At 40.7% G+C, this 62001-nt stretch overlaps 7 protein-coding genes across 11 annotated transcripts in view; 5 read left to right on the forward strand and 2 right to left on the reverse strand.

The window, feature by feature from the left end:
- Positions 1-3488, forward strand: part of LOC104117126 (uncharacterized) — a 6899-nt gene extending 3411 nt beyond the window's left edge. For 2 of the 5 annotated variants that reach the window (XM_018777945.3, XM_009628127.4), the window contains 2 exons: positions 499-651; positions 882-1134. In XM_018777945.3, coding sequence (XP_018633461.1) covers positions 499-651; positions 882-968 — 240 coding nt within the window. In that variant the 3' untranslated portion in view covers positions 969-1134. Of the gene's footprint in view, positions 1-498; positions 652-881; positions 2891-3046 lie in introns of those variants that run through there. The other 3 variants (XR_011412511.1, XR_001973423.3, XM_018777944.3) reach the window with 3 other exon arrangements.
- On the reverse strand, positions 1107-4619 carry LOC104117127 (uncharacterized). The gene is made up of 14 exons (XM_070190770.1): positions 4281-4619; positions 4045-4104; positions 3805-3906; positions 3647-3727; positions 3442-3560; positions 3074-3175; positions 2757-2873; positions 2548-2616; positions 2374-2440; positions 2219-2272; positions 2014-2100; positions 1840-1902; positions 1726-1764; positions 1107-1513 (listed from the first exon to the last, which is right to left on the reverse strand). The coding sequence occupies exons 1-14, from the start codon at positions 4407-4409 to the stop codon at positions 1394-1396; spliced, it is 1209 nt and encodes a 402-aa protein (XP_070046871.1). The 5' UTR covers positions 4410-4619; the 3' UTR covers positions 1107-1393.
- A 24239-nt stretch (positions 4620-28858) lies between these two features.
- On the forward strand, positions 28859-30008 carry LOC104117125 (uncharacterized). Its single transcript, XM_009628124.4, has 2 exons — positions 28859-29146; positions 29253-30008. The coding sequence occupies exons 1-2, from the start codon at positions 29139-29141 to the stop codon at positions 29836-29838; spliced, it is 594 nt and encodes a 197-aa protein (XP_009626419.1). The 5' UTR covers positions 28859-29138; the 3' UTR covers positions 29839-30008.
- A 211-nt stretch (positions 30009-30219) lies between these two features.
- On the forward strand, positions 30220-33766 carry LOC138909096 (uncharacterized). The gene is made up of 3 exons (XM_070200208.1): positions 30220-30296; positions 31175-31284; positions 32427-33766. Exons 1-3 carry the CDS (start codon positions 30220-30222, stop codon positions 33764-33766), a joined length of 1527 nt encoding a protein of 508 aa, XP_070056309.1.
- A 24-nt stretch (positions 33767-33790) lies between these two features.
- Positions 33791-34331, forward strand: LOC138909097 (uncharacterized). Its single transcript, XM_070200212.1, has 2 exons — positions 33791-34011; positions 34064-34331. Exons 1-2 carry the CDS (start codon positions 33791-33793, stop codon positions 34329-34331), a joined length of 489 nt encoding a protein of 162 aa, XP_070056313.1.
- A 5194-nt stretch (positions 34332-39525) lies between these two features.
- Positions 39526-40251, forward strand: LOC104117134 (uncharacterized). Its single transcript, XM_009628135.1, has one exon. It carries the CDS (start codon positions 39526-39528, stop codon positions 40249-40251), a length of 726 nt encoding a protein of 241 aa, XP_009626430.1.
- A 16547-nt stretch (positions 40252-56798) lies between these two features.
- LOC138909098 (uncharacterized) lies at positions 56799-57618 on the reverse strand. Its single transcript, XM_070200216.1, has 2 exons — positions 57115-57618; positions 56799-57020 (listed from the first exon to the last, which is right to left on the reverse strand). The coding sequence occupies exons 1-2, from the start codon at positions 57616-57618 to the stop codon at positions 56799-56801; spliced, it is 726 nt and encodes a 241-aa protein (XP_070056317.1).
- Positions 57619-62001: the final 4383 nt, after the last annotated feature.

Here is a 62001-nt window from a genome sequence, read left to right on the forward strand (position 1 = left end):
CCCCCCCCCTTTTATTCTTCTTTCCCTCCCTATTCTGGTGTCTGTGAAGATTACGATTGTTGCTTTCTTCTTTTGTTCTTTTCCAACCAAGGCAGTTGGCTAAGGGCCCTCTGTCTAATCTAGACTGTGAAGTTCAAAGAGCCTGATCCTCCAAGATCTGCCATTGCTGATGCAAAGGTGAAATAAGCTAGTACCAGAGGAAGTCGGAAAGATATCTTTGATGTTGGAGATAAAAAATTGATATTTATTATTCAAACTTGAGTCCGAATTTCTCCATCCAAATGGTAAAAGCAATGTGCTTGATAGTTGAGGGGTTCTATTTGTCAACGGAAACTCCATGAAACAAATATGAAAAGCCATTCAAATTGTCTTCTTCCTACTGAGTCTGTTAAAAGAAGAAAACCGAATATGCGTCTAATTCAGTTACTTTAATCTCTCTTCCTCGTTATTTATGGATATATTGATCTTAGACCTCCTTTGGTGCTCTCTGATTGGAAGGGCTATGTTGAGGACTCAAGAGCAATACTTATGGACAATAACTGGACAGTCCAAACAACAGTTTGCTGGGGACAAAGAGACCGCTGGTTAAGCTTTGATGGTGTAGAAGATTTCTGCAAAGAGTCAAAGCATCGGTTGGTTGAACTTCCTATGGTAATGACACTATTTCATAGCTCTTTTCTTGTGGAGGATAATGTTAGAAATGCAGAGCACTCTTTTGGGAATGAATCCAATATTCTTGAATATGTGTTTTGAAACTCGGTAAATTAAAGTGGGGGCTCTGATCATTTGAAAGAGCGTTGCTTATAAGAAGATTCATACAACTAAATATTCTTTATATCTTTCTTGTATTTCAATGTGCATTTATTTTATGGATCATGCAGTCAGGACATCACGTTCAGGAGGACAGTGGTGAAGAATTAGGTCAACTCATTGCTGGAATTGTTGGAAAAAGAAGCAGCATTTTGTGATTGTGATAAGATCTAATCTCTGTATTAAATGGTTAGGCCATCTATTTATATTTATATTTCAGCGTGTTTATTATTTGTACAACATGATGTATATTTAATATTGTGATGCTGGCATGCTGCATAGATAACACCAGAAAATGGTAAAAATTTCATTTAAGCTGCTTAACGGCGTTGTATTTTCAGTAATTGCTTCAGATAGAGAATGGACCTCAGGGTGGATATCATAAGTTAATCTGACTGTCTGAACTCTGAACTATTCTATGTGTTTTTAACATAATTGGAGCTTATGGAAATTGACAATATGCCTCTGTATATCATGAGCACTTGAAGTCCGTAGAGAATCATCTCAGCCTTCCAAATTCATCTTCAAGATGGAATAACTGTAATTTGTATATCTTCAGTCTTAAGTTTGACGATGCAACCCTTCAGTCACTTTTTTGTTTCACAGGCTGCTGAAAGGGATCGACCCAACATTGGTCTTCTCTGACAGCCTTTTTCCATCTATTCTTGAATCTTTCTAATTCGACAAGAGATTGTTTCCGCACCTGCAAAATTACTCTGGGTTTATCATAACATGGAAGGTAACTTGGAGATACTAGTAAGTTGTTGTGTTTAGCTTCATATGTAATTCATCGTCAGAAGATTGTCATATTGCATCGTGTATGTGGTGTAGATACACTAAGATGTCTGAAAGACACTGGCAATGCAAGGGCAAGCTACTAAGAGGTTCTTTTATATAAAATCTAATGGAACTTACAGCATTTCTTGCATCAGACGGATGAGATTCCGGCAGTCCCTGCAATTATATTTTAGTTAATTTCATGCTATTGAAGCAGTTGATTGTTGAAAGCTAGTTACTTTTGCTACATACTGTTTGCCCTTCGTTCGACAAGCTTTCCTTTTGAAGAGTTATCTCTTGTGCTAAACTACTCTTCTGCATAGAAAGACAATAGTTAGGATTTACTGAAAAAACAGAAGATAGACACTTGATCTCCTATTCAATTGTCCAATGTAAGTTCAATCCTCGTTATTTTGCCAGAGGTACCTCATTTTCTGTACCACCTAGTGTCGGAAGACCATAGTGAACTAAATATTCTGAGTCAACAACCCCAACGTTTGCGGTTCTGTTCCCCTATCAGAAATAATAACAGATCAAACAAGAAATTAGATTTTTCTGAATTGATAAAATGAAGACTCTAGACAATAATTTTTAAAGAGAAAAATAACTGTTTGTTGCTGGGATATGAAACCTGTGCACAATATCCAAGCTGAAAGTCCACCCCCCATGCATGAACGAAGTCATTCTGTAAGCAGAAGGAAGGTCAAACTTAGCAAATTTAATACACCTAGTAAGAAATCTGGTATACTGTTAGTCTACGAGTTTTACTAAGATCTGAAACCATACCTGAATTATGTACCACGAACAACGCCAGGATGCCCTTGAGAAAACAGGAGCCATCATTTCCACCCACCTGTATGTGCATTACTTTTTTCTTAGAAATCTAGGATTTTGAGATGGATAGAAAAGATATATAATTGAAACATAGTTCTTTCTGCCTATAACTGGTAATAATTTTACCCAGTGCATGGAGGTTCAGGACTGTCTTCGTAGCACCTCCTTCCTGGACCCTTTATGTTTATCGCCCTCCTATTTCAACCATAAGAGTTTTTAGAATTAGCAATATTTACAAGACAGCTTTTTTCAAGAAGATCAACTTATTATTGATGAATCTGTCACTGATCATGAGCCTCATGACAGCCTTCAGCAGGCTCGGAATAGAGTAATACCTGTGCACTCTTGACCCCTTTTCTCGTGCTGTAAGTTGGTGATGAATTTCTGATATATCTGCATCAATTGCTGGCTGTGATATCTGAAGACCCTCTTCTTTTACTATTGATAAATATCTGCAGTAAAGATCCAGGTGAATATTTTTTCAGTGTAACATCAATGCTATTACCTTCTGACAAATAAAATAGTGGGATTGCCTTTTAGAGCTCATTGAAGTCATACTGCTACAAATTTATAGTATGATCTTTTATAGGTTGCATATTACGAGGATATATTGCATCTTTTATAGGTTTAGCCCAACATCAGTGATAATTACCGTCCAGCATTGAAGTTTTCAACTCCAAGATCTTCATCCCACAGGAATATGTAAGCATACTCTGCAACAACATCTGGGTGTAAGAACCTCTTGGCAAACCACCTAAGATAACAACAGAATAAGGAGTCAGCTAATGCTTTTACAAATACATCCAGTGGCGGATCCAATAATGGATTCATAAGATTGGTAGAACTTAGTGTTTTAGAGTCGAAGGCTATATATGTGTGTGTGTGTGAGCGGAAGAGTTAGGTTTACATTTCAGAACACAGCCTATCAATTCAAAACCGAGTGTCTAAATTCTGGAACCAACACTGAGCACGTATCTTGCCAGATTATACCAGTCCTACTCTGGATGTAAGAACTCATACCATTTAGTTTGATTAATAGCAGAGATGTGAATAGCAGTACTACTCCATTCTAGATCTTTCCATTCATCCACGATACCATCATAATGAAAAAGCATAATGACAAAATCAGTCTCTGGAAACTGCAAGTGAGATAATATAGAAAGGTTGTTTTAGTCAAAGGCTGGGATGAGAATTGTGTAAGTGCGGATAAATTATTGTCTCTCACCTTCTTAACAATTTCATTGACATTCTGTTTCTGCTTTATTCCAACTGCCATAGCTAGTAAGCTCATTGGTGATTTTGATTTCTGCAAGGAAAAAGAACATTACCCCCTTAAGTGTAAGGCCGTCATTAGAATCTGTTAACAAAGGAATAATTACATACCTTTTTATTGGGGGGACCCCAAAGCGGATGCATTTCTAAATCAGAGGTCTTAGCCACAATACCTCGTGGCAGTCTCTCGCTTCCTTCAGGCCTGCACTCATCCTATAATACAATTAAAATAAAAGTATAAAAACGACAAAATTACACATTTTTCTACCAACTAAGTTAGAGTAATTTTATTTATTTATTCAGAAAAAGAGAAAAAGAGAAAAAGTAAAAGAGATGGTCTGATAGACAAACCTCACACGTACTAGGTTTTGTCATTCTGAAGGATTCAATCAATTGCCATCCTAAAATTTTCTGTACGAAGAAAGGGCACAAATTAACTCAACGTCTAGTAAAGTTTGAAAACCAAAAGAAGTTAATAAAGTGTGGAATATATTAGCAAAAATACAGGGAATATTAAGCATGTAAGAACAAAAAACAAGAGTTATCTGAATTATGGAATGAAGAGGAGTAGTCTCTGCCTTAATTACCTCTTTACATTCAGTGACAAGGAAGGCGCTTCCTATAAAGAAAGCAGCGGAAAGCAGGATTGCACAAGGTATTAGGCAAGTCCATGCTAACGATTTTTTTCTCTTAGTACCAGAAGTTAATAAAGCCATGGGAAGTTAAAAGACGCAGCTTTAAGCTGTGCAAATTAAATGCCAGTTATAAGAAGAAGAAGGGATATACAGAATTTCGCCAAATATATATGCTGAAATGTACTATTTGAATACTATAACATAGTGCTTTGAAAAATCAATGGAGGTCAACGGGAGAGATAGTGGAGAGTTGCTTAAACTCTAGAAAAAGTAGAAAAAAGTTAGGGAAAGTAGCGGAAAGAGGAAGATATTGCTCACAGATATATGGCAATCTCAACTCAAATGCCGAACTACGCGGGTTTCCTGTAAGATACAAATAGCTTCCCTGGAAGTAAGTTTTACAATTATGGAAAATTTTACAGGATAATCCCAATTAATAATGTAGTATCTTTATTTATATGTATTCATCAATTTTTACAAGCGTCAATTATCCGCGAAATAACTATTCATACGAAAAAGTATAGACTTAATCAGCTCATCCAAAGATTTGGATCAATATAGGCCACATTATTACTTATTAGCCATTCAGAAAGAAAGCTTCGGCCAAATTATAAAAATAAAAAGAATTGAGAAAGAATAAGACAAGTATATAGTTTTGATTGTATAATTTACTGCTATTTTATTGCATAACAAATCATTTGTTATATCTTTATTGTATAGCTATGAACTGGGGGGGGGGGATTACATACAATTGCCGTTGGCGAGTTTTATTTTTCCTTTCTTTTTACCTAGTTAGACTATAACCACCTCAATACATTCTACCATATAACCACCTCACGTATCGTATCTCATTAATGACCAACAAGGATTGTGATGGAATGATAAATGCTCATTTATCATTAACTTGATGTCTGAGTTTCGAGCCGGGGTATGAATAGGTAGTGCTTTACCTTCCAACGTGAAACTTTCCGACACGAATTCAAATTTAGTGGAAGCCTATGCGGATGAAAAAGAAAAACATCTTACCCAATTTCTTTTTGCGAGTTGGGTCATTATTTGTTCATTGACTCAACACTTATTTAACCCCTAAAGTTTGACCAAACTTACTCATTTGTTGCTCCTACCAATTTTACATGGTCATTTAATTCGATGTGTTAATGTTAATTTCATTAATTTTTACCACAAATAACTATAGTTTGACATTGTATCAATAGTTTCAATGGCATGTGTATACGGTCAAAATCGGTTTCGACCTTTGTATGATTAGTCAAGATTGGAACATAATGGACCGAAGGTCGTCTTCATAATATCGAGATAAGATCTGAAGCCAGGATACCGAGCTCAAGTTTCAGGGACCGATCAAATACCGAGCTCGAAGTCATTATCGAGCTCGGGTCCAAATAGAATTATGATGTGAAGTGGTTTTATCGAGCTCAAGAGCCAGAGACCGACCAATACCGCGCCCGAGTCAATATCGAGCTCTAAATCTGGAAATCGACCAATACCAAGTCCGATCAAGATCGAGCCAAGAGACAAGAGCCGTTACAGCCGCACTAAGGGAGAGAATCTCGGCGAGAATTAGGGAAAAGTTAATCTATCATGGGATCCCCGCTATGTATTTTTAATTATATCCAAAGTATGATCCCTCCACTATAAGAGGGATGACTATTATTTCTGTAAAGGACCCAACATTAAGGCATTCATACACTCTCATATTCAGATATCATTGATATTCACAGAGAAATACAGTAGAGATTATCCTCTTGTGAGCTTTATACATTGATTCATCTTGCTTGTTTATAAATCATTCTCCATTCAATTTGGTTTGTATTTCATTCTTTACAGTCAATATTCGATATATTTCTATTTACTTTTCCGATTTGTGCCAAGTTATACCACGTATCCTTAGAACTACATATAAATTCAACTCTATCCGTTTTTCGGGTAAACAGTTTGGCATCCACCATGGGGCTAAGGATAACAATGGTTATTTGGTACGAATCTCTACAAAACATACCATTTTATGCTTGCTCTCGGAAGTGTCTTTGATTTCAGGTTAGAAACAATGAACTCTCAATTAATGGCCCTACCTATCGACAACGAAGTTGGCCTTCAAGATGAGAACAACAACTTGACGCTCGGGGATGAAAGGCCGCTCGTCAATGCCGTTGGAGCTCGAATCGAAGTGCCAATAGACGTTAATTCGCATGTGGCCATCGAGGCAAACCAACGTTCTGACCCTGAAAATAGCATTCATAGTGGAACTCGATCTGCAGCTCGAAATACCCAAAACGTTGAGGAAAACAGAATCAACTTGCATATGATTTTCGAAATGTTGCAAGATCAGCAGGTAGAGATAGCTCAATTGCAGAGTCAAACCCAGGCACCGAGCAGGCCGGAGCCCAGTCCACCCCGAGAAGTCACCCACAGAATGGGGCCAGCTATAGTAAGGTCAAATGAGCAAGAATCGGGGACTGATCCCGAAATTGCTAAGATACTCGAGGAACTGACAAAACGGATAGAGTCAGGAAAATCGAAGCAAACGACAAAAAAGTGGAAACGTATAACTCCAGGGTCGACCAGATCCCGGGGGCTCCATCAGTATTAAAAGGGTTGGATTCCAAACAATTTGTACAAAAGCCCCTTCCCCCAAGCGCAGCTCCAAAACCGATTCCCAAGAAGTTTCGCATGTCCGAAATTCCTAAATATAATGGAACGACTGATCCCAACGAACATTTCACCTCTTACACATGTGCCATTAAAGGGAACGGAAGACGACGAGATCGAATCTGTATTATTGAAAATATTCGGTGAAGCCCTTTCAAAGGGAGCGATGATATGGTATCATAATTTACCGCCTAACTCTATCGATTCTTTTGCTATGCGTGCAGATTCTTTCGTAAAGCACATGCTGGGGCCATAAAGGTCGAGACCAGGAAGTCGGACCTTTTTAAGGTAAGACAAAAAGATAACGAGATGCTAAGAGAATTCGTATCTCGTTTTCAAATAGAATGAATGGATCTACCACCAGTCACAGACGATTGGGCTGTTCAAGCTTTCACCCAAGGATTGAATGAACAAAGCTCGATGGCTTCACGACTGTTGAAGCAGAACTTGATCGAATACCCCGCCACTATATGGGCCGATGTGCATAATCAGAGTCAAGATGGTCAGTTCGAAGTCCCTTCAGAGTCTACTTATCTAGCCAGGAACATCGAAAGACCCAAGAGAGACACCGATCGCGAGCCAGGGTCAAGCAGGGATCGATACCGACCATATAATAAAGATCGGAGGAGCAGCGAACCCGGTCGGAACCATGTGGTATATGAGAGAAGAAATGATCGAGGACGAAATAATCAGGGGTCATGACCAAAAACGACTTTGACGGGCCCATCAGGCCTAAAGGAGCACCGAGGTTGTCGGGCCTAACAATTGGAATGTAACTCACCTAAGAGTGATACTACTGCTAAGGTACGACCCCCGTTCGTTTCTCTTTTTTGCTTCAAAACTAACAATTGTAGGTAACCAACTCGAGGGTGACGCCCAACCTCGGATACCAGCTGCAGCAAAGAAGACGATTCACGTTAAAAAGGTCCTCGAGAAAACAAGATTATTGTATGGGCCAAACGGTCAAATGAACCGTGCCCGCATAGATTGCTCAAGCCTTAAGCCCAAAACATGTACGCATGTAAGATTATTTCACGAAAAAAAAAGAAGCCCCTCCAAGAATTTATTGCATCCGATTTCTATGGATATACAGAGCCCAAGGGCTACTCTTAATTCGAGTTCGAGCAAACACTCACTCGACCACTAAGCCCAAGGGTTACTCATTATTTCGAGTTCGAGCAAACACTCACTCGGCCATAAAGCCTACGGGCTACATTACTTCGAGTTCGAGCAAACACTCACTCGACTACTAAGCCCAAGGGCTACTCTTACTTCAAGTTCGAGCAAATGCTCGCTCGACCATAAAGCCTACGGGCTACATTACTTCGAGTTCGAGCAAACACTCACTCGACTACTAAGCCCAATAGCTACTCATTATTTTGAGTTCAAGAAAACACTCACTCGACTATAAAGCCTACGGGCTACATTACTTCGAGTTCGAACAAACACCCACTCGACTACTAAGCCCAAGGGCTACTCTTACTTCGAGTTCGAGCAAACGCTCGCTCGACCATAAAGCCTATGGGCTACATTACTTTGAGTTCGAGCAAACACTCACTCGACTACTAAACCCAAGGGCTACTCTTACTTCGAGTTCGAGCAAACACTCGCTCGACCATAAATCCTACTGGCTACGTTACTTCGAGTTCGAGCAAACACTCACTCGACCATAAAGCCTACGGGCTACATTACTTCGAGTTCGAGCAAACACTCACTCTACTACTAAGCCCAAGGGCTACTCTTACTTCGAGTTCGAGCAAACACTCGCTCGACCATAAAGCCTACGGGCTACATTACATCGAGTTTGAGCAAATTCTCACTCGACTACTAAGACCAAGGGCTACTCTTACTTCGAGTTCGAGCAAATGCTCGCTCGACCATAAAGCCTACGGGCTACGTTACTTCGAGTTCGAGCAAACACTTGCTCGACCATAAAGCCTACAGGCTACATTACTTCGAGTTCGAGCAAACACTCACTCGACTACTAAGCCCAAGGACTACTCTTACTTCGAGTTCGAGCAAACACTCACTCGACTACTAAGCCCAAGGGCTACTCATACTTCGAGTTTGAACAAACGCTCGCTCGACCATAAAGCCTACGGGCTATATTACTTCGAGTTCGAGCAAACACTTACTCGACTACTAAGCCAAAGGGATACATTACTTCGAGTTCTAGCAAAATACTCACTCGACTACTAAGCCTAAGGGCTACGTTACTTCGAGTTCGAGCAAACACTCACTCGACTAGTAAGCCTAAGGGCTACTCTTACTTCGAGCTCGAGCAAACACTCGCTCGACCATAAAGCCTACGGGCTACATTACTTCGAGTTCGAGAAAATACTCACTCGACTGTTAAGCCTAAGGGCTACTCTTACTTCGATCTCGAACAAACACTCGCTCGACCATAAAGCCCACGGGCTACATTACTTCGAGTTCGAGCAAACACTCACTCGACTACTAAGTCTAAGGTCTACGTTACTTCGAGTTCGAGCAAACACTCACTCGACTACTAAGCCTAAGGGCTACTCATTATTTCAAGTTCCAACAAACACTCATTTGACCGTTTAAGCCTGAAGGCTACCTTAATTCGAGCCCGATAAACGAAGGGGACTACCCACAAAGCCCGAAGGCAACAGTGATTCAAATGCGAACTATTTAGCTTAAAAGGCTATTTTACTTCAAAGGGAGAAAGTTTTATATATACAAATCTTGTACAAAGGCAACTCGGCCCAAAGGAAGTTCTTTACAAAAAAAGCAGCCTCAAAAGAAAAAACAACTACTACCTAAGGTCCTAAATGGCTTGATCTTCATCGGAGGCCGTGCTCTCGGTATCTTCCCCACCTTCATACTCGCTCGAGATATCAGAATCTTCCTCGGGGAAGGCCAGCCTTCGAGCCTTGTTCTCCTCTGCCCTGGCAACTTCAATCTCGGCCCAACATCGAAGCCCTGAGCACTGACCTCCTCGAGAGCTTCTCTCTGAGCTTGCCATTTAGCGTGTTGGACCATGCTCTTGGCTTTGTCTTGGTTAACCTCAACATCGATCCTGAACTGGGCCACTTTAGCATCGGCTCTTTTAGTGGCCTCGATCACCTTAGATCTGGCCACTTCAAGTTCATTAGCCAAACTTGCTTTATCAGAAATGGCCAAATCCAACCGATGTTGAAGCTTTGTCATCTTCTCGATCAGCCCCGAGGAATTTTCTTTCGCAGATCGAAGTTGGGCCTCACACATCTCCAACTGATCTTGAACAGCTTTCTTTCTCGAGGCAAGGATATCCATATTCTTTTTAAATTCTTCCGCCTCAGCCAGTAACCCATCTACCTGTGAGTTAAGCCGTCCGATCTTCTCGATCCTCTACCGAACCTGCAGAATCAGACTGTTAGTGGTTATCTCCATTTCATCTTCACTATCATGGAAAATTTGGAATACCTGCTCAGCCATCTCCTCGTGCTCTTCCCGAGCTGCTATCAAATCTACTCGAAGTTTTTCGCTAAGGAGCTTGTAAGAGTCACTCTTCTCAGTGAGGTTCCGAACCTCGGCCTCATGTTCCTCTCGGATTCGGAGGAAGGCCTCGTGATGCAACACCAAAGCCTACAAACATGAGGAAAAATGTTAGAATTATCTGCAATGCTAAGTATAAAAGAAACAGCAGAGATGCCATCAGAGTTACCCGATTCAAAGCATGCTCGGCCTCATTGAAAAGATAGGTGGGCCCCACCGCATTCATCACTGATTGATCCTCTTCGGTTACCAAGGACCGAAGGTAACTGGCAATCCCCATGGGGGGAGAAAAAATTCAGGTATCCTCAGGCACAGAAAGCACTATCTTCCGCCTACGGTCGGGATCAACACTCGGGGCCGGGAATCGGTCCACCAGTTTTTGAACCGATGAAGACCCGGCAAAACCCGACCATGGTGCTTTCTTTGGTATCGGTATTCCACCAAAACTGATAACCTCCTCCGAGGCAGCTGACTCGAGCCCATCCAGAAAACTATAAATATCGGTCGACTCTTGAATGCCCTCATAGGACCGACCTTCCAACATGCTGGCCTCTCGGATCATAGCATCCGAAATCTGAAGGGATCTACTAATATTAACTATCCCGAGCTCATCCCTCAAAATATCTTCTACTGTCCGAGAAGTCCTACCCTTGGTCTCCCCTTCAATCATCTTAGCTCGAGACGGGATAGTCTCGGCTTCTTCTTGTTCTGGGATTATGGCTAGGATTCCCTTATTTACTTCTGATTTGGAAGATTGTTGAATCACAACATTAGCCCGTACACTGGCTAAATCCTCTTCTCCTTCTTCGGGCTAGTCCCTTAATTGGCGGACCAGTTCCGAAGGCATGGCACCGGAGCCCCCCTTTGGCTTGCGAGATTTCTTAGCCGGATTTTTCTTTTCCAAGCTCGGGGAGCTCGGTACATCTTTTCTCTTACTTTCTTTAACCTGCTTCGAGGCAGGAACCTCTTCATCACTAGATGGGGGCCTCATGACTACATCCTTCCCGAGTCCTACAAAGGGAAAAGGGGGATAAGCAAGTAAAGAAGAACAAATAACAGACAAATCGAGAAAGAGACTTACCATGACTACGGGCCTCCCATTGACCCTTTAATAATTCAACCCAAGCACGCTCGGAGTACGGTCTTTCCGGCACCAAACCTTCAATCCATTGTTTAAGATCCGGAATCGGTTCCGTTATCCGAGCTACGATTGTGACAAGAGAAGAAAAATGGATCAACAAAATGAAAGGCAATCACAATATAAAAACGAGCAAAGGGAAACGATTACTCACGGTTCATATTCCATTTCTCAGGAAACGGCAAGTCGTCGGCATGGATCAGGTTCGAAGTTTTGATTCGAACAAAATAGCTCATCCGACCCGGATCGGGAGTCTCATCTATACTCGAGAACGACGCTTTGGTTGCTCGGCGAGCAAGCTTGATTAACCCTTCTCGGTAGAGTCGGGGACTATAAAGGCACATAAGGTGATCGAGGGTGAAGATACGCCCCTCGATTTTACTCGAGAAAAATCGGAGAAGAATCACTATCCCCCAAAAGGAAGGATGGATCTGGCCGAGGGTCACGTCGTATCTCTTACAAAAAGCGGCGATGACGGGGTCTAAAGGACCCAATGTGAAAGGGTAAGTGTAAACACTTAAGAACCCTTCCACGTGGGTAGTAATTGATTCATCAAGCGATGGGACTACTACGAGCTTATCATCCCAGTTGCATTCTTGTATGACTTTCTCGAGAACTGTCTCGGTAATTGAACATTGGTACTTCGACATCGGCTCACATCGTCCCGGTACCGGAGAAGGCTTTTCAATTTTCAAATCACCTATAGTTGAACACCCCACCGGAACGAATTCCTCAGGGCAAGGCTCCTCCACATCCTCTCCACAGGCGAGTCATGATGAAGAAACGGCCTCTTTTTGCGGAACGATTTTAGATGTTTTGGCCATCTAAATTTTTGTGAACGAATACCGGAAGTATTTGGTGTTTTGAGAAGGAATTTGTAGTGAAAATCACAGATTTGCAACTCAGAAGATGTGAAAAAGAACTTAGAAGATTTGGAGATCTGAAAGTAAAAAATAGTGAAGAGCGGGGCTATTTATAGATTGGGCAATAGCGGTTCAGAATCAACAGTGGCCGACCATTGTCTGACGCACATTTATTGCCTTGGTAACTGAACCGAAGGGACATCTATCGCGTACGTCATGGTCGGGCTCGATGCAAACGTCAGTATATATCTAGTCATATCGTTGAAAAATCATGTCGTTTCTCACCACATCCTTCCCGAGAAATGAGAGGACTATCTGTATACGGTCAAAATCAGTTTCGACCTTCGTATGATTAGTCAAGATTGGAACATAATGGACCGAAGGTCGTCTTCATAATATCGAGATAAGATCTGAAGCCAGGATACCCAGCTCAAGTTTCAGGGACCGATCAAATATCGAGCTTGAAGTCATTATCGAGCTCGGGTCCAAATCAAACTATGATGTGAAGTGGTGTTATCGAGCTCAAGAGCCAGAGACCGATCAATACCGCGCCCGAGTCAATACCGGGCCCCGAGTCAATATCGAGCTCTAAATCTGGAAATCGACCAATACCAAGTCCGATCAAGATCGAGCCAAGAGACAAGAGCCGTTACAACCGCACTAAGGGAGAGAATCTCGGCGGGAATTAGGGAAAAACTAATCTATCATGGGATCTCCACTATGTATTTTTAATTATATCCAAAGTATGATCTCTCCACTATAAGAGAGATGACTATTATTTCTACAAAGGACCCAACATTAAGGCAGTCATACACTCTCATACTCAGATATCATTGATATTCACAGAGAAATACAGTAGAGATTATCCTCTTGTGAGCTTTATACATTGATTCATCTTGCTTGTTTATAAATAATTCTCCATTCAATTTGGTTTGTATTTCATTCTTTACAGTCAATATTCGATATATTTCTACTTATTTTTTTGATTTGTGCCAAGTTATACCACGTATCCTTAGAACTACGTATAAATTCAACTCTATCCGATTTTCGGGTAAACAACATGTTTAAAAGAAAGTCAAACAAAATGAAGCTATATGAACCTCCTCTTAAAAATTCACCCTGTTTCATTTAAGTAAATTGTTATCTAAGGTCAGATTTTTCCTGTGATTATAGTCTTTTAGACACTAATATAGTATAAAAATCCTTAATTTTAAATTAAACTTTTATTTAACTTCATGGTGAATTTAACTTTTCTATGTAGATGTGCTCTCTTTCCGTACGAAAGATGAAAGAAAACAATACCTTATAGTATATGTTTCATACTTTAACAAAATAAAGTGAAATTTACTCCAAAATTTAGTGTATATTAGCATATTGGGGTTGCTTACATTGGAGTTAAAACCGGATTTTCCTACCTAGAAAAAGGAAACCATAAAAGTGGACGAGTGGATTCTTACCAAAATTAGGATCTAGCATATCGTTTGGCAAATTGAGTACTGCTTCGACCATAGGCTTGGATACAGACAAGGATCACTGGATCAGGACCCACTGTGTCGATTTGAATTTTACATATAATAAAATTACTTTATTCGAAAATATTCTACTAAATGTTGATGCTAAAGATTCACCAATTCAATTAAGAGGAAAGGATACTGACAACGTGTAGTGGGATAAATGTAATGACAACTGAGTAAAATCGAAGATACAATACGAAAGCAGTAAAAGATTTTATTCAGTGGAGCGTCCATCAATTTTTGATGAGTGCGATGGTGTGCTTCAAGAAAGAGGAAATACAAGAGCAAAAGAACCGAAGCTAAGCTAATACACGTTATAATTATAGAGATTTGATGTTACGTTGGTCTGTAATGTGTCAGCTAAACCAAATGGGTGCACCAACTGCGATATAGTAGGCTGGTGCGTAAAAAATGAAGCGTCATGTTGTTACTGAATGGCTCGTTTGGACAGACAGGACTTAGACGTGAAAAATGAAAATGTTGGTGAGCTGGTCCAAGTAGAATACTCACCTACCTGGTTTTTGCGAGTGTCTTCGGTAGGTCTCTGATGGCTTGGCTTCACGTCTCCTAATTACCAACACAATGTATTTTTATTCTTACGGTTATATTGCTAGTTAATGAAAGAAAGAGTTTACAAAGTTGGACAATAAATGTAACATGGTTGGGGGTCTTTAGAGAAGTTTCGGACCTTTTTCCTTATACTTAAGATGCCACTAGGACTTTGAGCATCTAGGACAATGACATCACAGGCGTATCCGAAATTTTAACGCTACGAGTACATCATTATCTTTAGATAAATATATAATTTGGCAATATAATTTGTTTTACGATTTGATGAGCAAACTCTAATTAATATTATTAATATTATTTATATCCTTGACTAATTTTCATACTTTGAAAACTATCAATAATATCATCATTACTTCGTAAACCATAGTACGTATCTACAAGAAAAAAATGGTAAGTTTTGGGCTGGACGTTGAGGTTGAGCTCCCTCCTCAAACAGTCCTCCACTGGGACAATGCCAAGAGAAACATGCACTAAAAGGCGTCCATTTAATCTCCCCTTAATTTTGTGTGTATGAACGTGGTCGTTCTAGTAGTAATTTTAGATCCATAAGTCAAGCTGAAGCCAAGATAATTTAGAATAAATAATGGATTTTTCCTCTTCTCTCTGCGGCTCTATCTCATATGATGACAGCTGCATATTTCAAGTTTTTTTACTAATCTAAATTCTAAATTACGTAACAAAACTGACCTAATAGTGGGACGTTTATGACTTGCACATTTGCTGATTATTGTTGAGCTGGCAAATATGTTATGGTATTTTTTGTTTTATTTTATATGACACTATTTAATTAAGAAGAAAGTGTTGGGATTAAAGATTGGTGAATGGGAAATGGAGGGAAGAAAAGTGGAGAGAAAGTGAGCTCCTTTTTTACTTTGGAAAGAGCAAGTGTCTATCACGACCCAAATTTCCCTTCGTGTAACGTCGTGACGGCACCTAGTCTCTACAACTAGGTAAGCCTAACATTTGCGGAATAATGAAATGAAAACATAAATTTAACAACTAACTGGGAACCATGCCGCTTAGCATGTACAATAACCATCTATTCAAAATACACAGCAATCCCAAAACCCGGAACATCGTGAATCACAAACTACAGAAGAAAAATCTAGTGTCTCTATACATCAGAGTCTAACAAAGGAAAAATACATAAGATAATAGACATGAGAAAGAGTAGAAGGGGACTCTGAGATCTGCGGACATGGCAGATATACCTTGAAGTCTCCAAAACTGTCCCGGCTCACTAATAGTGCGGCTGATAAGGAGTACCTGGATCTGCACACGAAAAATATCTGCAGAGTGTAGCATGAATACACCACAATCGGTACCCAGTAAGTGCTAAGCCTAACCTCGGTCGAATAGTGACAAGGTCAGGTCAGGGCCCTACTGGTAAATATATAATAAAAAAACAAAAAAGAGTGTAATACCGCAGTAAAATAAAGGCTGAAATTGACAAGAATGAAATCATAGAAGGTAACAGCTCAATACACATAAACACAACGGGGATCTCTCGAGATACCGTTTTGTAGTCCCAAACGTAAATGTCCAGTACATGGAGATCTCCCGGAATACCGTTCCGTAGTCCCAAAGTAAATATGCAGTACAGGAGGATCTCCCGGAATACCGTTTCGTAGTCCCAAAGTAAATATGCAGTACAGGAGGATCTCCCGGAATACTGTTCTGTAGTTCCAAAATAAATATGCAGTACAGGAGAATCTCCCGGAATACCGTTTCGTAGTCCCAAAGTAAATATGCAGCGAAACCAATAGAATTCAATAATTACGACATGAAATTCTATAGTTCAACCTAAGTATCAGTTAAGGAAAGACAGGTAAATTCACTAAACATGATGCACGTAATTCAAGTAAATAGTTAAGGCATGTAGGCATGCTATTCTAATCTAGCAGGATACTGCAAATGCTGATGAAACTCAAATTAGGAAGAAATCAGGTTATTACTTAGTATAAAATCAGGGTTTTTTACACAATTAGCTTGTGTACGTACTCGTCACCTCACGTACACGACAGTCATATATCAAAAATAGTACAATTCTTACAGGGAGTTCCCACACACAAGGTTAGGCAAGCCACTTACCTCGAACCAAGCTCAATCAATCGGTAAGAATGCCTTCCCACGAATATCCGACTCCGAATGGCCCAAATCTAGCCAAAATAATTACATATCATAAATACAACTACAATAAACTAATCTAATTAATGAAATCAAAATTTAGATAAAAATTCTGAAATCCATCCTACAAAGTCGACTCGGGCTCACGTCTCGAAATCGGGCAAAAGTCACAAAATCCGAAAGCCCATTCACTCACGAGTCTAACCATATCAATTTTACTAAAATCCGACACCAAATGGTCCTTCAAATCCTCAAATCAAACTTTTCAAATCCCTAGTCTCAAACTCCCAAATTTCACCTTAAATACACACTAACTAGGTGTAAAAATAGATGGGGAAGCAAGATTATTGATCAAAAAGAAGGACAAGGGACTTACCTCAAGAAATCTCTCGAAAATGCTCTCAAAACTCGTCCTAAACCGAGTTTGCAAAGTCCAAAATGACAAAAATCGCGAAGCCCTTCGATTTTAAGCACTACTCAGGTATTTCCGCACCTGTGGAGCCTGGGCTCGCACCTGCGGGTGCTCTTGTGCGGAAAATGTGCACATCTGCGCAATTCACTTACCCCTTCTGCCTCCACACCTGCGATAAAGGGTCGCATCTGTGCGTGCGCGCCTGCGGAAATCCTTTGCTTTTCTGCAGTAACTTCGCATCTGCGATTCCTCTCTCACATCTGCGGGCATCGCAGATGCAGAACTAACCTCGCACCTGCGATCCCAGCTTAGGCTGTCCAAATTCGCTTCTGCGCCAATTTGCTCGCACCTGCGAGCAACCTTGCGCAGGTGCGATTACAGTAGAACCAACACGAGAAAAATCTTCCAAGTCCAAATATGATCTGATAACTATTCAAAACTCACCCGAGGCCCCCGAGACCTCAACCAAACATACCAAAAAATCCTAAAATACCATACGAATTTAGTCGAGCCCTAAATCACATCAACCAATACTAAAATCACGAATCACCCTCCAATTCAAACTTCAAGAACTTGAAACTTCAAAATTCTACAATTGATGCCGAAACCTATCAAACCACGTCTGATTGTCCTCAAATTTTGCACACAAGTCATAATCAACATTACGGACCTACTCCCACTTCCGGAATCGAAATCCGACCCCCATATAAAAAATTCCACTACCGGCCCAAAATTTCAAAAATTCGACTTTCGACATTTCAAGCCTAAATGAGCTACGTGCCTCCAAAACACAATCCGGACATGCTCATAAGTCCAAAATCACCCAACGGGGCTAACAGAACCAACGAAACTCCATTCTAGAGTCGTCTTCACACAATTTCGACTACGGTCAAAAATCTTAAGACTTAAGCTTCCGTTTTAGGGACTAAGTGTCCCAAAACACTCCGAAACCAAAACCAAAACCTCCCGGCAAGTCACATAAGAAGAAAAAGGTACAGGGGAAACAGTAAATAGGGGATTGGGGCTAATACACGTAAAATAACCGGCCGGGTCGTTACATCCTCCCCCTCTTAAAACAATCGTTCGTCCTCGAACGAGCATGAAGACATACCTGAAGTGGTAAAAAGAAGAGGATAACGGATGTGCATAACATGATCGGTCTCCTAAGTCGCCTCCTCGACCGGTTGTCTCCTCCACTGAACCTTCACGAAAGCAATGTTCTTTGACCTTAGCTTTCTGACTTGTGTGTCTAAAATAGCCACTGGCTCCTCAACATAAGATAGATCCTTGTCCAATTGGACTGAGCTGAAATCCAACACATGAGACGGATCGCCGTGATACTTTCGGAGCATCGAAACATGAAATACCGGATAAACTCTTGCTAGGCTGGGAGGTAAGGCAAGCTCATAAGCAACCTCCCCAACATGCCGCAACACCTCAAAAGGACCAATGAATCTTGGGCTCAGCTTGCCCTTCTTTCCGAACCTCATAACACCCTTCATGGGCGAAACCCGGAGCAAGACCCGCTCACCAACCATGAATGCAACATCACGAACCTTCCGGTCTGCATAACTCTTCTGTCTGGATTGGGCTGTGCGAAGTCTATCCTAAATCACCTTAACCTTCTCCAAGGCATCCTGAACCAAGTCTGTACCCAATAATCTAGCTTCGCCCGGCTCAAACCATCCCACTGGGGACCGACACTGCCTACCATACAGAGCCCATATGGTGCTATCTGAATGTTGGACTGATAACTATTGTTGTAGGCAAACTCCGTAAGTGGCAAGAACTGATCCCAAGAACCTCCAAAATCTATCACACAAGTGCGGAGCATATCCTCCAGTATCTGAATAGTGTGATCTGATTGTCCGTCCGTCTGAGGGTGAAATGTTGTGCTCATCTCAACCCGAGTACCCAACTCATGTTGTACAACCCTCCAAAACCATGATGTAAACTGCGTACCTCGGTTAGAGATGATAGATATCTTTACGCCATGAAGCCTGACGATCTCGCAGATATAAATTCGAGCCAACTGCTCGGAAGAATAGGTAGTCATCACAGGAATGAAATGAGCTGACTTGGTCAGCCTATCCACAATCACCCAAACTGCATCAAACCTCCGCTGAGTCCGTGGGAGTCCAACAACGAAATCCATAGTGATCCGCTACCATTTCCACTCTGAAATCTCTAACTTCTAAAGCAATCCACCTGGTTGTTGATGCTCACATTTTACCTGTTGTCAATTCAGACATCGAGCCACATACTCTACTATGTCCTTCTTCATTCTCCTTCAGTAATGATGTCTCAAGTCCCGATACATCTTTGCGGCACCCGGATGAATAGAGTACCGCGAACTTTGAGCCTCTTGGAGAATTAACTCACGCAAACTATCTACATTGGGCACACATAGCCTGCCCTGCATTCTCAATGTACCATCATCTCCAATAGTGACCTTCTTAGCATCACCGCGCTGGACCGTGTCCTTAAGGACAAGCAGATGGGGGTCATCATACTGACGCTCCCTGATACGATCATAAAGAGAAGACCAAGATACCACACAAGCCAATACCTGACTCGGCTAAAAAATATCCAATCTCACAAACTGGCTGGCTAAGGCCTGAACATCCAATGCCATAGGCCTCTCTGTTGCTGGTAGATATGCTAAACTCCCCAAACTCTCAGCCCAAAGACTCAAAGCATTGGCCACCAAATTGGCCTTCCCGAGATGGTACAAAATGATAATGTCATAATCCTTAAGCAACTCTAACCACCTCCTCTGACGCAAATTAAGATCCTTCTGCTTGAACAGATGCTGCAAACTCCGGTGATCAGTGTAAATCTCACAAGGAACACCGTACAAATAATGCCTCCAAATCTTCAAGGCATGAACAATAGCTGCTAGCTTAAGGTCGTGAGCAGATAGTTCTTTTCATGCGCCTTCAGTTGTCTGGATGCATAGGCAATCACCCTACGATCCTGCATCAACACCGCGTCGAGGCCAACTCGTGACGCATCACAATAAACTGTATAAGACCCCGAACCTGAAGGCAATACCAATATTGGGGCTGTAGTCAAAGCTGTCTTGAGCTTCCGAAAGTTCTCCTCACACTCCTCTGCCCACCTGAACGGAGCACCCTTCTGGGTCAGCCTGGTTATAGGTGCTGCAATAGATGAGAAACCCTCTACAAATCGGTGGTAATACCGCACCAAACCCAGAAAACTCCGGATCTCTATAGTTAAGGATGGTCCGGGCCAACTCCGCACTGCTTCAATCTTCTTCGGATCCACCTGGATCCCCTCACTCGATAATATATGACTCAAGAATGCCACTGAATCTAGCCAAAACTCACACTTTAAAAATTTTGCATATAACTTCTTTTCTCTCAATGTTTGGAGCGCAGTCCTCAGGTGTTGCTCATGATCTTCCCGAGTCCGGGAGTACACCAGAATGTCGTCAATAAACACAATGACGAATGAGTCAAGATAAGGCCGGACCACACTGTGCATCAAGTGTATAAAAGCTGCTAGGGTATTAGTCAGCCCAAAAAACATAACAAGAAATTCATAGTGACCATATCTAGTCTTGAAAGCAGTCTTCGGGATATCTGGCTACCGAATCTTCAACTGATGGTATCCTGAACGTAAGTCAATCTTGAAAAACACTCTGGCACCCTGTAACTGATCAAATAAGTCATCAATACGAGGCAATGGATACTTATTCTTCACTATGACTTTGTTCAACTGGCGGTAATCAATACACATCTGCATAGAACCATCCTTCTTCTTCACAAATAAGACAGGAGCACCCCAAGGTGACACACTGGGCCGAATGAAGCCCTTATCAAGCAATTCCTGTAACTGCTCCTTCAACTCTTTTAACTCAGGAGGAGCCATACGATATGGAGGAATAGATATAGGCTGAGTGCCCGGCAACAGATCAATGCCAAAATCAATATCTCTTGGGCGGCATGCCCGGAAGATCAGCTGGAAACACATCTGGTAAGTCCCTCACTACTGGAACTGACTCAACTATAGGGGTATCAATACTGACATCTCTCACATAAGCTAGATATGCGTCACACCCCTTTTCAAACATTCGTTGAGCTTTAAGAAAAAAAAATAACTCTGCTGGGAGTATACTCTAAGGTACCTCTCCACTCTAATCGCCGTAAACCTGGCATAGCCAGCGTCACGGTTTTAGTGTGACAATTAAGAATAGCATAATGGGGCAACAATCAGTCCATGCCCAAAATAATATCAAAGTCCACCATGCTGAGCAATAATAAATCGTCTCTGGTCTCAAAACCACTAAAAGAAATCAAACACGACCGATACACTTGGTCCACAATAAGAGAATCTCCCACATTAGTAGACACATAAACAGGGAAACTCAAAGAATCCCGAGATACGCCCAAATACGGGAAAAAATAAGAGGACACATAAGAATATGTAGAGCCTGGGTCAAATAATACCGACGCATCTCTATGACAGACCGGGACTATACCTGTAATGACAGAATTAGAAGCGACTGCCTCTGTACGAGCAGGAAGGGCATAAAATCTGGCCTAGCCTCCCCCTCTAGGGCGACCTCTACCTCTCCGACCTCCACCTTGGGCTGGCTGAGCAAGTGGTGTGGCAATTGGTGCCGTACTCATAGCCTAAGGACCCGGTGGAGAACGTTGTGGCTAAGAAGTCTGTGGAGGTGCACCCCTCCTAAATCTAGGGAAATCCCTCACCATATGGCGAGTGTCGCCACACTCAAAACAAGCTCTAGGAGGGCGTGGCTGTTGTGACTGGCTCGGGCTAGATCTGCTGGACTGACCGCTAGGAACACCCCATGTAGGAGGCACACTAGATATGGGCGGTGCATAATAAGGCTCCTGGGGCCTAGGAGGAACTGGAACACCACTGGCGGCTGGAAGACCTGAATGAACGGGGCGACTCACATAAATCCTACCATGGCGAGCTGCTGGGACACGATCTCCAGAATAATAACCAGTCTCTCGAGACCTCTTGGCCTCCCTCTCTTCTCTATCCCGGGCAAGCATGCCTTCCAATCTTCTGGCAATACTCACAACCTGCTGATAAGAAATATCCATCTCCAACACTCTGGCCATACTAATTCGGATGTTGGGATAGAGTCCCTCAATAAACGGTCGAACCCTCTTTCGAACTGTAGCAACCAAGGCCGGTCCATGTCTGGCCAAATCACTAAAACGGACTGCATACTCTGACACAGTCATAGATTCCTAGCGCAGCTGCTCAAACTCTGCAGAATAATAACCAGTCTCTCGAGACCTCTTGGCCTCCCTCTCTTCTCTATCCCGGGCAAGCATGCCTTCCAATCTTCTGGCAATACTCACAACCTGCTGATAAGAAATATCCATCTCCAACACTCTGGCCATACTAATTCGGATGTTGGGATAGAGTCCCTCAATAAACGGTCGAACCCTCTTTCGAACTGTAGCAACCAAGGCCGGTCCATGTCTGGCCAAATCACTAAAACGGACTGCATACTCTGACACAGTCATAGATTCCTAGCGCAGCTGCTCAAACTCTGCACGCCATGAGTCCCTGAGGCTGTGAGGGACATACTCTCTCAAAAATATGTCTGAGAACTGAGTCCATGTAAGTGAAGCTACCTCAGTCGGACTACTCAACTCATAAGCACACCGCCACTGATAGGCTGTCCTCTAAGCTGAAAGGTGGTAAAAGAAACCCCACTCGTCTCAGCTACGCCCTTAGTATAGAGAATACGATGACACTCTTCCAGAAAACCTTGAGCATCATCTGTAGCCAATCCGCTGAAGGTAGGTGGGTGGTACTTCTTGTACCTCTCAAGTCTGAGCTGCTCCGCCTCAGAAGCTGCTACCCTAACCTCGGGCTGAGTTGGAGCTACCGGCTGCATTGGTACAATCTCTGGAACCTGGTCGACTCGAACCCGCTGCTCTGGAGTATCGGAGACGGGAGTCTGTGCTCCTCCCCCGGCCTGAGATGTGGCAGGAGCAAGTGGAATCAATCTAGCCTGACCTAAGGTGCTGAACATGCTCAGAAACTAGACTAGAGTCCCCTGGAGGGTTGGTGCAGAAGCATATACCTCAGGTGTCTGCCCTCCATCTAAAGCTACTGGGGGCTCATCTGTTGCAGCTCGTGCGGGTGCTCTGGCTGCACCACGTGGACGTCCTCGGCCTCTACCCTGGCCCTGGTCTCTCGCGGCTCTAGTAGGGGACGCGATTCTACTGGGGGCTCATCTATTGGAGCTCGTGCGGGTGCTCTGGATGCACCACGTGGACGTCCTCGGCCTCTACCCCGGTCTCTCGCGGCTCTAGTAGGGGACGCGGGTGCCTGTTCATCAGATCCGCTTGTACGTATCCTCACTATCTGTGGGAGAATAGAATACAAAAGTTTAGAATTTTTGAAGTCAACAATTTTCGCACGACAAGGAATCAAAGTAGTGAAATTTTCCTAACAGTTCCATAGCCTCCCGAAGATAAGTACAGACGTCTCCGTACCGATCTGCAAGACTCTAATAAACCAGTTTATGACTCACAACACCTATGAACCTAAAGCTCTGATACCAACTTATCACAACCCAAATTCCCCTTCGTGTAACGTCGTGACAGAACCTAGTCTCTACAACTAGGTAAGCCTAACATTTGCGGAATAATGAAATGAAAACATAAATTTAACAACTAACTAGGAACTATGTTGCTTGGTATGTACAATAACCATATATTCAAAAATACACAGCAATCCCAAAACCCGGAACATCGTGAATCACAAACTATAGAAAGAAAATCTAGTGTCTTTATACATCAAAGTCTAACAAAGGAAAAATACAGAAAATAATGGACATGAGAAAGAGTAAAAGGAGACTCCGAGGTCTACGGACGCGACAGATATACCTTGAAGTCTCCAAAGCTGTCCCCACTCACTGATAATGCGGCTGATAAGGAGTACCTGGATCTGCAGATGAAAAAAATGTGCAGAGAGTAGCATGAGTACACCACAATCGGTACCCAATAAGTGTCAAGCCTAACCTCGGTCGAGTAGTGACGAGGTCAGGTCAGGGCCCTACTGGTAAATATATAATAAAACAAGATAGAGTGTAATACCGCAGTAAAATAAAGGCTGAAATTGAAAAGAATGAAATCATAGAAGGTAATAGCTCAGTACACAGAAACACAACGGGGGATATCACGAGATACCGTCTCGTAGTCCCAAACGTAAATGTGCAGTACAGAGGGATCTCCCGGAATACCGTTCTGTAGTCCCAAAGTAAATATGCAGTACAGGGGGATCTCCCGGAATACTGTTCCGTAGTCCCAAAGTAAATATGTAGCAAAAATAATAGAATTCAATAATTACGGCACGAAATTCTACAGTTCAACCTAAGTATCAGTTAAGGAAAGACTGGTAAATTCACTAAACATGCTGCACGTAGTTCAAGTAAACAGTTAAGGCATGTAGGCATGCTATTCTAATCTAGCACAATACTACACATACTGATAAAACTCAAATAAGGAAGAAATCAGGTTATTATTTATTAGAAAATCGGGTTTTTTTTTACATACTTAGCCCGTGTACATACTCGTCACCTCACGTACACGACGCTCATATATCAAAAACAGTACAATTCTTATGGGGAGTTCCCCTACACAAGGTTAGGCAAGCCACTTACCTCGAACCAAGCTCAATCAATCGGTAAGAATGCCTTTTCCACGAATATCCGACTCCTAATGGCCCAAATCTAGCCAAAATAATTACATATCATAAATACAACTACAATAAACTAATCTTATTAATGAAATCAAAATTTAGATAAAAATTTCGAAATCCGTCCTAAAACGTCGACCCGAGCCCATGTCTCGAAATCGGACAAAAGTCAAAATATCCGAAATCCCATTCACTCATGAGTCTAACCATATAAAATCTACTAAAATCCGACACCAAATGGTCCTTCAAATCCTCAAATCAAACTTTGCAAATCCCTAGTCTCAAACTCCCAAATTCCACCTTAAATACACACTAACTAGGTGAAAAAATAGATGAGGAAGCAAGATTATTGATCGAAAATAAGCACAAGGGACTTACATCAAGAAATCTCTCATAACTTCTCTCAAACATCGTCCTAAACCGAGTTTGCAAAGTCCAAAATGACAAAAATCGCAAAGCCCTTCGGTTTTAAGCACTGCCCAGGTATTTTCACACTTGCGGAGCCTGGGCTCGCACCTGCAGGTGCTCTTGTGCAGAAAATGTGCGCATCTGCGCAATTCACTTACCCCTTCTGTGTCCGCATCTGCGATAAAGGGCCGCACCTACGCGTGCGCGCCTGCGAAAATCCTTTGCGCTTCTTCAGTAACTTCGCATCTGCGATTCCTCTCTCGCATCTGCGGGCATCGTAGATGTGGAACTAACCTCGCACCTGCGATCCTAGCTCAGGCTGCACAAATCCGCTTTTGCGCCAATTTGCTCGCACCTGCGAGCAACCTTGCGCAGGTGCGATTACAGTAGAACCAACACCAGAAAAATCTTCCAAGTCCAAATATGATCCGATAACCATCCAAAACTCACCTTAGGCCCCCCGAGACCTCAACCAAACATACCAACAAATCCTAAAACACCATACAAACTTAGTCTAGCCCTCAAATCACCTCAAACAACTCTAAAATCACGAAACACCCTCCAATTCAAACTTAAAGAACTTGAAACTTCAAAATTTTACAGCCGATGTCGAAACCTATCAAACCACGTCCGATTGACCTCAAATTTTTCACACAAGTCATAATCAACATTACAGACCTACTCCCACTTCCGGAATCGGAATCCGACCCCGATATCAAAAACTTCACTATTGGCCCAAAACTCCAAAAATTTGACTTTCGCCATTTCAAGCCTAAATGAGCTACGGACCTCCAAAACACAATTCGGACACGCTCCTCAGACCAAAATCACCCAACGGGGCTAACAGAACCGACAAAACTCCATTCCGAAGTCTTCTTCACATAGTTTCGACTATGGTAAGAAATCTTAAGACTTAAGCTTCCGTTTTAGGGACTTAGTGTCCCAAAACACTCCGAAATCAAAAAATAAAAACTCCTGGCAAGTCACATAAGTAGAAAAAGGTACGGGGCAAACAGTAAATAGGGGATCTGGGCTAATACACTTCAAACGACCGGTCGAATCATTACAGTGTCCCTCATTGATGGTGAAAAAAAAAAGTGAATGTGCTTATATTGAGAAAGCACTTCTCTTGGTGTTAAATAAGTTAGAAAGTAAGTAAGCCTTATGTCGTCGTCGCTCGACTTCAGCGATTAATTGATTAATCTTTTTGGATAAAATTTCTTTAATTATTTAATAAAATATTAATTAAATTAGCCAAATATCTAACCCGAACCGGATTCGTGCGCGACCCGATTCACTTTTTCCCCGGATTTTGATTTAAATTTTCCTCCCATTTTTAAGTGACTGAGTACTTCCATTGGATATAAATTTGTTTGATTCCTTAGATTTTTCCTTACGAATTTTCTGAACTTCAAGACTTATTCTTCTTATGCACAAATCTATTGCAGTGTGATTTACTACCATTGAGTGGTTCGCTGACACCATCGTTCTATCCTGGGAGGATAATATTCCAGCACTTTGGGTACTTTAGGGGAATAATTTTCTTAAGGACACACTGTGCATTCAGTGGGCTCGATTTATTCCGAAATTATTTTTTCTGTTGCTGCTAACTTTCTGTTTCTGTTTTCTGTTTTAGAAAGATTATTGTTTCGTTATTAATTATAGTAATACAGATTGTCTAACAATCTTAAGAAAATTATTTATTGTAATCTGTATTCTGTTTTTGGAGATTAAAACCTTCGACTAAATTTGGTTTTTTAATTTACTTACTTATTTATTTTTTTGTATAAGTAAGGTATTTGGATTATTTAGAGGGGTATTTTAGTAATTCAACTTTTAGCTTTTGGTGTTCCCACTCTTATAATAACTAATCTTATAGTACGCGCTTTGCGCGTATACCCAAATTAATTAATAAATAATTTATACATTAAACAAGTTGTTTGATTTTATATAAGGTAAATTATAATTAATTTTAACTGTCCTAATATTAGAATAGGAATTTAAATATAGAAATTTAAATAAGGAAAGCTTTAATAAGCAAAGTTTTAGTTGACTTTAAAGTTCAAAATCTTAGGAAAATAATTAAATTACTATTTTATCTAGCAGGAAATCTATTTTTAAAGAATAAAAAAGATGAATGATATTTAGCTAAGTAGTCCTAAACATTAGGCAAATAATTAAATGGCTATTTTTAGTATTAAAAAAGAATTAATGACTATTCTTACAGTAGAAAAATAAGTTGAATTACTATTTTATCCAATATAAATATATTAATAAGGGGCATAAACGGCGAACGACATTTCGCTAAGGGTCTTTGTACTTTTAATATAGGGTACGCGTTTCACGCGTGTACCCCATATCAATGAATATATAAGTTTCTAAGTATGAGTTCTTGAAATTAGTAAATATTGATCCCATATAGCTATCTTAATAAAGGAAGAAATTTTTCTCTACATAAATCCTTAGATGCCTTATTACGATTTCTAACGAATTATGGAAATATCTATGAAAGTTTTTGTTATTTTTGTGACCTAATACTAAACGGTATGTGCTTTGCGCGTATTCCCTAAGTCAATAAGCAAATACTTTAAAAAAAATAAGTCAAAAAATGGACTACACTTTTAATGACAAAGAATATTTACAGGAAAATAATTATAGAAAATTGATACATATACAATAGTTTATATATCTAATTTGGGAAAAAATATATGTTGAATGAAGTTTAAAGATTTCTTTATAAAATTCATATGTTCATGTCCCTAGCTTACGTTTACGAACAATAAAAAAAATATTATAAACAAATTATTTAATTTAAATAAGATAAAATAACTTGAATAAGGTCATTAATGACTTCTTTTATAGGAGTATTTGGCTTTATATAATACAAATAAAAAAAGAATTTAACCAATAAAATCATGTATAACTCAAATATAGAAAAAAAGAAAAGAAGTAGCCAACATTATTTGTAGTTTTAATTTTTGTGCTCTAATTCAGTAACCAACTTTATTTGTTGTTTCTTACTGTTTTTTAAATAAAATAATTAAATTATGAATGCTTAATTGGTTATAGTACCATAACACAGAAACTCCTAAACGTAGAGCAACAAATCTGAATGACGATAAATTGAAATTAATTTCTTAGATTTTGTTTGAAGAATTTTCATGGGTCCCTATTTCATAAAAATTATTAAGTTACATAATTTAAATAAACACTAATTTATATAAGGTCAAATTTTAATTTATTTTATGGAAATAATTTAATTACTATTCCTAAAAAGTAAAAAATTAATTACATGGATATTCCTAAATAGTAGAGAATTAATTAAATGACTATTCCTAAATTTTAGGGAAATAATCAAATGATTATTTTATCTAGTGTGAACTTTATTTTTAAATGGTAAAAAAGACGAACGATATTTCGCTAAAGACTTTTTTTCTAAATATAGATATAGATATATACATAAACGGATAATAATGAACTAAGCGTGTAATCTAAAATGAAAATGACATATTAGTAGGCATTTGGCAAAGATTGTTTTTCTAAACTTTCCGATTCAATCTCCGTAGGGACATGATGGTTAGAAATTGACCATTTTTGACTTTCGTGTCCCTTTCAATTTTTTCCAATCTCTGTCTCCGTTCTCACCCATTCCCAATTCCAAACCCAACAACGGCGCCACTACAATCCAAAAACCCAAAAGGCAAAAGCAAAGCAGTAAAGCAAGGAGCAAAGGCTGCAACGCACTTCTTTCCATTACCATTTTTCTACAACTTTCCCTTCTACTCCAGGAAATTGAAAACACCAACATTTCAAGCAACTGTAAAGCACAACAAGAAGCATCAGCAGCAACTCTTGATTTCTCTTGAAACCTGCTAAAAAATCCAACTTTAGATCATGGAAGAGTAATATTTCACCTCCCTATCTACATTTGTGATTTATGTCTCTGTTTTTGTTCATTCATTTGTAGATATTGTAGCTTTTATATGTTTTTTCTTGAAATTTTCGCAGATCTGAGACATACCCAAAAGAATACTTATCCCCACAACCAAGAAGAGCTACCTTAACCCCGTCATCTTCTAATTCAGCTGCAACAACCAGTGTCCACGTCACTGCTTTAGACGGGCTAGTGAATGTGAACTCACTTTTCACCATTGCAGTCTTTGTGGGTCTTTCTTTAACCACACCTGGCCAGAAAAGTCTCGAGGACCGTACAGCTTGTGATGCTGGCATTGAAGTGGTCAGGAAATTGTTGGTATTTGAGGTTGTCTCATTCAGCTTTTTTCTCTTCTCTTCACTTGTTGCACAGGGCCTTAAATTGGCAATTAATCTTTTGAATAGCAAAGATGTTGATGAGGCTTTTAAGGCTCACATTAATCCGAAAGTGCTGAGGCTTGGGATGTTGGGCTCTGCTGTTGGATCTGTAATGGGGTGTTTGTTCTTGATGCTTTCAATGGTCAATGTGATTGAGATTCGGCTCGGGATGTTATCTTGTGGGAGTAAATCTGCAATTCATGCTGTCACGGCCTTGATCATTCTGGTCACCTCTGCTCTTGTGGTTTATATTTCTACTGCTGTATATGCATTTCTGCACTGAAGTGAATCTTTTATTAATAGTACTGTTTGTTAGTTTTCTGTATTCGAATGTTAGTGAAGCTTGCAAGTTGTAGTCATGTGTGAGATGAATATCAGTTTTGCTATGTTACATCTATCGGCGGGACACTCCAATATTATATAATTTCTCAAGTGATCTTTTAGGGTTTCTAATTTTAGTGATGATTAGGTCTTTTATTGTTTGAAGTTATTAGTTCGAGTGAAATCCATTATTATCTTTTGGATGTTTGTTAAATGGAATGGAGGGTGGTGTTTGAAAAATTTGTTCACCATAGTATCTTTTGGTGTCTGTCAAATGGGATGGAGAGGGGTATTATATTGAACTTTGTTCACCGAAGTTTCTTTTGGGTGTTTGTCAAATGGGATGGAAGGTGGTGTATGCTTTGTTCGCCTTGAAATAAAGGCTGCTATATGTTGGATAATCATTGTTCTTATGGAGGAGTAAAGTGCAGCTGAGTCATTTCTATGCCCCATTTTTTTGTCAATCATATTTTTCCCTCTCTGAACATGTATATTGGTTTGCTCGAACTTCGTTGGAACTTGCAGAAAACATCCTTCTTTATGTTCGATATATATGATTTCTGCATAAGATCCTAATTGAGTTGGGTTCTGTGTAAGCTAGTTGCGTTATATCTATATCTTATGATGTTGTTCTGGTAAACAAATGCTATATACACTAACCTATCCGAATTTGATTTGATTTGATTTGCTAGTTCACCAACTAGAAGCTAGGCGCATTTCTCTGAATTCAAGTTTGGGGGACATCTTGCATGTTGGCACATATCCTTTGTGTGTACCTGCCCTAGTAGAACCTGTATGAAAACTGCTGCTCAACGTGGTTCTCATTGAATTAAGCTTCTACTTTGTTCAATAGTATCTTATTCGAGTCAATCATCAAACTATATTGGACATCATGGCTTTTAGGCGATCAGGATTGACAAAGGAACTTGGCTTTAACTATCTACGCAATAGGAAAATGATTAGCCAAATTGAGGTGTGGTTATTAAGGAAGTTTTCTCATGTATGATGAAGACTTAAAGCTTAGATAGGATTATCAGAATTTTGTTTTGAAACTGAAAATTAACGTCCACTATAGGAGGCTCCCTTCTTGAAAAATTACTACCTAGTTTCTGGGAAAATCAAGATCCAGCAAGTGGCTGATCACTGGATACTGAAAAGGCTGGCTACAAGTGGCTCCCTTCTCTCTGCTACACTGCCGCTTCTTTCTTTTCTTGAACACAAAGCGGGCGTTCTCTCTTTCCCCAACTCCGTTCCCTCCCATTTCGTTCTGCGTGTGTGTGTGGTGTGTTTGTGAACAGGTTCTCCGATCAGATTTCCGGCGCAGACTACAGCGTCGGCTGTGGAATTCAAGTCAGGCAGTTTTCCGGTGAGCAGTTTTCCATTCGGGTGGTCGGCGCTGCAGTTGGAGGTCAGATTTCCGGCGGGTATCTTGGCTCAAGGCGACATCCAACTAGGGTCTAGTCGATTTGGCAGTCCGTCTACAATCCAGGTTCCGTCGCTCTTGTTTACTTTTATCGGGAGTTGGTACCTCCTATTCTTCAATCAGTAATTCTATTTTCCTTGTTAACCAGTTAGTTTGGGATAGATTCAACCTAATTCTTGATTATCTACTTGTACTCTTAATTAGTGTATTTGCTCGTCTACTTTCTTGATAGTAATTGTCTTGGGATTTCTAGTATGTAGATTATAGTTATTTTAATTACTTGTACTCTTATTTAGTGTATTCACCTATTTTTCTATCCTTTAGTTGTAGATTATAGTTCCTTTGTTTTATTTCTTCACCTGTTTTTCTATTCTTTAGTTGTAGATTATAGTTCCTTTAGTTCCTTTGTTTTATTTCTTCACATGCTTTTCTATTCTTTAGTTGTAGATTATAGTTCCTTTGTTTTTTTTCTTCACCTGTTTTTCTATTCTTTAGTTGTAGATTATAGTTCTTTTAGTCCCTTTATTTTATTTCTTCACCTGTTTTCTGACCTTTAGTTGTAGATTATAGTTTCCGTTAGTTCCTTTATTTTATTTTTTCACTTGTTTTGCGACCTTTAGTGGTAGATTATATTTCGAAAATTCATTTTATTTTTGTCGCTTGTTTTCGGGATAGTGCTTGTGTAGTGATTCCTAGATTATAGTGGGTTTGGTGAACGATGGTAGGGTAAGGTCTTGTCCTCGGGAGTGTCAGCGTGTGGGAGGGGGTGCGAGGTTAAGAGGGGTAAGAGGGCTAAGGGAGCTACTAGGCTGAGAGTGGGGTCTTGGAACATAGGAACTTTGACTGGAGAATCTGTAGAGTTAGCGAAAATTCTCGAGAAAAGGAAGATTAATATAGCTTGTGTACAGGAGACTAGGTGGGTAGGAGATAAGGCACGGGATGTGGGCAGTTTCAAACTTTGGTATTCTTGGAGGGTGGGGGCAGGAATGGAGTAGGTATCTTGGTTGATAAGGATCTCCGTGAACTAATGGTGGAGGTTAGGAGAGTGAATGACAGGCTGATGACTTTTAAGCTAGTTGTTGGAGGTTTTACTTTGAACATAATCAGTGTGTACGCACCCTAAGCAGGCTTGGATGAGGAAGTCAAGAGGCGTTTCTGGGAGGATTTAGATAAGATGGTGCGTGGTATCCCGCATATCGAGAAGCTTTTCATAGGAGGAGATTTCAACGGCCACATTGGAGCGACGTCTGGGGGGTATGTTGATGTGCATGGTGGTTTTGGTTTTGGAGATAGAAACGGAGGAGGAACGTCTCTGCTGGACTTTGCTAGAGCATTTGATTTGGTGTTAGCAAACTCGAGTTTCCCAAAGAAGAGGGAGCACTTGGTCACCTTTCGGAGTTCGGTGGCCGAGACTCAGATTGATTATTTACTCTGCAAGAAGTCTGATAGAAGCCTTTGCACGAATTGCAAGGTCATCCCGAGTGAGAACCTCTCGACCCTTCATAGGCTCCTGGTCATGGACCTTGAGATCACGAGGAAGATGAGGAAGAGGGCGATGTATAGCCAACATAGGATAAAGTGGGGAGCCTTGACGGAAGCTAAAGTGCAGGAGTTGGGGGTCAAGCTGGTGACTATGGGGGCGTGGAGTAGTAGTGGGGACGCAAGCGCTATGTGGACCACGACCGCGCAGTGCATTAGGGAAGCCGCGAGAGAGGTATTAGGGGTCTCAAAGGGTTACTCTGGTGGTCACAAGGGAGACTGGTGGTGGAATGGAGAGGTGCAAGAAAAAGTAAAAACCAAGAAGGCAGCGTATCTGAAGCTAGTAGAGAGTGTTGACGAGGAAGAGAAGAGGGTGAATAGGGAGCATTATAAGTTGGCTAAGAAAGAGGCAAAGCTAGCAGTTACGGCGGCCAATACTGCAACTTTTAGTCGTTTGTTTGAGGAACTCGAGGGCCGAGGTAGGGATAAGAGGTTGTTCAGGTTAGCCAAGGCGCGAGAAAGGAAGGCGCGTGACTTGGACCAAGTGAAGTGCATCAAGGATGAAGAAGATAGAGTTTTGTTGGATGATGGACTTATTTGTCGGAGATGGCAGACCTACTTTCATAGTCTCTTGAACGAGGATGGGGACATGAGCATTGTACTGGGTGATTTGGAACTCTCTGAGAGTCGTTGTGACTTTGGGTATTGTAGGCGGATTAGAGTTGATAAAGTTGAGGGGGCTATGCGTAAAATGAGTAGGGGCAAAACGACCGGCCCTGATGAAATCCCGGTGGAGTTTTGGAAGAGTGCGGGCAAGGCAGGCCTGGAGTGGCTCACTAGGTTATTTAATGTCATTTTTAGAACGAAGAAGATACCTGAAGAGTGGAGGTGGAGCACGATGGTTCATGTATACAAGAACAACGGTGATATCCAAAATTGCAATAACTATCGGGGTATCAAGCTGCTTAGCCATACTATGAAAGTCTAGGAGAGAGTAATAGAGCTAAAGGTGATGAGGAGTGTGACTATTTTCGAGAACCAGTTTGGGTTTATGCCGGGGCATTCGACTACAGAAGCCATCCATCTTGTTAGGAGATTGATTGAGCAGTATAAGGAGAGAAAGAAGGACTTGCATATGGTGTTCATCGACTTAGAAAAAGCGTATGATAAAGTTCCGATGGAGGTTTTCTGGAGATGTTTGGAGGCTAGAGGTGTACCTGTTGCTTACGTTAGGTTGATTAAGGACATGTATGATGCAGTAAAGACCCGAGTATGTATGATGCAGTAAAGACCCGAGTGAGGACGGTGGCTGGGGACTCGGACCATTTTTCGGTTATGATGGTGTTGCATCAGGGGTCAGCACTCAGCCCGTTTTTGTTTGCTCTGGTGATAGACGTACTGGCGCGTCACATCCAAGGGGAGGTGCTGTGGTGCATGATATTGTATTGATTGATGAGACGCGAGACGGTGTGAACACGCAATTAGAGGTTTGGAGACAGACCTTGGAATCTAAAGGTTTTCAAGTTGAGCAGGACCAAGACAGAATACTTTGAGTGTAAGTTTAGTGGCGAGACTCAAGGAGGGGCAGGGGAGATGAGGCTGGACTCGCAGGTCATCCCTAAGAGAGGGAGTTTTAAGTACCTTGGGTCTATTATTCAGGGGGATGTGGAGATTGATGAAGATGTCGCACATTGTATTGGGGTGGGATAGATGAAATAGAAACTCGCTTCTGGTATTTTGTGTGACAAGAAGGTGCCACTGAAACTTAAGGGTAAGTTCTACAGAGTGGTGGTCAGACCAACGATGTTGTATGAGGCTGAGTGTTGGCTAGTCAAGATCGCTCATGTCCAGAAGATGAAGGTAGCAGAGATAAGGATGTTGAGATGGATGTGCGGGCACACCAGGTTATATAGGATCATAAATGAAGTTATTCACGACAAGGTGAGTGTGGCCCCTATTGGGGACAAGATGCGGGAAGCGCGACTTAGGTGGTTTGGCCCGGTGAGGAGGAGGAGCATAGACGCCCCGGTGAGGAGGTGTGAGCGATTGACATTGGAGGGCCTACAGAGAGAGAGGTAGAGGTTGGTCAAAGAAGAGGCGGGGAGAGGTGATTAGGCAAGACATTGTCCAGCTTCAGCTAACCGAGGACATGACTCTTGATAGGAAGATATGGAGGTCGAGGATTAGGTTAGTAGAGTAGGTAGTCTAGAGTGTTTGTAACAGTAGTATTGGCATGCCGTCTCGCTTTCTGTTGGTAGTAGGTTTTTATGACTAACCGTTGTCTTCTTTCATTGTTGATCACCTTACTGTCTTGTTGTTTTTATTTTGCTTGTATATGGCTTTTTGGGACCGTCCTTTCTTGTTTATATTTTCATTAATATGGTGCTTATGCTTTCCTGAGCCGAGGATCTATTGGAAACAACCTCTCTATCCTCACAAGGTAGGGGTAAGGCCCGCGTACGCACTACCATTCCCAGACACCACGGTGTGGGATAATACTGGGTATGTTATTATTGTTGTTAATCAAGCATTCAGAGATTCACCTATAGTTGTATATTCGTACGTGTGAAATGATTTATGTTTCCTTATTTGACTAGTTCATTTTAAATTCATTCCAAACATAAATTTGAAGAAAACCAGATTAGCCAGTGCAACAACTTATCTTCTCCCACCAAAAAAAAATAGAAGAAAAAAATGTAATGTCATGTTGAATGTTTGGCAGACCAGAGAGAAAATTCCCTTTGAGGTACTTGTGCAGCATTTTAGTGATTAAAGAAAAATCCCTTTAATCTAGAGATCATAAAGTCTTTGTCATTGTAAATAATGCTCCATGGTAGAAAGTTACATTGACAAGGTGGTAATTAGTGGTGGTAAAATAGATAAAAACAATAGTTATCCATTAAAAAATGGGTTGGATAATGAACTTACAATTGGTCAAATATGGATAAGATCCATATTATTTACTTAAATGGATAATTGTTGATGATTTGATTCAGTTATTGTTGCAATTGTTTTAGATAAAAAGTTGCTTAGTTTTAGGATGAATTTACTTTTTTGAATTTAAATTTTCTGTTAGATTTTTCAGGTTTGTTGAGATATTTTAAGTTTTTTGAATTCTTGTTATGCAGATTTTTCTACCGATTATGTTCTCAAGTTGGCTATTTAAAGCTCTCTATATTTAATAAAAAAGTAAAGACTTTTTCAATTAATTTTTTCTAATATTCTTGCTGCCCATCCTTTTAAAAAAACAGCAGTGGTATCAGAGTTTCGTTGGTCTTACGGGATCTGTGAGTTCTTTCAAAGAACCATTTTCTAATAATTTTTAGCCAATATCAATTTTTAAAACCCATTTTCAAACATGGCAAGCAACAATCTCTCTTTGAATGCCCCACAAACTTTCACATGTGAAAACTATCAGATTTGGTCTGTGAAAATGAAATTATATCTTGAAGCCTATGATCTATGGGAAACTGTAATGGAAGATAGACCATTACAACCACTCCCTGCAAATCCTACCCTTGCCCAAATTAAAAACCATTCAGAAGAGAAAACCAAAAAATACAAAGCCAATATTGTGATTCAAATTCAGTTGCAGATTCAATTTTTTCTAAAATCATTGAATGTGAGACAACAAAAGAAGCTTGGGAAAAGCTTAAAAGGAGTACCAAGGAAGTGATCGAGTCAGACAAATGTAGATTTTAAATTTGAAAAAGGATTTTGAATCTCTTAGGATGCAAGAAGACGAGACTACCACTAGGTATTCTGATAGGATTTCTTGTATTATTAATAGAATCAGGTTGCTTGGCGAGGATTTCAAAGATGACAAAATAGTTGAAAAATTCTTGTGACGGTTCCAGAGAGATTCGAGTCCAAAATTTCCTCTCTAGAAGAGTTTAAAGATCTCTATACTATCTATGTTGCAGAATTAATAAGTGCTCTTCAAGCACAAGAACAAAGAAGAGCATTTAGACAAGAAATGGTTACTGAAGGTGCTTTTTATGCACAAAACAAAAAAGAAAAGGTCAATTATCCTATTTGCAAATATTACAAAAAGAAATCACACATAGAAAAATTTTGTTAGTAGAGACATGATGCAATATGTGGTATTTGCAAATAAACATGCCATGTTACAAAAGTGTGTAAGTTCAAAAACGCTCAACACAATCCTCAAACACAAACAACAGAAGCAGTAATTGAGGAGGAGCAATGGTAATAGAGCAACTGAAGCAAATGAGAAGTGTTGATGATTTTCTTCCGTTACTGTTGTAATTTTTCAGCATAAAAAGTTGCTTAGTTTTAGGATGAATTTACTTTTTTGAATTTAAATTTTCTATTAAATTTTTTAGGTTTGTTGAGATATTGTAGGTTTTTTTAATTCTTGTTATGCAGATTTTTCTGCAGATTATATTCTTAAGTTGGCTATTTAAAACCCTCTATATTTAATAAAAAAGTAGAGACTTTTTCAATCAATATTTTTAATATTCTTGCTGCCAATCCTTTTAAAAAACTAACAATAACCAATGAGTTTAACTTTTACATTTGCAAAGACTCAAATTGGGGGTCCTTAAGTTTGGGAGATTAGAAATTCTCCCAAAAGTGATCATTTTTAAGAAGTCATGGATAATATGGATATCCATATTATCTGTCGGTTAACTCATTTTCTATACGTATTAAATATGGGTCGGGTTGGATAATTTATCCGTTTTTTACATTATCCATTTTCAACCTGCCCATATCCGACCCGCTTCGCTCGTTTGCCACCCTTAGTGGTAATATTTGATAGAAAAATTTAAGCAGGGTTTTCTCTAGCAAACACATGTTCTGAATGTTTGTCAGTATTTTAACACAGTATTAGTTTATCAGCTTTTAGGGCCATAATTGTTTTTCCTCTTTTCCAGCAGTGGTGTTAAATGGCCAGGATCATGTGATTTTGTCAAAAAATATATCATAAGAACTACCTCTATAAGGTACTAGGAATATCCTAGTTGAAGGTTTTGCTTAAGCTAGTCTTAATGAGGTATACTATTGCTCTCTGATGTAGGGTAAAAATAGAGAAGCAATCTTACATCATTTTAATTGCAGAATACATTAGAGTTATCGAGAGACTTTGTTATGTTGTTTCTAGTATCAATGTTGAGCATGTGATGCAAGATGAAATGGTTAAGTAGGATCCTATGTAATGTGAAGTAGATTGATGCCATTCTTATGAAGAAGTGACCAACAATATATGACACTATCCATTTACCTTGGGGAGGTAGATGGAGCATGAAGCTGCTTTGAAAAGTTTAGATGGGGTCATTTACCTTGTAGAGGTGGATGAAGCATGAACTTGTATGATTTGCTGCTTTCTAAGCTTTGTCAATACTAAAGCCACTTATCTTCCTGTGATTACTCTCATGGAACTTATGGTGGGCTTTCTTGACTTTCATCTCTTTCTCCTTACTTCTTTCTTCCCTCCTCTTTTCTAAGTTACTGCTACGTAAAATGATGTTATCGTTTTCTCGAGACATTTGAAACCTTGTTTTGAAGCTCAACCTACATTATTATTCAGTTACAAAAGCCTTAGCTGCCCTAAACAATAGACTTGCATCATAGGAAGCTTTACCAAGCTCTCATACATACCATTATATGACAGAACCTTTAAATTTTGGTTTCTTTCCTTTGACTTCTTCTTGTTATTTAAGTTACTGGGTTAGGATACCACATCATCCCCCCCCCCCCCCCCCCCCCGCATTCAAAAGTACTGTTTTAATGGTTGGATTGGAACCCACATAGTATGTGTTAGGGGTGTAAAAATGAAACCGACAAACCGCACCAACTCGATAATCCGAGTCAAACCGAGAAAAGAAATCCGACTATGGTTTGGTTTGATTTGGTTTGGTGTTGAAAAAAAAACCCGACCATATTTGGTTTGGTTTGGTTTTAACTAAAAACGTCAAATCAAAACCAAACCAACTCGACATTATATGTATAGAAGTTTTAAATATATTTAATAATTAAAAATATTTATTGTAGTGTAATTTATAAATATTTCTTAAGTTTTTTTATAGTTTTATCTTTTAACGTATTATTTCAAGCTTGAGCTTATAATTTTTGGATGCTCCAATAAATTTTATAGTCCATAAATGTTAGTAACTCAAATAAATCCTAAACCAAAATCAAATCAATACTAATGCTAACAAAACATTCAATTCAATTGTACTATGAATGAAAATAGTGTTGGATATCTATTTTTTAGTTTTTTCATGGTTTAGATAAAATGTATAATTTATTTTTCTTTTAGTGGTTAGTCAGGTAAATAATAGTACTTATTAGTCGTAATTTTAAATTATGTTTGTTTTCATTATGGCTTAATAATAATATTTATTTTGTGTAATTTTATTATCTTTATTGTTGAATATTTTAGTACAATGTCATGACTCATCTCATATTTATGTTATTTTATTGAAAAAACCTTATATAGTTTTGTCTTACTAGGATTAAAGAAATATTTGGAGAACAAATTTTACATTTTGTGTTATGAAGACTATCTCCTAGTCTGGTTCGTTTGCCTAGTGCGAGTGAGTGATTCTCCTTAGTCTGTTATAGGTATAGTGGCTATAGTTCAGGATGGTAGAATAAGGTCATGTCCTCGGGGAGGCCAGGGGCGGGGCGGAGGGTGGGGCAGGGGTCGAGGGTGGGACGGGAGGTAAGGGGCACAGGGATGCTTATAGGTTGAAAATTGGGTCCTGGAACATAGGTACAATCATGGGTAAGTCTATAGAGCTGGCGAAGATCCTGAAGAAGAGGAAGGTCAATATAGCGTGTGTCCAAGAGACTCGGTGGGTAGGATCAAGGACGAGGAATGCAGACGAGTACAAGTTGTGGTACTCTGGAGTCCTGAAGGGTAAGAATGGTGTAGGCATTCTGGTGGATAGGGAACTTAGAGAGTCTGTGGTAGAGGTTAGGCGGGTGAATGATAGGTTAATGTCTATTAAGTTGGTAGTTGGAGAGAGCACCCTAAATGTCGTGAGTGCGTATACGCCGCAAGCGGGCTTGGATGAGGAGGTCAAGAGGCGCTTCTGGGAGGGGTTGGATGATATTGTGCGTAGTATTCCGCCTGCTGAGAGGTTATTTATAGGAGGGGATTTCAAGGGTCATATTGGGTCGACTGCAGGCGGCTATGGCGAGGTGCATGGTGGCTTTGGTTTTGGGGATATGAATGCAAGAGGTACTTCGTTGCTGGATTTCGCAAAGGCATCTGAGCTAGTGATTGCTAACTCTAGATTTCCAAAGAGGGAGGACCATTTGGTTACTTTTCAGAGTACGGTGACGGAGACTCAGATTGACTATCTTCTCCTAAGGAGGTACGACAGAGGGCTGTGTCAGGATTGCAAGGTTATCCCGGGTGAGACCCTTGCGACGCAACATAGGCTTTTGGTGATGGGCGTCAGTATTATGATGAAGAGGAAGAGGAAGACTGCACGAGTTTAACCGAGGATCAGGTGGGGAGCCTTGACTAAGGATAAAGCTCAAGAGTTGGAAGGGAGGTTATCGGCTGTGAGAGCCTGAGGAGTAGTGGGGACACGAGCATTATGTGGTCGACGACGGCGGATTACATACGGGAGGCAGCGAGAGTGGTGTTGGGAGTTTCAAAGGGTTACGCTGGTGGGCACAAAGGCGACTGGTGGTGGAATGAAGTTGTTCAAGGTAAAGTGGAAGCGAAGAAGGCGGCATACCTAAAGCTAGTTGGGAGCACATGCGAGGTAGAGAGGAGTGCGAACAGGGAAAGGTATAAGGTAGCTAGGAAAGAGGCGAAACTGGCGGTCACGGAGGCTAAGACTGCGGCTTTTAGTCGTCTGTACGAGGAACTAGGGCCAAAGGCGGGGAGAAGAAATTATTCCGGCTGGCCAAGGCGAGAGAGAGGAAAGCCCAGGATCTGGACCAAGTGAGGTGCATCAAAGATGAGGATGGTAGTGTATTGATGAGAGGCCCAGATTAAGCAGAGATAGCAGACTTACTTTCAAAAACTTCTGAATGAAGACGAGGATCAGGGTATTGTGCTAGGCGAGTTGGGGCAATCCAAGAGCCTCCGCGATTTTGGGTACTGTAGGCGCATCAAAGTTGGGGAGGTCGTAGGGGCTGTGCGTAAGATGAACAGGGGCAGAGCTACCGGGCCTGATGAGGTTCCGGTCGAATTCTGGAGGTGTGTGGGTAGAGCAGGCTTGGAGTGGTTGACTGGGTTGTTTAATATTATTTTCAGGACGAAGAGGATGCCAGACGAGTGGAGGTGGAGTACGGTGGTTCCGTTGTACAAGAACAAAGATGACATCCAGAGTGGCAACAACTATAGGGGTATAAAATTATTGAGTCATATCATGAAAGTTTGGGAGAGGGTAGTAGAAGCGAGGGTGAAGAGGACGGTGTCTGTATCAGATAACCAGTTCGGGTTCATACCGGGTCGTTCTACTACGGAAGCTATCCACCTTATTATGAGGTTGGTGGAACAGTACAGGGATAAGAAGAAGGATTTGTACATGGTATTTATTGATCTGGAGAAAGCATATAACAAGGTTCCTAGGGAGGTTCTTTGGAGGTGCCTAGAGGCTAAAGGTGTGTCGGTTGCTTACATTAGGGCGATTAAGGATATGTATGATGAGGCTAAGACTCGGGTTAGGACAGTGGGAGGCGACTCTGAGCATTTTTCGGTTGTTATGGGATTATACCAAGGATCTGCGCTCAGCCCTTTCTTGTTTGCTTTGGTGATGGATGCACTGACACACCATGTTCAAGAAGAAGTGCCATGATGTATGTTATTCGCTGATGACATTGTTCTGATTGACGAAACGCGGAGTGGCATTAACGAGAGGCTGGAGGTTTGGAGACAGGCCCTTGAGTCTAAGGGTTTCAAGTTGAGCAGGACGAAGACGGAGTATCTTGAGTGTAAGTTCAGTGCCGAGCCGAGGGAAGCGGGCATGGAAGCTAGGCTTGGATCGCAGGTCATTCCCAAGTGAGGTAGTTTCAAGTACCTTGGGTCGATTATCCAGGGGGATGGGGAGATCGACAAGGATGTCACACACCATATTGGGGTGGGGTGGATGAAATGGAGGTTAGCATTTGGAGTCCTGTATGACAAGAAAGTGCCTCCGCTACTCAAAAGTAAGTTTTATAGAGCGGTGGTTAGGCCGGCCATGATGTATAGGGCTGAGTGTTGGCCAGTTAAGAACTCACATATCTAGAAGATGAGAGTAGCAGAAATGAGAATGTTGAAGTGGATGTGCGAGCATACTAGGATGGATAAGATTAGGAATGAAGATATTCGGGAGAAGGTGGGCGTGGCTCCCATTGACGACAAGATGCGGGAAGCGAGGCTCAGATGGTTCAGGCACGTTCAGAGGAGGAGCTTGGATGCCCCAGTAAGGAGGTGCGAGCGGTTGGCATTGGTGGGTACGAGGAGAGGTAGAGGACGACCTAAGAAGTATTGGGGAGAGGTGATCAGGTGGGATATGGCGAAGCTTCAGATCTCGATAGGAAGCTGTGGAGGTCGAGCATTAAGGTTTTAGATTAGGAGGTAGTTGAGTTCATTTAGTCTACCGGTGTGAGGTTAGGCTGATAGGATTTAGTCTTAGACTTCTAGTGGCCAATGTTGTGTTTTCACTACTCTTCCGTTATTTATTGGTTATTATTTCTGCTTTTCATTTATTCACTGGTTGTTGCGATGTCGTGATTATTTACATGTTTTTATTGATGGTACTGATATAGTCTATTTTTGTCTTTTCGTCTTCTTGAGTCGAGGGTCTTTCGGAAACAGCCTCTCTACCCCATCGGTGTAGAGGTGAGGTCTGCGTACACACTACCATTCCAGACCCCATTTGTGAGACTATACTGGGTTGTTGTTGTTGTTGTGTTGTGAAGACTATGAAAAAAAACCCTGAAAAAACCTTCAAATCTAAAAAATTCGAGAAAAATCGAGATTAAAAACTCCGACTTTTATTGGTTTGGTTTGGTATTTAGATTTAATAATCTGATACAATTGGTTTGGTTTGGTAATTAGAAAATCCAAACCAACCCGACCTATGTACACCCCTAGTGTGTGTGTTTTCTATACTACACTGCAGTTTTCATGTGAGGCTGCAAACTTGAACCTAGGCATATTGATCAAGTACTGCAGATTTAAAGTGAGGCATCAGTTGAGAATGCATTGACTGAATTCTTAAACATCCTCTGCTCCGTGAAAGGCAAATGCAGTAGGTTGCATTTTTTGTTCATCACAATGAATCAAGTACTAATTCGTTTTCTTTTCTTTTATATGGTTATCCATGCCACCTGGCCAGGTACAACTATCTATATGATATTCATCACAAATGATCAGCTTGTGGATATTTTTTAGCATGAATAAACTTCTTGTTTGATGCTTTATATTTGCTTATCTCAGTAGTGCTCAAAGCCTTTTGGGAGTTAAGTTCAGTTTCTGTGACACAACTTTTCCTCATAATGACAACTAATTTTTGTTACTTGGCTGAAATTATTGGAGTTATCATTCATAAGTTGTTGGAAGTAAATATATTTAGGGCTAAGTTTAACTTCCACTGGCAGTAGCTCAACTCCTTCAAACCTCTTTTTCATAAACTTTTTTTTGTCATTGAGGAGGATTGGTTTGATATGGTAGGCTCTTTAAAGGTCAATGCCCATGCGTAAAGCTATATACTTTAAGAACAAATGAATGTGAGCACTAAGCTTATGGCAGATCTTTAGCAATAGACGGACTTAAATGGAGTGACATGGACAGTGATGAATCTTATAGTTGATCCCAAACTTGCTTGGGATTGAGACATGTGTTGGTCTAATAGTAGCTTTTCCTATTGGTTTTAGTAATAGATTCATTTGAGAGGACCTAAAATACGATGCAAGGCATGCTTTGGAAAAAAAAGGAGTCATCTCTATCTCTTTGAAAAATGCTCCCGGACACTTTTCCCAAGATCTTTCTCTCTCCTACTTTCTAGGATTGCAGAACATCCTTTTCCTGTGTACTCTTTTATCGGAATTTAGCACTTCTTTCTTCTAACCCCAGTTTTCACCCACTGTGATTACTGCTAAATCTTTCTCTTTTTTCTTGTTGGTAAATAGAAGAAAATCTTCACATGGGAGAAAGCAGGATCTATTTCAATGCCGGCTTCAAATCTTTTGATATCACCAGATGGAATTCCAACAAAGACATGTGGTTCGAATGGGTGGAGAGAAGTCGTAACATGATGAGACGCTCAACTATGGGCAGAAAGATCAGAAGAAAATTGTAAAGAGATTGAAAAATAAGGACCAATTTTCAGAATATTTATGTACTAGGAAGTTCAATGCCCACAGAAGATATATGAGTATTTTGTCAATGAAGGGAGAAGTCAGATAAGTCATTATTATCCCTGAGCTAGCCTTTAAAGCAGGATGGAAAGACATAACATTTAAGATGGAAAGGTTTATTATATGTGTCCCTCAACTGAATGTCACAGAACCACCCAGATTTACTGAGGCTAACTACCTTTACGCCAAAACAATTCAAGAGAGTAAATGGCAATCCAATACTTTCCGTGAGGCAGCTGTCAGTATAATAAATGGAGACATCTCTATTTTGGAGTCACCGGGAACGAAGGACACTGGGTTGTTGAATAGATGTATTATTGGGTATTTCAGAAAGGAAGTCACTGAGAGATCCACATTAGCAGACATAAGGAGATGGGCTTCTGCTTTGTGGAACAAAGCTTTTGGGGTAAATATGTATGAGATGATTGGGAATTTGTTTTTGTTCGAATTTTCGAATAGAAGCATGGCTGAGCAAATTCTCCAAGTTGAATGGAGATGGAAAAAATGCAAGCTACATTTGGAATGGTGGAATCCTACTGTAGGTTGTATTCCAAACTCCCTAACTGTTAAAACAAAGTTGGATTAGAGCCGTGGTGGAGGGTGGAAAGCTACTGAAGAAGAAAAAGATCTCAAAAACCACCTCAAGTGGGCTAGAATTAAAATTGTCGACGACAGTAGGAATATACCTAGTGAGGTAGTGATTGAGAGAGATGGGATCAGGTTTTTCATCCCAATTTGAGCTGAGAAACATGCAAAATTTGAATTGAAGCCGACGTCAAACTCAGAAATTGGAGAAGAAACGGGTTCGAAGTACCGAAAAAATCGATGGACAAAGAACCCTTATGAGCCAGTAAAGGAGCAGGGTAGCCAGTTAGCTGTAGACGAGATGGGAAACGACCACGTGAGGTGTATCTTTTCACATTTCAAAAATAGGGGAAAGGCACGTGATACGCACACGGGTGGTCCAGGGTTTAAATTAACAAATTTGGGCATTGTTAATGAACCCAATTCTGAGACGAAATTAACTGGGCAAGACTTTGCAGCCCAAGTCATATTTAATGAGTTTCTATGGAAGCCCACTGAAGACAAAAGACTCGTTTCTTTTATAGAAGAGTTGGGATGGGTTTCTCGCTCGGACAAGGAACTTAAAAAGAACAACGCAGGGACTTTTAACTCAACTTAAAATCTCGAAATTGTGCCACATGCAGAGGTACTAATGATCTGGGATGAGTCAGAATGTGATGCGAAAGCAGGGATACATGGACATAAGGTAGATGATGATATGACTAGTATTAAAATGGGGGAAGGTCAATTTGGTAGTAAAAAGGAGCAACAACAACATCTGCTTCAACTCAATTCTGAAATCAACGATCAAGATTGGGAAGTGGAGGATGGTGTACCTCTTCTACAACACCACGACTCATTAATAGAAAAAGAGATGGACGCAACACTATGGGTTCACCAGAATATGATCAAGCTGGGCAAAATATTCGGGGTAGATTTTCAGTGCCATGAAGAAGAAGCTTTGGAGTTACTTATGCAAATAGATAGCCGCAGACAAGTCAGAAGATTGGAGACAAATGTGGATGTTATGAAACTGAGATTCAAAGGTTCACTGGAGTTAAAAGGTTTAGCCTCTTTTGATGTAAATTCAAAAGCAATGGGAAAACAAATAGGGGGAAAGATTTGCCAATCATTGTATTGTGAAGATCAATTTAGTATCATGGAATGTAAGGGGATTAAATGACAAGAAGAAAAGGGGGATCATAAAGAGTCTAGTGCTCAATTGGAAGGCAAACATTATTTGTCTGCAGGAAACAAAATTAGAGGGAAAAATTAAGGAGGTTGTCAGTCAAATTTAGGGTGGGAGATAGGTGAGGTATGCATGTCTTGAAGCTAGTGGCACGAGAGGGGGTATTATGATGTTATGGGATTGTAGAGTTTGGAAAGGGGAGGTCTTACAGACTGGTACATATACTTTGACATGCAAATTTGAGTCTCTTTTACAAAATTTTGTATGCCATATAACATGGGTATATGCTCCCAATTGTAAAATAGAAAGGAGAATAGTGTGGAGGGAAATTGGTGCAGTGAGAGGCTTGATGGAAGGCCCTTGGACAGTTTGTGGTGACTTTAATGTCACAAGGTACCCATCTGAAAAGAAAAGACTGCTTGAGGAGGTCAAGAGCGATGGTGAAGTTTTCAGACTTTATTGAAGATACGGAACTAATCAATCCTCAACTATAAGGAGTTCTTTTATCTGGTTTAATGGGGATAATCATACAACTGCTTCTGGAATTGACAAAATTCTAATTTCAGAAGAATGGGATGACAATTTTAGAAATATCAAGCAAACTCTCCTTCAAAGGTTGACTTCTAACCATGTCCCTATGTCCTTACATTGTGGTGCTTGGGAGCAAATCAAATCATACTTTAAGTTTGATAACTGGTGGATGAATACTAAAGGTTTTGTAGACGGATTATGATAATGGTAGATATCTTTTGATTTTTCAGGGAGGCCAGACTATATTTTAGCTTGTAAATTTAAAGCTCTCAAAGGCAAGCTAAAAGAATGGAGTAGAAGCAGTAAGGGAAATTTGCTGAATCAATTGGTATGCTTTGATTCCATACAACAAACAATAACTCTAGTAGAGGAGGAATTGGTGAGGAAGGCAGTTATTCTTATGGAATATGAGGATCACCTCAAGAATGAAGAAATTGCATGGCAACAGAGATCCAGGGCCCTTTGGCTCAAGTAAGGGGATAGAAATACAAAGTCTATTCATCAAACTGCTAATGCACACAAGAGATGCAACAAAATTGATCAACTAGTGATTTAGGATGAAACTGTGGAGGAGCCAAACATAATAAAAAATGAGATTATTGAATTCTATAAGAATTTATTTACAGAGCCTGAAGAGTGGAGACCTTTAGTCAGATTTGACAATTGCCTACAATTTCAGAAGAGGAGAAGGAGCGTCCACAAAGAAAATTTGAGGAGCAAGAGGTCTTGAGTTGCCTGAAGATGTGTGCAACTGACAAGGCCCCATATCCTGATGGATACAAAATGGGCTACTTCATCAAGTGTTGGGACATTTTGAAGCAAGATATTATGGAGGCTTTCAACAATTTTCACTCCCAAGAAATGTTTGAAAGAAGCTTCAATGCAACATACATAGCTCTGATTCTTAAGAAGACAGGGGCTAAGGAATTGAGGGGTTTCATGGCTATTAGCCTGATAGGGAGTTTTTACAAGTTGATCTCAAATGTTTTGACTGAACTAAAAAGGGTGGTAGACAAGCTAGTGGATGCACAACAAATGGCTTTTATCAAAGGAAGACAAATAATGGATGCAGTGTTGATAGCTAATGAAGCTATGGACTCGAGGATCAAACAGAAAAAGTCTGGAATTTTGTGTAAACTAGATATTGAGAAAGCTTATGATCATGTCAACTGGAGATTCTTATTGAAAATGTTAGAACAAATGGGTTTTGGGGAGAAATGGATCAAATGGATAAAATTTTGTATCTCTGCTATCAGATTTTTCATCCTCATAAATGGATCTCCGAAGGTTTTTTTTCCCTGCTCATGGAGGTTTAAGACAAGGAGATCGCTTATCTCCCTTTCTTTTCATAATAGCCATGGAAGGTCTGAACAATATGATCAAGACAACAAAAGTCAATGGATGGATTAAAGGTTTTGAGGTTGCCAGGAATGGAACTAATAGTCTGGAGATCACATATCTCCAATATGCTGATGACACTTTAGTTTTCTATGATGCTGAAGAGGAGCATTTGAGATTTTTGAGAGTTATTTTGGTATTGTTTGAGGGTATCTCAGGACTTCACATTAACTGGAAAAAGAGCCATTTTTTTCTTATTACTGTAGTACCTAATAATTGATGCTAATATTGGGAGAAGTAGGAAGTCTACCTACCATTTATCTTGGCATGCCTTTGGATGCGATTCAAATCCAAAGTGATATGGAATTCAGTTATTGAAAAATGTGAGAAGAAGCTGTCTAGGTGGAAAGCACAATATCTATGAATGGCAGGAAGCCTTATCCTAATTAACTTAGTGCTAGATTCACTTTCTACATATATGATGTCCCTGTTTCCAATTCCAGCAGGAGTCAATCAGAGTTTGGACAAACTTATAAGGTTTTTCTTTTGGCAAGGGAATAAGGAAAAAAAGGTCTTCCATTTGGTCAAATGAAAATCTCTCACAGTTGCAAAAGGCCAATGTGGTCTGGGCATCCGAAATTTGAAAAATCAAAGCAAGGTTCTCAAAATGAAATGGTTATAGAGAAACTCCCAAGAACCTCAAACCTTATGGAGCAGTGCTATCAAAGTTAAATATAGTGAGGAAGATAACTGGGTGTCAAAGGAAATCAATACAATATATGGAGTTAGTGTGTTGAGATCTATTAGGACACTCTGGCCTATAATGAAGAACCACTAATACATTAGAGTGCAAAATGGTAACAACACTTCTTTTTGGAATGATAAATGGTTGGGACATAGATATTTATAGGAACTTTTCCCTAATATATATTATCTGGCTCAAAACCAACAGAAGACTGTAGCTGACATGTGGACTTCTCAAGGTTGTGATCATGTACTTAGAAGATTGTTGAATGACTGGGAGATAGTTAGATTGACTGAATTTTACAAGCAACTATAAGCATTTAAGGGAATACAGAATAGGGTGGACTCACTATGGTGGCAGAGTCACAACAGAGGAGTTTACATGGTGAAGGCAACATATAATATTTTGAATCACACTGATTTACATATAACTAATTGGCCATGGAAGCATATATGAAGAATCAAGATTTCATACAAAGTAGCTTGTTTCACTTGGCTACTAGCAAAGGAGGTTGTTTTAACCTAGGATAATCTCATAAAAAGCGGGATTTCATTCTGCTCAAGATATTTTTCATGTGGGAAAAATATTGAGACAATTAGCCATCTATTTTTACACTGCAAAATAACGGACCAAATATGGAAAATCTTTATTAGTCTCAGAGGTATCTCCTGGACAAGGCCTTGTAGGATTACTGAGGTTCTTTTCAGTTGGGATGAAGCTTGAGCTGAAACAACAAATAGAGATAGACGGAGGACTGTCCCAACATGCATTTGGTGGACAATCTGGAAAGAGAGGAATTCTAGATATTTTGAGGACAGAAACAACTCAGTACATAAGATCAAGCTTAGTTGTATTTTACTTTTTGGTTATGGGTATAAACAGATTCACATAAGATACCATGTCTATCCTAAATATTCTCGGGTCATGCTAGGATTGCATACCACTATTTTTGTTTCTGCTTACTTGTAAATATGGTTTTCAGTACAATCTATGTACTGGTTCTTTTAATACAAACAAATGTTATCAGCTCAAAAAAAAAAAAAATACAACGCAAGGCTATGTTTGAAGGTACATTGTTAAGACTAAACTCAATAGTTGGAGTCCACACTCAATTTATTTTCATTGGTAAGCTTCTGTGTAACTCTTACCAAAACGTGACTATTATTTTCCATATAGTTTCATGACTCTTTCTCAAAGTCAAGATCTGTATATTCAATACAGGTGTACTAGACATTTTTAAATATCAGTTATATTAGTATTTCGGTTGCCAAATACCAAAAAAACTAAATACTTTTCTTATATAGAAATCATATTTATCACAATTAAATCTAAAGTATTCAATTTGTTAGAACTTAATTTTGTTATTGACACTGATAAATAACTTATCAAACCTTCGGTTTCTATCTCCATGACATGATTCGCCACTTTAGAAAGTTGATTCTAATTGTTAATGCTTAACATTATTTTTCTATCTCTTGTGATGTTCTAATAATTGATACGTCTCCAGCAACATAAGGCTTGTCGCATTCCACTTCAAAATGAAATGAAAAAACGTCTCTTCACTTTTCTTTAGAATAATTTCTTTAATTCAAACCCACTCCCGTCAGCTTTAATTTACCTTTTCCTTAGTATCCAAAAGCTAATATGAGGATATATCAAAATCACACTCTTTCTCTACTACTCATGCAAATCACGCATATGCAAATACTTTACCTCAATTTCAAGGAAACACAAGTTTAAAACCTCCTGGGGGGGACTGCTTGCAGCACACCACTCTTGAGTGTGAGTGAAAATTCTGCAAATACCTTGACTCAGTTTCAAGGATCAACCATGTCAAATGCACGGTAACCCACCACTTAATTGTTTACCCGTAAAACGGTACAATTGAATTTATAGCGTGATTTGTAGACAAGCAAATTATCGATTTGATCCCAAAATGATAAATGAATTAAATGAAAAGTATAAGACTTAGCGTTGAAATCAAAATAAACAGCAGGTAGCCTGGTTCCGGGAGCAGTGCTTTCGAAGACAGTGATAAAAATAATATTAGATAAAAAGTAAAAGTGTTATTTAGTTTGAGAATAATATGTAGCACAAGTTTTGCCAGAGATTTCATGTCCTACAATGGTTGTTGAAGTCACTATTTATAGCTATACCTAGGGAATAAGGTCCTAAGATCAAGCTCCTCTTAAATGACAATTATGGGGGTCATTGATGAATATGTAACGGCATGCCATGAATGCCAAAATTTTCTGCAACTGCTGTGCATTGAATACTGAGGAATATACTTCATTAAATGTCATCTGGTGACAAATATTCATTTGCTTCCGTTAACTGTGTTCCCTTCGGAATCTTTCCAGTGCCAACTGAAGCTGTTGTCCTCGGACTTGGTTTCTACTCGCTTCATCTTCCATCTGCCTCTGGTTCCATGTGTTACGCTATCATACGAACATTTAATATAAACCTATTTTACCTTATACAGAAAGTCCCCCTGCTTTCCGGTGGCACATCTTTGTGTCACCGGGAAGTTGGTAAAGTTTTCTTTCTTGGCGAAAAATTTTCTGAACCCTTTTGAAAAGTTTCTGACGCTTGATAAGATGCACGTCTCCTCGCATTTAATACCCCAAACACGTGTTACTCTACGATTTAGCAATATTTTTGCCGGTTCTCGAGGTAATCATGGTCACGATGTTAGCCACCTATACCTTTACTTATACGCCTCATTCTTCTTCTTTAACTTGTACCAGTTTCATAAACTCTTCTCAAATTTTTTGCTTTAAACTTCTCTCTGCTTCCATCTTTCTTTGATCTTCTTCAAAAAACTCTAATCATCTTCTACTGATTATGGCTTCTTACATTAATTCTTCCAAGAACTCCGGTCTCCTCTTCGGTGGGGGCCCAAAGAGGAGCAAAGACAAAGAGGTCGATGTTAATGATGATCCTCATATGGTGAACACCATCATCCCCAAACATCTCAACACGGCCAAGGACTTCGAAGAGAAGTTTCCCACTTCAAACCCTCGAACTTGGGCTGTTGGCAAATATCCTTCTTCTATCCGCCCTTCTAGAATTCCTGTTGTGAAGGAGGATTGTGACTAGGGGTGGCATGTGGGCCGTGCCCGATCCTAAATGGGCTTCGCAGGCCCGGTCCTAAGTGGTCCGGTCCTAGGCGGGCCGGTCCTAAGCGGTCCCGGGCTTCGCGGGCTTCTTGTTGGAACCGGTCCGGGACCGGAACCACGAACTAACGGTTCCGTGTTAAGTGGGCCGGTCCCGGGCCTAAGCGGGCCCAAACGGTCCTAAGCGGGCCCAAGTGGGCCCAACAGATACTTTCTATTTTTTAAATTATTTTTATATAAGTTAGAGAAAAAAAATAATAATAAAAATATCTAAGGCAATTCCTTGTAAATTATACTATAGAATTGTCACCTAAATTTTTTAATTGAAATATAAAGACAAAAATATTGTAAAGAGATATTCAAAGCAATGCGTTATAATATATATATTATACTATACTATATATAAATCTTACGATATATAAGCTATATTCAATTTACTATATATACATCTTAAGATTTATACATTAATATTCGATTTATATACTATATATACATCTTAAGATATATAGGATTATAAACTTTTCTAATATAATGCACAAAGTGAGGGTTAGAAGGAAAACTATAGGGTAAGCACATAACAGTAACCATTTTTGCCAATTCTTCCCGATCTTTTTTTGGATCATAATATAAAATACCACCGGTAACAGTGTTAATTCCCGGTTGAAATTGATTTGACCCGGTACTAAGGTCAGCCTGACTAGGTGCACTTGTCCCCTCTGTCAAAGCTTTCATACGAAAATATTTAGCTTTATCTTGAGGGTGTAGCAATATGTGTCTAGTCAAACTTCCCGCCCCCTCCCCTCCTCCCCCCCTTCCCGACTTCTAATATATTTAAAAGCTAACTCTTTGCCATAAGTTTTATACTTAGCCCTATTTTTTTCTCTTAGTTGAGTAAAAAATGGCCAAACAAGAGATGTTTCTGCCTGTTTAGAAGGTTGTCAAGAAAAAGTAGGGGCAGTAACAGGAGGGTCAGACGGGGGATCATTTGGATTATTACTAGTTGGGTTAACTTCAGGAGCAGGACTAGTGGGTATGTCGTCATCCGGTTGCGTTTCATCAAAATCTATTTCTTCATCATCATTTTCATCAATAGTTGGATTACCATAAAGAGCATTCATATATTCATGGTTTAATTGTTCACCGGGTGCAATATTATGGCAAAATTGACTCTCGGTAAATTGTAATAAACTATTATCGCTATCAAGGATAGGAGGTGTAGGACGGGTAACAGGTTTCAGTCGGGGAGCCGGGGGAAGTGGAGGAGGAACAGATTCGCCACTAGATTCACCACTCTTGGATTTTCTCTTATTTTTACTAAATATTTTTTTAGGGAATAAGCCATCTTAATTAATCAAGAAAAGTAAATAAAACAAACAAAAGTATAATATTAAACTTAAGAGTTGGAACGAGTTTACCGAATTGACGAACAACTTGTTGAAAAATAATTATCGTTGAAGATTTCAATTCACCAACTTCACAATTTTGCACAAATTGTAACAATTAAGTAAGCAATTATAGAAGAATATTAGAGAGAGATTGAAAGAAAAATGAAAGAATAAGGGGGTATTTATAGTTGAAAATAGGGAAAAAGTATAATTATAAAAAGTTTGGGGTTAAAACAAAATTTGGGGGGTTAAATGGCTATTTTACAAATAGCCAACGGCTATTTTGGCAGACCAAACGGCTAGTTTTTAAATGGCCAAACGGTCAAAAATTTTTTTAAAAAAGATTATCCATTGGGCCTGTTTAGGACCGTTTAGGACCGCTTGAACTGGCCCACTTCTCATCCGGTCCCGGTCCTAAACGGTCTCGGTCTCGCGGGCCCCCCTATGAGACCGGCCCACTACCCGGCCCACCACCCCACGGTCTCGGTCCTATCCGGTTAGGACCGTTTAGGCCCACCGCCCATGTGGGCTTGCGGTCCTGGGCCGGTCCCGGTCCTAACCGGCCCACATGCCACCCTTAACTGTGACTGCCATGCCCTCAACATCATTGCTCCTGACCTGGTGGAGCGAGTAAACTTCACTAAGAAGGGGTTTACATACGTTTACATGTATCTCTTCACTTTGGATTCATTTTCTTTGAGTGGTGTACTTGACCCCGTGAGTTTGGAGATGTGCCACCGGTACCAGGTTTATTTGGCACAGGTGGGCCCTTGGGTGTGGCGAATGGTCGCATGTCTGTGGCGGCTGTGCCTGGAAACGAAGGAGCCTCTCACCTTGTCTCATATGATAAACCTCTATTCACCCAATATCTTCTGCGGAGGAGTAATAAATTTTAGCAAGCGTGGCCACCATGCTTTGCTTACCAACATGGACGATGACAATGACAGTGGATGAATGTAGCAGTTTGTCGTCATTGCTACCAGGGATATCATCCCGGCCACAACTCCATCCTTCCTTGAATCCTGGACTTGTTCACGTAAGTTTAAAGTCTATCTCTTTTTCTGAAAATAGGCTGATTTATGTCATTGTTAACCTTTCCTTATTCATTATTTCAGTAACTCGATGGACACCTCCAAGGGTTGAAGGCCTTGACCGGTGGGTTCAGAAGATTCTGCACATGACCACATCAGAGACCCACCGGTGGAAGGAGTTGGCCCCAAAATACAGGTGGAGGGCCAAGAATCACGGTAAACTGACTCTTCCTTCGTCCCACCTTTATATATAAGAAAACCTGCTAATCCTGCCTTTTTGTTTGATCCAGGTCTTTCTCAGGGTTCTGTTTTCATCCATGAGGAGGATGTTTTGGTTGACCATACAGAGGCTACAAGGCTATTGCAGGAAGCTCTTGCCCGAATGGGTGCCCTCAGATCTGCTTCCAGTGCATGTGCTTCTTCTCGGAGTCAACCAGTCAGAGAAGAAGCAATCAAAAAGGCGACGTTCTTCCTTAGCCAGGGGTAAAAATAAGAAAATAAAGAAGGCCACGCCCGAGCCAGCCCAGCCACTGTGGTCATTAATGATGATAGGGAAGCTAGTGATGAAGAGGCTTCCCTTCAAAGGAGACAAAGATCTTCATCAGCTCAACAGAATTCTCAATATGGAGAGCTTAGAACACCAACCGAGGGCGACGTCCGAGCGCTCTGGGAGAGTTTGACTTAGTGGAGAATGCCGATTCTCCTTTTCCGGTCCCAGTTGCTACTTCCGGTACTATGAGATCGAGTACCGGGCCTCTTCTACCTTCAGTTGGTGAGCAACCAACAACCAGCAATGCTTCTACCGCAACTGCTTCTCATCCTTCAACACCATCAGCTTTATCTCCATCCACGCCGACCATACCTTTATCACCAGCAACTGCTACATTTCCCCTTCTGATCGCAGATGCCCAAGAGGAGGATGTCCCTCCTCCCCAGTCCCCTGACCACGGGAATTTGGGGCACAACTACTCGCCCCCTTTTGGAGATCCCCATGGGGGAAGGCGTGTCTCTCTCTTGGTGCCAAGGAGTGCCATCTGCTGTCTAGGCCAGTGGAACTCGCCAATTATCTGAATCCGCTGGCTTTAGAGAAAGATAAGAAGAAAATACACTCTCTTTCGCGGAGTGTATGATAAATAACGCCATGCACAATGCAACATCGGTATTGCACTTATTCTCTTTACTGCTTGTTTCTTCTTGACTTGTTATGACAAGGTTTCTAACTTTGGTATTTCTTTGCAGGCCAACTTCCTTACTTCTGAGGGCCTTTAGAAATTGATCCTCTCTAAAGAGGGATTAAGTCCGAGATGGATCAATTCGCCGCGCGCCTCCCGATATTAGAAGCGAAAGCCGCTGAGGCGAATGATCTTGAGGCCCGACTACAGCTTAGCTGGCAGGAGGTAGTGGTCCTTAGTCAAGCAGCTTCTCAATTAAATGGTCAATTCCAAGAAGCTAAGGCTAAGTGGCTTGAAGTTCAAGATGTTGTGCTTGTTGTTGCCGAGCACGAGACTACCTCTATTGAGCGAGTGAATAACTTGGAGGCAACCTTGAATTCCAAAGCTGAAGAGGTTGCTGATGCCGAAGAAAAGTGTGCCCAGATAGAGGATAGGTATAAGAAGATCATGGAACATAATAAGGTTCATATAACCACTATCCATGAACTCGATTTTAGCCTTAGCACCATGAGATCCGAGCGAGATGGCCTTTTGACCGAGGTTGATTGGCTTAAATCAAAACTTCAGCGCCGAGGGGATTCCTCATCATAAAAAACACACACTCTATATATCATATGAGGAGGAAAACCTTAGAAAAGGCCAAAGCGGGCGTCATTGATATTGAAGATGAGATCGCCAAAGCCCGAGCATTGGAGTTAACTGCTCGAGAATACCTCCCGGCTCAACCTGATGCAACTGACTCTTCTAGTTCCGATTTCGAGTTCTCAGAAACTAAGGAGGAACTTGCAGAGAATAATGATGAAGGCCAGGATCCTGAGCCGGCGGCAGATCCGCCTACTTCTCCCGGGGGCGCAAATGCTTCTTTTCCCCCGAGTTCTGTGGGTGTAGTTTAGCTTTTTGCTTTCTTTTTCTTTGTTGTTTTCCTTTTGTATTTTTATACTTGTGTTGCTTGGCACGTTTAATAAATAAAAGTACTTTTTGTTTGAGCATTGCACAAAGTTTATTCTTTTTGTATCGTATTAGGCAAGGCTTTAGGTGTATTTTCCCCCGATATCATTTGGGTTGCGGGCATAAACTCTTTCGGAACCAACCCTTTACTATGCGGGTTTCATAATAGAGGGCCCTCTTATGTTTACAGTGCTCTTGAAGAGGACGTCTCCTATTCATTCTGGCACTAGGATTTGAAGTACTTAGTTAACTTTCAAATGATAAAATTGATTCATCGTTTGGACAAGAAATAAGATAAAAATAAAAGGACTTCATTTTATTCCTTTTATCTTTAAAATTACATAATCAGTCGAGTGCTTCAAGAAAAGAAATTGCCAATACATGTGGCTAATTTGTAGAACTTCTTTCTACGGGGCTTGCTGTGCAGTCCCCGGTACCGATAAGACATTTTTGTTCCCAGGTCATGTAGTCCTAGTTTTCGTGGCAATTAGGTTGTCGTATTCTCATACTATCCCCCCACCCCGTGTTCGAATGCGAAGAGTGTGAATTGGAACTCTAGAAATCTTTCTTCTTCGGAGGAAAAACACTAGTGAATGGTTGGATAATCTTTGGTTCGATAGCAAGCTTCGTTTCCCGTTAGGAACTTTGCTATCGAGCAAATGATTATCTAACCACCCCCTAGTGGCTTGTTTAAGGAAAAACACTTGTGAACGGTTGAATAGCCTTTGGTCCGATGGCAACTTTTGCTTCCCATTAGGAATTTGCCATTGAGCCAAAGACTATTTAACCATCCCGCAGTGGTTTTTTGTTTCAATGCCTTGTCATTTAAAGGTCTTATCTCTACTGATGACATTTCCTTTGTAGTATGCTTTCCGTCCTCATTCAAAACCTTGCCAGAAAAATTCAATTGGGACAAAAAGTGTAGCACATACTTTCAGTATAAGCAGGTTTCATCAGCAGTAATACATTTTGAGGTGAGTTACATTCCAGTTGCTCGGCAATTTGACCCCATCTTGGTTTTCTAGTTCGTATGATCCTTTTCCGGTGATAACTGAAACCCGATAAGGGTCTTTCCAAGTCGGACCCAGCTTTCCTGCGTTGATCTCCCGAGTGTTTTGAGTCACTTTCCTTAAAACCAAGTCTCCCACTTTAAAATAGCGGAGATTAGCCCTCCGATTATAGTACCTTTCCATCCTTTGTTTCTGAGCCACCATTCTTATATGCGCCAAGTCCCTGCGTTCGTCAAGTAGATCCAGTTTGACCAGCAATGCTTCATTATTTGCTTCTTCGTCCGCCAGGAAGTACCGTAAGGTCGGTTCTCCTACTTCCACCGAGATCAGTGCTTCTGCGCCGTCTACGAGAGAGAAAGGTATCTCCCCTGTGCTTGACTTGGCTTTCGACCGGTATGCCCATAGCACCCCTGGTAACTCTTCGGGCCACTTGCCCTTTGCTGCTTCCAACCTCTTTTTGAAGCTTTTAATAATCATTTTATTGGTTGATTCTGCCTACCCATTTGCACTCGGATGGTATGGTGAAGATGTGATTCTTTTAATTTTCAGGTCTTCAAGAAATTTTGTAACCTTAGAGCCTATGAATTGTGGCCCGTTGTCGCAGCAATCTCCTTCAATATTTCAAACTGGTAAATTATGTTTTCCCATAGGAAATTGACCACTTCACGCTCATCGATCTTCTGGTAAGGACCTGCTTCAACCCATTTAGTTAAGTAATCGGTTAGAACTAAAAGAAATCTTACCTTCCTGGGAGCCGGTGGCAACAGTCCAACTATGTCCATCCCCCATTTCATAAATAGCCATGGGGATAGTACCGAATGCAACAGTTCTACCGGTTGGTGTATCAACGGTGCATGATGTTGACACTTGTCGTATTTCTGAATGAATGTCTTCGCATCTTGTTCCATCCGAGGCCAGTAGTATCTGGCCCTAACCAATTTTAGGACCAACGTATTTGCACCTTAATGATTCCCGCAAATTCCTTCATGAACCTCTCTCATGATGTAGTTAGCCTCGGAGGCTCCTAAACATAAGCTGTAGCGAGCTGCTTTGGTGCTGAGTGTCCGGGATGCCTTTGGGACTTCGCCCAACTTGTCGTGCTTAAGGTAACCGATGATCTCATTCCTCCAGTCCCAGACTAGGTTGGTTGTATTTATTTCATAATAACTGTCCACATCCAGTACCGAATGCATGAGTTGAACGATTGTACCAGAATCAGATCCCTTCATTTCCGTGGACGATCCCAAATTAGCCAATGCATCTGCTTATGCATTTTCTTCTCTCGGAATGTGGGTGATTGGCCATTACCTGAACCGTGCGAGTAAAGATTGAAATTTAATCACATATTATTTAATTCTCTCTTCCTTGGTGTCGAAGATTCCATATACTTGATTTACTACTAGTTGAGAATCGCATTTGATTTCAATGACCTCGGAGTCTAGCCCTCGGGCCAGTTCAAGTCCTGCAATTAAAGCCTCATACTTGGTTTCATTGTTAGTCAAGGGAAAAGTTTTTATGGCCTACCTCAGGGTTTCTCCCGAGGGTGTGATTAAGACCACCCCGAGTCCGGGCCCTTTCATGTTGGAAGCTCCGTCCGTGAACAAGGTCCAAAGTCCTGATGTCATTTCTGACACCATAACCACTTATTTTGTGGCTAAAGGTAGTAGCTCGAGACTGAAATTGGCCACGAAGTCAGCCAAAACGTGTGATTTGATCGGAGTCCTTGATTTATATTCCATATCAAATTCACTAATTTCAACTGCCTATTTGGCCAGCCGACCTAACAACTCAGGTTTGTGAAGGACATTCCGCAGGGTAAAAGTTGTCACCGCAGCTACCGGGTGGCACTGAAAATAAGTCCTGAGCTTTCGAGCGGTGACTACGAGAGCTAAGGCCAGTGTTTCCAGGTGTGAATAATGCGTTTTCGCTCTCGATAAAATTTTGCTAACATAATTAGACAGGAGATTGCGTACCTTCGTCCTCCCGGACTCGAACGACACTGACTGCTACCTCCGAGACCGCTAAGTATATTAGCAATTGTTCGCCTTCATCCAGTTTTGATAGTAACGGAGGGCTTGATATATACCGTTTTTGGTCCTTTAAGGCCTGTAGGCATTCTGGTGTCCATTCAAAGTTGTTCTTCTTCTTCAGAAGTGAGATGCAGTGATGACATTTTTTTCGAAGACCGAGAAATGAACCTGCTTAGAGCGGCCAGTCTCCCGATTAGGATTTGGACATATTTTACGTTTGTTAGCTAGTTTGGAATGTCCTCGATGGCTTTAATCTTATCGGGATTGACTTCGATCCCCCTTTGTGACACCAGGAAACCCAAAATTTTACCGGATCTAACTCTGAATGCACACTTTTCAAGGTTAAGCTTCATGTTGTCCTTCCTTAGGATGTCGAAGGTTTCCTGAAGGTGTTTTAGATGGTCACCTTCATTCAAAGAAATGACCAACATATCATCTATATACACTTCCATTGTTTTTCCTATTTGCTTTTCGAACATTTTGTTACCGAGCCTCTAATAAGTGGCTCCGGCATTTTTAAGCCCGAAGGGCATCACATTGTAGCAATATGTGCCAAAGTTCGTTATGAATGAAGTTTTTTCCTGATCCTCCGGGTTTATCTTAATTTGGTTGTACCCGGAATAGGCATCAAGGAAACTCATCAACTCGTGTCCGGTCGTTGCATCAATCATTTGATAAATGCTTGGCAGTAGAAACGAGTCTTTTGGGCACGCCTTATTCAAATCCTTATAATCTACATACATACGGAATTTATATTCTTTTTCGGAACTACTACTACGTTAACTAGCTAGTGGGGATACTTTACCTCCTGGATTGAACCGATGTCGAGCAGTCGAGTTACATCTTCTTTGACAAACTTATTTATGACCTCGGCAATTGGGCGCTTCTTTTTCCTTATCGGTGGGATAAGTGGGTCCAAGCTTAGCTTATGTACGGACACCTCTAGCGGGATACCATTCATATTCGCGTGCGACGATGCAAAACAATCAACGTTAGTTTTAAGAAATTCAATAAATCCTGACCTGCGCTCGGGGTTGAGTCCTGTCCCCAAGTGGAATTTGCTCTCCGAGAATTTTTCGAACAACGGCACCTGTTCGAGCTCTTCCGTCGTGGACTTGGTCGTGTCCGTTTCTTCCAGTACCTGAAAATATTTTGGTACCTGGTGGGATTCCGACAGCTCCTCCCCTTTGTCATCTTCGTTCGGTTCGGGAGTAGGCATCAGTTTTTGTAATTGTTATGCCTTGTGTTTCTTCCCTTTACTCCTAGAAACCAATACCGTGTTCATCTCCCTTACTGCCGGTTAATCTCTTTTTATCTGTTTGATTCCCTCTGGAGTTAGGAATTATAGAAGTTGGTGATATGTTGATAGTACGACCTTCATCTCATTTAGCCATGGTTTGCCAAGAATTATGTTGTAGCCCATGTCGTCGTCTACTACTTCAAATAAGGTAGTCTTCATGACCACTTCGGCATTCGTGCGTAGCAAGCTCTCCCCTCAGGTTGTCACACTTGCTAAGTTGAACCCGGCGAGGAGTTTTGTTGCGGGAATGATGCTTCTGGTTTGCTTGGCTTGTTCCAACACTCTCCATTGAATGATGTTGGCTGAACTTCCTGGGTCAACCAAAATACATTTAATCTTGAAATCTAAAACGTTAAGAGAAATTACTAGGGCATCGTTGTGCGGCAAAATAATCCCATCAGTGTCTTCTTCTGTGACGGTGATATTGTCTTCAGAGACTTCTCGGAGTTTCTTTCTATGTGACATTGATACCTTCGTCTTCTTGGATGTCGAGAAAGTTACCCTGTTGATCTCGTTCCCCCGAAAATTCATGTTGATAGTTAGTCGAGAAGGGTCTTCCCCTATCTTCGAGGGCTCTGCGTTGTCTCGTCTGTGGCTGTAATATTTCTTAGCCCGATCTCTTAAGAAATCTCTAAGATGGTCGTTCTTTAGCAGTATTTCCACCTCCTCGCGCAAATATCAGCAATCCCCAGTTCGGTGGCCATTAGTCTCATGGTATTCACACCATAAATTAGGATCCCTCTAGCTAGGATTGGATCTCATCGGACTCGTAACTATTCTTCCTTGATGTTCCTCACCGCCGATACCAGCTCCACCACGCTGACGTTGAAATTATACTCGGACAACCGAGGATAAGTTGAATTCCGGGAACTCGATACCTCTTTTTCCTAAAACGACCTAATGTTTCGGCCGTGGTAAACCCTTCTATCGGGGGCGAACCTATCCATCAACCGGAATCCCTTGTTGTTGCGTCCTCCAGCCCTCTCGCAGGGAAAGAAACGACCCTTAGAAGACTGTCGATCTGCATCAAAATCATCTTTTGATTTATCCCTGTTCTTTTCTCGATACCGACCTTTGGTTGATGCCGGAAAACTGAGCTGATCATCTTCTATCCTTATCTTTGATTCATAGCGGTTATGGACATCCGGCCATGTGGTTGCATGGAACTCGAGCAAGCTTTCTTTCATCTTCTTGTAAGTGTCAGAGCTCCTCGGATTCAACCCTTAGTAAATGCCTCAACTGCCCATTCATCTGGCACAGATAGTAATAACATCCTTTCTTTCTGGAACCTGATCACGAACTCGCGCAACAATTCAGACTCTCCTTGCAAAATTCTGAATATGTCCTCTTTATGGTCCTGGACCTTCCTGGCCCCAGCATAAGCCTTGATGAGAGAATCTGCGAGTATTTCAAACGAATCAATTAAGTGTTCGGGTAAGAGTGAATACTATGTCTAGGCCCCCCTGTGAGGGTTTCTCCGAATTTCTTCAGCAGGACCGACTCAATCTCATGTTGGGCCAAGTCGTTTCC

Source organism: Nicotiana tomentosiformis, chromosome 1 (genome assembly GCF_000390325.3).
Source record: "Nicotiana tomentosiformis chromosome 1, ASM39032v3, whole genome shotgun sequence".
NCBI classification, from domain to species: domain Eukaryota; kingdom Viridiplantae; phylum Streptophyta; class Magnoliopsida; order Solanales; family Solanaceae; genus Nicotiana; species Nicotiana tomentosiformis.

Coding starts and splice junctions, on each gene's coding strand:
- LOC138909098 (XM_070200216.1), bottom strand. CDS start 57,618: ATGATTATTAAAAGCTTCAAAAAGAGGTTGGAAGCAGCAAAGGGCAAG. Junction 57,021..57,114: donor AATTGCCGAGCAACTGGAAT/GTAACTCACCTC, acceptor TTTTCTGGCAAG/GTTTTGAATGAGGACGGAAA.
- LOC138909097 (XM_070200212.1), top strand. CDS start 33,791: ATGAGGAGTGTGACTATTTTCGAGAACCAGTTTGGGTTTATGCCGGGG. Junction 34,012..34,063: donor GTACCTGTTGCTTACGTTAG/GTTGATTAAGGA, acceptor TGTATGATGCAG/TAAAGACCCGAGTGAGGACG.
- LOC138909096 (XM_070200208.1), top strand. CDS start 30,220: ATGGAAGGTGGTGTATGCTTTGTTCGCCTTGAAATAAAGGCTGCTATA. Junction 30,297..31,174: donor ATCATTGTTCTTATGGAGGA/GTAAAGTGCAGC, acceptor GTTTGTGAACAG/GTTCTCCGATCAGATTTCCG. Junction 31,285..32,426: donor GGTCGGCGCTGCAGTTGGAG/GTCAGATTTCCG, acceptor CACCCTAAGCAG/GCTTGGATGAGGAAGTCAAG.
- LOC104117127 (XM_070190770.1), bottom strand. CDS start 4,409: ATGGCTTTATTAACTTCTGGTACTAAGAGAAAAAAATCGTTAGCATGG. Junction 3,561..3,646: donor TCAATGAAATTGTTAAGAAG/GTGAGAGACAAT, acceptor TCTCACTTGCAG/TTTCCAGAGACTGATTTTGT. Junction 2,441..2,547: donor CCTGAACCTCCATGCACTGG/GTAAAATTATTA, acceptor ATGCACATACAG/GTGGGTGGAAATGATGGCTC.
- LOC104117134 (XM_009628135.1), top strand. CDS start 39,526: ATGGGTAAGTCTATAGAGCTGGCGAAGATCCTGAAGAAGAGGAAGGTC.